This window comes from Oncorhynchus clarkii, unplaced genomic scaffold (genome assembly GCF_045791955.1).
Source record: "Oncorhynchus clarkii lewisi isolate Uvic-CL-2024 unplaced genomic scaffold, UVic_Ocla_1.0 unplaced_contig_8351_pilon_pilon, whole genome shotgun sequence".
Classification (NCBI taxonomy): Eukaryota; Metazoa; Chordata; class Actinopteri; order Salmoniformes; family Salmonidae; genus Oncorhynchus; species Oncorhynchus clarkii.
The window spans coordinates 2723-74811 of record NW_027257935.1 but is presented as its reverse complement, the minus strand read 5'-3'; the positions used below and the strand labels follow the sequence as shown (position 1 = coordinate 74811).

Sequence of the window (72089 nt, the reverse complement as noted above, 5' to 3'; positions counted from 1 at the left end):
GTATTGTATAGTGTCTAGTATTGTATAGTGTCTAGTATTGTATAGTGTCTAGTATTGTATAGTGTCTACCATCAGGTCTAGTATTGTATAGTGTCTAGTATTGTATAGTGTCTAGTATTGTATAGTGTCTACCATCAGGTCTAGTATTGTATAGTGTCTAGTATTGTATAGTGTCTAGTATTGTATAGTGTCTAGTATTGTATAGTGTCTAGTATTGTATAGTGTCTAGTATTGTATAGTGTCTACCATCAGGTCTAGTATTGTATAGTGTCTAGTATGGTATAGTGTCTACCATCAGGTCTAGTATTGTATAGTGTCTAGTATTGTATAGTGTCTAGTATTGTATAGTGTCTAGTATTGTATAGTGTCTAGTATTGTATAGTGTCTAGTATTGTATAGTGTCTAGTATTGTATAGTGTCTGGTATTGTATAGTGTCTAGTATTGTATAGTGTCTACCATCAGGTCTAGTATTGTATAGTGTCTAGTATTGTATAGTGTCTAGTATTGTATAGTGTCTAGTATTGTATAGTGTCTAGTATTGTATAGTGTCTACCATCAGGTCTAGTATTGTATAGTGTCTGGTATTATATAGTGTCTACCATCAGTGTGTAATGTATATGTTTATGGCTCCATACAGTAATGTATCCATGGTTATCTGCACCAGTGTGCCTGTCTATGATAGTCCTAGTTCTATACTATTGTGAGAATGTGTTCCCACCCACCATAGAAGACAGTTGATGAGCCTCTCTTGTAATTGTATAGAGTGTATCATTATCACAATGGTTACAATACACACCCAGAACCAAGCACCTAAGTGTGTCTGTATCCACTACTGAACAACACAAGGTGTAGCTTTCTTCCTCCATACAAGTAAAAAAGTAAAACTGGAGATGAGTCTCCATTTCAACAGCAAATCAAACTCAGTCACATCAAATGTGAATGCCTGTCTGTTCGTCAGTAGTACCCGTCTCATCTTAACTGCCATTAGAAGTAACACTCTGGCTTTAGATAACCTCAATGTGACAATGCTGAGAAGTTGCAGGGAGGCGTTGATCTTGCCAGTAACACTGACAGATTGGTGTCAGGTTTCTGAGAGTTTAACACACTAACACAGGGCCACAACTCCTCATCACCTCTCAGGGTTACAGTTCCTCATCACCTCTCAGGGTTACAGTTCCTCATCACCTGAGAGTTTAACACAGAGTTACAGTTCCTCATCACCTGAGAGTTTAACACAGAGTTACAGTTCCTCATCACCTCGCAGTTACAGTTCCTTTATCACCTCTCAGAGTTACAGTTCCTCATCACCTGAGGGTTTAACACAGAGTTACAGTTCCTCATCACCTTTCAGAGTTACAGTTCCTCATCACCTGAGGGTTTAACACAGAGTTACAGTTCCTCATCACCTCTCAGGGTTACAGTTCCTCATCACCTCTCAGGGTTACAGTTCCTCATCACCTCTCAGAGTTACAGTTCCTCATCACCTGAGGGTTTAACACAGAGTTACAGTTCCTGATCACCTCTCAGGGTTACAGTTCCTCATCACCTCTCAGAGTTACAGTTCCTCATCACCTGAGGATTTAACACAGGGTTACAGTTCCTCATCACCTCTCAGGGTTACAGTTCCTCATCACCTCTCAGAGTTACAGTTCCTCATCACCTGAGGGTTTAACACAGAGTTACAGTTCCTCATCACCTGAGGGTTTAACACAGGGTTACAGTTCCTCATCACCTGAGGATTTAACACAGAGTTACAGTTCCTCATCACCTTTCAGGGTTACAGTTCTTCATCACCTGAGGATTTAACACAGAGTTACAGTTCCTCATCACCTGAGGGTTTAACACAGAGTTACAGTTCCTCATCACCTGAGGGTTTAACACAGAGTTACAGTTCCTCATCACCTCTCAGGGTTACAGTTCCTCATCACCTCTCAGAGTTACAGTTCCTCATCACCTGAGGGTTTAACACAGAGTTACAGTTAGTCATCACCTGAGGGTTTAACACAGAGTTACAGTTCCTCATCACCTCTCAGGGTTACAGTTCCTCATCACCTCTCAGAGTTACAGTTCCTCATCACCTCTCAGAGTTACAGTTCCTCATCACCTCTCAGGGTTACAGTTCTTCATCACCTGAGGATTTAACACAGAGTTACAGTTCCTCATCACCTGAGGGTTTAACACAGAGTTACAGTTCCTCATCACCTCTCAGAGTTACAGTTCCTCATCACCTCTCTCTTTCTCCAAGGTCCACACATAACTATGTTTTAGTGGAGAGGGTGAAGAATGGATTAAGTCAGAGAGAGAGAAACATGGCATCTCAGAGAGAGAGAGACACAGCATCTCAGAGAGAGAGAGATATGGCATCTCAGAGAGAGAGAGACATGGCATCTCAGAGAGAGAGAGACATGGCATCTCAGAGAGAGAGAGAGACATGGCATCTCAGAGAGAGAGAGACATGGCATCTCAGAGAGAGAGACAGGGCATCTCAGAGAGAGAGATATAGAAAGACATGGCATCTCAGAGAGAGAGGGAGAGAACGACATGGCATCTCAGAGAGAGAGAGAGAGAAAGACATGGCATCTCAGAGAGAGAGAGAGAATGACATGGCATCTCAGAGAGAGAGAGAGAGAGAAAGACATGGCATCTCAGAGAGAGAGAGAGAGAGAGAGAAAGAGAGAGATGGAATCTCAGAGAGAGAGAGAGAGAGAGAGAGAGAGAGAGAGAGAGAGAGAGAGAGATGGCATCTCAGAGAGAGAGAGAGAGAGATGGCATCTCAGAGAGAGAGAGAGAGAGAGATGGCATCTCAGAGAGAGAGAGAGAGAGAGAGAGAGCCCAGGGGAGGGTGACTGATGCTGAACTGGTCTTTGCCTTTTAGCCAGGAGGGGTAACAGGAGGGGTAACAGGAGGGGTAACAGGAGGGTTAACAGGAGGTGTAACAGGAGGGGTAACAGGAGGGGTAAGAGGAGGGGTAACAGGAGGGGTAAGACAAGGGCAACAACACACATCATACATGCCAACCTGTAATGATAACAATAACAGACCATAAGACTACGGCCCTTTTCATAATGCTACAGCAGATTTAATTCAGGACATCAGTGTGATCTGGCTTGATGCTGGACAAAGGGTCCAATACACCTGGTCATTAGTTACTTCAATATGACTATTATGAGTCCCTGATATGTTCTGTTTCTTTGTGCTGCCATACAACTGGAATGAGGTCAGGGAAACTGCCCAAAGCAGTGCTCAGAGAGGCACTCTTTGCTCTAAGAGAGCAGAACGAAAGAAAGAAATAGAGAGGGAGAGCGAGGGCCACAGAATCGTGTCTGTGATAAGGCTGACAACACTGCAGGCTAGATCAGCTTTAACACCCTGTAGGCTACTGGCAGCCATCTTGTAAAAGCTTGAGAAACCTCCAGAGGATGCTTTGGAAGTGATGGAGGATTCCGGAACACTACAACACTGGCCACTCTCCATTTTTAACAGACAACTACATCCACTTTACAGCCATTTTAACAGACACGTACAGCCAAGTACAGGCACTTTAAGGCAATACTATCAGACATGGGCTCTATAAATATTCTCATCCACTAACAGGTTGTGAGAGGAGTGCTAGGGGAAAACGCAGAACTCCTCCTGTAAATGTTTGAGACAGCTTTCTAGTTTTCCATTTTCTGACTGTATGGTACTGGATGAAACTAAACCCATACTGATCAAGCAGGTGCTTCTGTCCCAAACTAAAGATGCATCTCATTTCTGAGACCACTGACTGTAAGGTGGTGCTCTTTTTCATGGTCCTTCGGGACAGATATTTGTCATGGTCCTTCGGGACAGATATTTTTCACGGTCCTTCAGGAACAGATATTTGTCATGGTCCTTCGGGACAGATATTTTTTACGGTCCTTCGGGACAGATATTTGTCATGGTCCTTCTGGACAGAAATTTTTCATGGTCCTTCGGGACAGATATTTGTCATGGTCCTTTGGGACAGATATTTGTAATGGTCCTTCGGGACAGATATTTTTTACGGTCCTTCGGGACAGATATTTGTCATGGTCCTTCTGGACAGATATTTTTCATGGTCCTTCGGGACAGATATTTGTCATGGTCCTTTGGGACAGATATTTGTCATGGTCCTTCGAGACAGATATTGTCATGGTCCTTCAGGAACAGATATTTGTCATGGTCCTTCGGGACAGATATTTGTCATGGTCCTTCGGGACAGATATTTGTCATGGCCCTTCGGGACAGATATTTGTCATGGTCCTTCAGGAACAGATATTTGTCATGGTCCTTCGGGACAGATATTTGTCATGGTCCTTCTGGACAGATATTTGTCATGGCCCTTCTGGACAGATATTTTTCATGGCCCTTCTGGACAGATATTTGTCATGGCCCTTCTGGACAGATATTTGTCATGGCCCTTCTGGACAGATATTTTTCATGGTCCTTCGGGACAGATATTTGTCATGGCCCTTCTGGACAGATATTTGTCATGGTCCTTCGGGACAGATTTTTTTCATGGTCCTTCAGGACAGATATTTTTCATGGTCCTTCGGGACAGATATTTGTCGTGGTCCTTGGACAGATAGGAACAATAGTCCTGGGACATGATCAGTAGGGACAGAGTGTAGTTGGCAGCCTCTAGAGATCTAGGAATCTATTGAGGAGCTCAACCTGGTCTAGACAGCAGCTTTACGGAGGTAAGCTTTCGTCCCTGCTCTCTTCTGGCTTTGGCTTTAGCAGTTAGCCAGTCCTCTGTCCCTTCAGAAGTTCTCTATTGGCCTTAGCAGTTAGCCAGTCCTCTGTCCCTTCAGAAGTTCCCTATTGACCTTAGCAGTTAGCCAGTCCTCTGTCCCTTCAGAAGTTCTCTATTGGCCTTAGCAGTTAGCCAGTCCCCTGTCCCTTCAGAAGTTCCCTATTGGCCTTAGCAGTTAGCCAGTCCTCTGTCCCTTCAGAAGTTCCCTATTGGCCTTAGCAGTTAGCCAGTCCTCTGTCCCTTCAGAAGTTCTCTATTGGCCTTAGCAGTTAGCCAGTCCTCTGTCCCTTCAGAAGTTCCCTATTGGCCTTAGCAGTTAGCCAGTCCTCTGTCCCTTCAGAAGTTCCCTATTGGCCTTAGCAGTTAGCCAGTCCTCTGTCCCTTCAGAAGTTCTCTATTGGCCTTAGCAGTTAGCCAGTCCTCTGTCCCTTCAGAAGTTCTCTATTGGCCTTAGCAGTTAGCCAGTCCTCTGTCCCTTCAGAAGTTCCCTATTGGCCTTAGCAGTTAGCCAGTCCTCTGTCCCTTCAGAAGTTCTCTATTGGCCTTAGCAGTTAGCCAGTCCTCTGTTCCTTCAGAAGTTCTCTATTGGCCTTAGCAGTGAGCCAGTCCTCTGTCCCTTCAGAAGTTCCCTATTGGCCTTAGCAGTTAGCCAGTCCTCTGTCCCTTCAGAAGTATCCTATTGGCCTTAGCAGTTAGCCAGTCCTCTGTCCCTTCAGAAGTTCTCTATTGGCCTTAGCAGTTAGCCAGTCCACTGTCTCTTCAGAAGTTTTCTATTGGCCTTAGCAGTTAGCCAGTCCTCTGTCTCTTCAGAAGTTCCCTATTGGCCTTAGCAGTTAGCCAGTCCTCTGTTCCTCTCCCTTTTTTTAACGTAAAACCAGTAAAATACAGCACGACACAAATATTCAAGAAAAACAATTACATTTCTCAATAAGAAGCTCCCCAATCAATACTCTAAATTGCCTGAGCAGCACCAGAAGATTCCATTGTAATCTATTTTGTAGTTTGTTCCAGTAACGAGGTGCTTTTAAACTAAAAGTGCTTTACCTAGTTCAGTAGCCGAGGAACATCAAGAGTTAGTGAAGGGGTTTGGTACCTCAAGATTTGATATTTTAACAGCAAAGTTAGATAAGTCAATCAATCAAAATGTATTTTATGAAGCTCTTTTATTTATTTTTTTACATCAGCCGATGTCACAACGTGCTGTACAGAAACCCAGCCTGAAACCACAAACAGCAAGCCATGCAGATGGTAACTCAGGAGCTTGTATGGTTGAGCTTTGTTAACAAAGATGGAATAATGTAGTGACCAATGGGACTTTAATGAGGACAAACTGAACCTTTTAATACAGGATGTCGTGATGAGTTTTAAAAACTGTCACCTGTGATAAAACAAAGGGTGCTGTGGTAGACGGCATCCACAGGTTTAAGAACTGTCAAGAACTGTCTGGAAAGTCGACTGTACATTCTGCTTTCTGCTATTTAGGAAGAGGTAAGATCGATAATAAAGTAAATAAGCCCATATTAAATGCTTGCTTTTTTACCTAGATCCGTTAGATTTTTAAAACATTACATTTTTGTCAATACAAATGCCCAGATATTTATAGGGGCGAACCCGATCGATGGGAGAACCATGTAAGGAATAAATATGAGGTTCATCTGAAACATTTTTTTGTGAGAATTACAGAGCATAGATTTAGTCTTGCCCGCATTAAGTTGTTTTATAGCAACCAGGGCTTTCTGTTAGGTAACAAGGTCAGATTGAAGATCTACCAACCAGGGCTTTCTGTTAGGTAACAAGGTCAGATTGAAGATCTACCAACCAGAGCTTTCTGTTAGGTAACAAGGTCAGATTGAAGATCTAACAACCAGGGATTTCTTTTAGGTAACATGGTCAGATTGAAGATCTAACAACCAGGGCTTTCTGTTAGGTAACCAGGTCAGATTGAAGATCTTCCAACCAGGGATTTCTGTTAGGTAACAAGGTCAGATTGAAGATCTAACAACCAGGGCTTTCTGTTAGGTAACAAGGTCAGATTGAAGATCTACCAACCAGGGCTTTCTGTTAGGTAACAAGGTCAGATTGAAGATCTAACATAGCCTGTTCAACAATTGGGGCAACGGCATAAGTAACAGTCTAGTCCGCATACAGATAAATATTACACGTTAACAGACAGACCCATAGTATTTATATTAATAGGCAAAGAGAACAGGTCCCAATACTGACCCCTGCAGTACACATGTTGTAATATCCAGGAAACTAGACTTGATACCATCAAAAAAATCACACATTGTGTCCTGTCTGACATAATTCTCAAACCCCTTGCCAGAATCCTGATCCAGGCCTATTTCACCAAGGCCTATTTCATTCAGGCCTATTTCATTCAGGCCTATTTCATCCAGGCCTATTTCATTCAGGCCTATTTCATCCAGGCCTATTTCATCCAGGCCTATTTCAGTCAGGCCTATTTCATTCAGGCCTATTTCATCCAGGCCTATTTCAGTCAGGCCTATTTCATCCAGGCCTATTTCAGTCAGGCCTATTTCAGTCAGGCCTATTTCATTCAGGCCTATTTCATCCAGGCCTATTTCAGTCAGGCCTATTTCATTCAGGCCTATTTCATCCAGGCCTATTTCAGTCAGGCCTATTTCAGTCAGGCCTATTTCATCCAGACCTATTTCATCCAGGCCTATTTCATTCAGGCCTATTTCACCCAGGCCTATTTCATCCAGGCCTATTTCAGTCAGCCTTTGAATGAGTAAAAGTCAACAGTGTCAAAGGCCTTGGAAAAGTCTATAAATAAGGCAGCACAATGGTTTGTACCATATAAACAACTTAACACATCATCTAGAACAAGCGTAGCAGCTGAAACGTTGCTACAGTGCCTTCAGAAAGCATTCATACCCCTTGACTTATTCCACAGTGTTGTTACAGCCTCAAAATTAATTAAAAAATAAAATAAAATGCGCCTATCTACAAGCAATACCCCATAATGACAAAGAGAAAACATGCATAGATTTTTTTTTGCAAATGTATTGAAAATGAAAAAGAGAAATACCTTATTTACATAAATATTCAGACCCTTTGCTATGAGACACAACATTGAGAGAATGCCAAGTGTGTGCAAACTGCCACCAAGGCAATAGGTGACTACTTTGAATAATCTAACATTTTAAATATATTTTTTATTTGTTTAATTAACACTTTTTTGGTTACTACATGATTCCATATGTGTTATCTCATAGTGTTGATGTCTTCACTATTATTCTACATGTAGAAAAGAGTAAAAAATAAAGAAAACTCTTTGAATGAGTAGGGGTGTCCAAACTTTTGACTGGTACTGTAAGTATTCAGACCCCTGAGTCAATACTTTGTAGAAGCACCTTTGGCAGTGATTACAGCTGGAAGTCTTTCTGGGTAAGTCTCAGAGCTTTCCGAACTTGAATTTTGCAATATTTGCCAATAATTCTTCAAAAAAAAAAATAATCAAACTCTGTCAAATTGGTTGTTGATCATTGCTAGACAACCATTTTCAGGTCTTGACATAGATTGTCAAGTAGATTCAAGTCAAACGTGTAACTCAACCACTCAGGAACATTCACTGTCCTCTTGGTAAGCAGCTCCAGTGTAGATTTGGTCTTGCGGTTTAGGTTATCGTCCTGCTGAAAGATGAATTCATCTTCCAGTGTCTGGTGGCAAGAGAAAAGGGGTAAGTCAGTTGTACAACTGAATGCCTTCAACTGAAATGTGTCATCCGCATTTAACCCTCTGAATCAGAGAGCCGAATGAACCAGGTATTCCTCAAGGATTCTGCCTGTGCTTCGCTCCATTCCGTTTCTTTTTTTTTTAATCCTGAAACACTCCCAGGTCCTTAACGATTACAAGAATACCCTTAAAATGATACGGCCACCACTATGCTTGAAAATATGGAGAGTGATACTCAGTAATGTGTTGTATTTGCTCCAAACATTGCACTTTGTATTCAAGACAAAGCTATTTGCTTTGCCACATTTTTTGCAGTTTTACAGGCTTTGTTTTTTTTCCCTCTGTCATTTAGGTCGGTATTGTGGAGTAACTACAATGTTGTTGATCCATCCTCAGTTTCCTCCCATCACAGCCATTAAACTCAAACTGTTTTCAAGGTGAAATCCCTGTGCTGTTTCCTTCCTCTCTGGCAACTAAGTTAGGAAGGGCGCCTGCATCTTTGTAGTGACTGGGTGTATTGACACACCATCCAAAGCGTAATTAATAACTTCACCATGCTCAAAGGGATAATAACAGGTGGCGTTTGTTGCAAGGCATTGAATAACCTCCCAGGTATTTGAGGTTGAATCTGTGTTTGAAATTCACTGCTTGACTGAAGGACCTTACAGATAGATAGTTGTGTGGGGGGGGGGGGGGGGGGTACAGAGATTAGGTAGTCATTCAAAAAAACAAATGAAACACTATTATTATCCGCACAGAGTGAGTCCATGTGACTTGTTAAGCAAATTTTTACTCCTGAACTTAGTTAGGCTTGCCATAACAAAGGGGTTGAATAGTTATTGACTCAGGACATTTCAGCTTTTCATTTTTAATTAATTTGTAAAAATGTCTAAAAACATAATTCCACTTTGACATTATGGGGTATTGTGTTTAGGACAGTAACAAGACATCTCAATTGAATCCATTTTAAATTCAGGCTGCGTGAACACTTTCTGTAGATTCTGTATGTATCAAAGATCTCAGAGCAGAAGTACTGGTTTAGGATCAGGATTTATCATAATGAATAAGATTGCATGGACAGGTAAAACCAGATCCTAGATCAGCACTCCTTCTCTAAGACGCTTGATACAGGGCATTCGTAAAGTATTCATATCCGTTGATACAGGGCATTCAGAAAGTATTCATATCCGTTGATACAGGGTATTCAGAAAGTATTCATATCCGTTGATACAGGGCATTCAGAAAGTATTCATATCCGTTGATACAGGGCATTCAGAAAGTATTCATATCCGTTGATACAGGGCATTCGGAAAGTATTCATATCCGTTGATACAGGGCATTCGGAAATTATTCATATCCGTTGATACAGGGCATTCGTAAAGCATTCATATCCGTTGATACAGGGCATTCGTAAAGTATTCATATCCGTTGATACAGGGCATTCAGAAAGTATTCATATCTGTTGATACAGGGCATTCGTAAAGTATTCATATCTGTTGATACAGGGCATTCAGAAAGTATTCATATCCGTTGATACAGGGCATTCAGAAAGTATTCATATCCGTTGATACAGGGCATTCAGAAAGTATTCATATCCGTTGATACAGGGCATTCAGAAAGTATTCATATCCGTTGATACAGGGCATTCAGAAAGTATTCATATCCGTTGATACAGGGCATTCAGAAAGTATTCATATCCGTTGATACAGGGCATTCGTAAAGTATTCATATCCGTTGATACAGGGCATTCGTAAAGTATTTATATCCGTTGATACAGGGCATTCAGAAAGTATTCATATCCGTTGACTTCTTCCACATTATGTTACGTTACAGCCTTGTTCTAAAAAGTCTACACACAATACCCCATAACGACATCACAAAAGCCCATAATGACATCACAATACCCCGTAATGACATCACAATACCCCATAATAACAAAGCAAAAACAGGGTTTTTACATACATTTTGTAAATGTACTACAAATGAACTGAAATACCTTATTTACATTAGTATTCAGACCCTTCACTGTGAGCCTCTAAATTGAGCTCAGGTGCCATCCTGTTTCCATTGATTCATCCTTGATACGTTTTAACAACAACAAATCAACTGTGGTGATTCTTATGAATTGGACATCATTTGGAAAGGTACCACACCTGTCTATATAAGGTCCCACAGTTGACAGTGCATGTCAGAGCAAAAACCAAGCCACGAGGTCAAAGGAATTGTCCGTAGAACTCTGAGACAGGAATATGTCGATGCACAGATCTGGGGAAGGGTACCAAGAGTCTCTGATGGCACAGCTGGCGCTGCAGTACCGCGCCCTTAACCACTGCGCCACCCGGGAGGCCCCAATACATAAAAATAAAGCTGAACTTCTTGTTAATCCAGCCGCAGATTTCAAAAAGGCTTTACGGCGAAAGCACAATGCGATTATCTGACGACAGCGCCCTGCATACAAAACCATGAAAAACATATTTCAACCAGGCAGGTGTGAGACGAAAGTCCGAAATAGCGATATAATAAATGCCTTACCTATGATGATCTTCTTCTGTTGGCACTCCAAAAGGTCCCAGTTACGTCACAAATTGTCCTTTTGTTCGATAATGTCCTTCTTTGTATCCATAAAAACTCAGTCAATAATCCACCCAGTTTCCCTCCATCAAAATGCATACAAAATGAAGCCCAAACATTACTAATACTAATACTAACTTTTCCAAACAAGCCAAACAATGTTTATAATCAAACCTTAGGTACCCTAATAACTAAATAAACTATACAATTTAAGACGGAGAATTATTGTCTTTACCGGAGAAAAATACTAAAGAACGCGCTCTCATTCACGCGCCAAAATGGGATCCACCTAGAAAAACTACAATTTCCAAAACCCAGCTTGAAACTCTTTCTAAAGACTGTTGACATCTAGTGGAAGCCCTAGGAACTGCAATCTGGGAAGACTTCACCTTATAATAAAAGTGACAGCCATTGAAAACAGTGGTAGGCTGAAAACATTTGTTTTTGGATGGTTTGTCCTCTGGGTTTTGCCTGCCATATCAGTTCTGTTATACTCACAGATTTATTTTACAGTTTTAGAAACTTTAGAGCGTTCTCTATCCAAATATACCAATTATATGCATATCAAAGCTTCTGGGCCTGAGTAACAGGCAGTTTACTTTGGGCACGCTTTTCATCCGGATGTCAAAATACTGCCCCCTATTCCAAACAAGTTTTAAGTACAGCAACTCTTGTTCACTAAAGAAGTGATACCTCCTAGCCTTTGCGTTAGCGCAGCAACTTCTACTACACGACGACGGTATTACCTAGTATCCTTTCGACCACCAGACATTCTTCAAAGGACAACCCTGCCTACTATCTATGACCAATCTACAAAAGCGCAGCTCAGAGTGAATATTTATTGCATTTTCCTTTTTCAAATGGTTGGTAATTTAGAATGCATAAGATACTGTATTTACGATAGCTTCTCCCTTTGTTACTCAGTCTTCACGCTCTTTCACACAAACCCAACCCCCTTTCTTTGTAACCAGCCGTCATATCTGTTCCGTCCGCTAGGGACGTTTTCCTTTATGACATCATTTGTAATCAATGTATGATCCATTCTGTGTATATGTAATTCTGTGTGATTATTTAGGTATTTACTAAATAAATAATTAAACCAAATTTTGTATTGCTGATTAAACTTCTTAGCCAGGGTTCATGAAGATAACCAATAATTTACCACTTTCAGATGAGACTAAATAAGGTGACGATTAAATATTGACTGCTATTGATGTAGAAGATTGCTAGGTTTATTCGGAAGATAACAGCTCTGTAAACATTATTTTGTGGTGCCCCGACTTTCTAGTTAATTGCATTTACCTGATTAGCTTAATCAGGTAATATTAATTACAGAGAAATTATTTTATAGAATAGCATGTCATTTCACTTAATTCGACATAGCCAAAGACACGACACTGATAATAGCTGCGCAGCAACGCTCCCCATCCAACCAGACAGAGCTTGAGAGGATCTGCAGAGAAGAATGGGAGAAACTCCCCAAATACAGGTGTGCCAAGCTTGTAGCTTCATACCCAAGAAAACTCAAGGGTGTAATATTTTGGGACTTTCATTATGGGGTATTGTGTGTTGATTGATGAGGTGAAAAAATGATTTAAATCCATTTCAGAATAAGGCTGTAACGTAACAAAATGTGGAAAAAGTCAAGGTGTCTGAATACTTTCTGAATGCACTGTACATACGGCCCCAGGTCTAAAACCAGACTGGTGCACATTTAGAAGAGAATGACAAGTTAAAAGCTGAGAGTTGGCCTGGGATTCTAAAAGTTTGGAAAGGCAAGGTGCCTCAGTGCTTTCTCACTGAAGCATCGGTCTCAGACTCTCCATAGTCTGTTGCTCCCAGGGGGGGCGATGCAGAGCCTAATACCCCAGCTCAGTGCGCTGTTCCCTTCCTTGCTACCTCCTGAAGACCCCCCCATCGGTCTGGAGGGGAGAGATAAGGACTGGCTTAGCTTCTCTGAGTCTGAAGTCACACTTCCTATCAACCATACATGTGGTATTTACAGGTGTGTTAGTCACTGTCTGCTTCTGAAATGGTACCCTATTCCCATAGCACTCTGGTTCAAAGTAGTGCACTACATAGGGTGCAAACTCTGGTCAAAAGTAGTGCACTATATAGGGAATAGGGTGCCACTTGGGATGCAGGCACAACTCACTTATAAAAAGCTAGGAAGAGAACTCTCCAGTCAAATGATCTGCCAATCAGTTAACATGTTGGAGCTACTGGTGTGCTGAGGGAGCTCACCTGGACAGACATGACACAGCCATCTGCTCACCTACAGCCTCATGAATACACAAGCTTTTCCTGGAATTGTCAGAGGACTCAAAACACCAATAATATATGATTGTCATACCATGACTTACTGGTTATTAAAATAGTCTCCCACTCATATACATATATATATATATAGCACCAGTCAAAAATTTGGACACACCTACTCATTGAAGGGGTTTTCTTAATTTTTTTACTATTTTCTACATTTTAGAATAATAGTGAAGACATCAAAACTATGAAGTAACACATATGGAATCATGTAGTAACCAAAAAATGTCATTAGTATTAGAGCAACCAATGACAACAGTGAGGGGTATGTCATTAGTATTACAGCAACCAATGACAACAGTGAGGGGCGTGTCATAACTGTTAGAGCAACCAATGACAACAGTGAGGAGCGTGTCATCACTATTAGGTTAATTAGAATGAATTGAGTGAAACTGTTTTTAAAAAACAACAATAGTTTACAGCATATTGAATATATTAGGCTACTGTTATCACATGGAAACATAATTAGATGTTGTACAGAAATATTAGCATCAACATACATTGTTTAATTTAATTCCACATACACATAATTGTTTCCAATAATCTTTTGGTTCAACCCTAATGCCTAATAAGCATCATCAACAGGGGGGGGAACATATTGGGTGTACCATGATAACCTGTGGAAAGAATTTACATATTTTTAAAATACTTGTTCATAAAAAAATATATATTGTTCATAAGAAGGGTCTGAGATCTAAGTCAATATTCAGACCACTAGGGGTCCATGTTTTTAGACAGGATATCCGATAGGCCTCCCTCTGTCGTAAGTAGGATCTCCATGTTACATCCTCTCCTTGGTAGAACAACATGCTCCACGCCTGTGTATTTGAGGGAGGAGATGGGACGGTCAACGAAGTGAGCTGCTACTGGATGGATATTCAGCGTTCTTACCTGATTGAGCTGCAGTGTTCAGCTATGCGTTGTTTCAGACGGCTTACAACAGCTGGCAGTCTTAGCTATATTAATACTGGCACTTGCTATGAGCCATCTGCTGGTCTCAAGATGTGTGAAGTTTTATTTATTTTGTAAAGTGCTATTTTTTACCCCCACAATTTGCAGGCTTTCAAACACGCGCAGCCAATCCACCAGCACCATGCATCCATAACTCACAAGTAGTTTGTTACAAAACCACGATAGCACCTATAGCTCTCATCTCAAAGAACAACTTCATTTTCTCTGGGTTATTTATGTAAAGTCTATGCTAGAAAAGTTTTTGATATCTGATCTCATTTTATTCTTCAAGTCGAGGCCAACAGAATCCTTGTATTTTGGTTTTACTCCCCTTTCTGTGTGACAGCAGGATATACAGGCAGAGTTAGGGGCCTCAGGCTGTAGCCTAGAAAGTGACATAGCAACTGAGGTCATTTCCTATGGGACAAGGATATGAAAATCCTCACGCTGTTTTTTGTTGCTACAAACGCTCTGAACAGACCAGCGATACCGTTTCATTCAGACGGTCCTATTCAGATGCTGATTCTCAGACACTGCCTGGCACCCTATTCACTATATAGTGCACTACTTTTGACCAGAGCCCTAGGCTAAGTAGTGCACTACGTAGGGAATAGTGTGCCATTTGGGAAGCAAACTCCATTTCTAGGAACGACTCCAAATCTTAACAACAACAAGAGAGACCGGAGAGAACAGCACATCAGCTGAGAGCCAACAGATTCATTGTCGCATCGGTAAATAACTAACCTGAAAAAGTGTCCCGTTGTCTCACTGTTACGTCAAGCCTTTGAAAGAGCAACATTCATTGTATTGGAAAACAAAACAAAAAAAGGTATATCGTTGTCCCTTTGTGTCAAAGTAAAATAGGGAACAAAAATAAGGGACATTATGGTTCATTTAGTTATATTTCTAGCCACAGGATATGTGGAACTGTGAACAGACTGGCCACGTAAGTTGAGACATCAATTGCTTTTCCTTGATTCTTGATCCTTCTTAAAACCCATTGGATGAGAAGGTAAGAGTTCCCTCCCCATCTGACCATTTCATCCAATGCGTGTTGAGAAGGAAGCGAGGCTGCTAGAAATCAAGGAAAGGCCATTGAGATCCTCCCATAGACGGCTGTCAGGACTGGGAGAGACACCTGAACAGAGGGGAGATGGACACTGATACTCCTAGCACATTAAGCAATTACAAAGAGGAGTCATGAAATTCAGCTTCTTTAAAAGATTTCAAAACATAATTGGTTGTCAAAGACGGTATCAAATATATATATACACAGTACAAACTGCTGCAATAGACAAATCTGTACACAGAAAGATTCAGGTACGAACAGTCTTCCAGCATTACTGTTTCTGATAAATCACTTGAAGGCTGAGACTTTCATCATGCAACATAATCAATGACCACATCAACTCCTTTACAATCTTCCCCACAGTGTCGATGTTCAACACACCAAGAACCTTATTCTCTGCGTTTTGGGAGGCGGTGAAGCTAACAGATTATATAAACGAGTACACGGGAAGTAAGTCTGTCTGTATATGTTGACAAAGGCCTCATGGTTGGCTAGGCATGAACTCTACATCATTTAAAAAAACAAACATTGCTGTAAGGTTGGGTGTTTGTGGAAGCAACTTCTGGGAACCTTCAGTCCAGAGGAACAGACATCTAACTACTTGTACATACATTATCGCCATGCCAACCCACACATTCTAGTACGATTAACAATATGGATTCAGAAACAATACATTTTTTCAATATAAATCATGTCTCTTTCAGTCTTAACAAATCAGATGTCAGTAAAGGCAGCGGCATAGAAAACCACTGAGTGGACAAAACATTAGGAACACTTTCTTAATATTGAGTTGAACCCCCTTTTGCCCTCAGAACAGCCTCAACTCATCAGGTCATGGACTCTACACTGAGTGGACATAACATTAAGAACACTTTCTTAATATTGAGTTGTATCCCCTTTCGCCCTCAGAACAGCCTCAACTCGTCAGGTCATGGACTCTACACTGAGTGGACATAACATTAAGAACACTTTCTTAATATTGAGTTGTATCCCCTTTCGCCCTCAGAACAGCCTCAATTCATCAGGTCATGGGACTCTACAAGGTGTTGAAAGCGTTCCACAGGGATGCTGGTCCATGTTGACTCCAATGTTTCCCACAGTTGTGTCAAGTTGTCTGAATGTCCTTTGGATGGTGGACCATTGTTAATACACACGCACGGAAACTGTTGAAAAATCCAGCAGCGTTGCAGTTCTTCACACACTTAAACTGGTGCGGCTGGCGCCTACTACCATACCCCGTTCAAAGGCACTTAAATATTTTGTCTTGACCCTTCACCCTCTGAATGGCACACAATCCATGTCTCAAAGATTAACACTCCTTCTTTAACCTGTCTCCTCCACCTTCATCTACACTGATTGAAGAGGATTTAACAAGTGACCTCAATAAGGGATCATATCTTTCACCTGGATTCACCTGGTCAGTCTATGTCATGGATTCACCTGGTCAGTCTATGTCATGCATTCACCTGGTCAGTCTACGTCATGGATTCACCTGGTCAGTCTATGTCATGCATTCACCTGGTCAGTCTACGTCATTGATTCACCTGGTCAGTCTATGTCATGGATTCACCTGGTCAGTCTATGTCATGCATTCACCTGGTCAGTCTATGTCATGGATTCACCTGGTCAGTCTATGTCATGGATTCACCTGGTCAGTCTATGTTATGGATTCACCTGGTCAGTCTATGTCATGGATTCACCTGGTCAGTCTATGTCATGTAAAGATCAGGTGTTCTTAATGTTTTGTACACTGTGGAAAATCCATGTCAATAGGCTGCAGGGCAGAAAATCCTTTTCATTTGGTAGAGGAGAGTGGCCTTGCCTTGAGATAATAACACCACATCTTCATGAAATAGTTGTAATTGAATTACACCTACAGTAGGGCTCCTATTAGCTGAATACTACGGTGAGATATAATAAGCCCCGTTTATATAAAACCTTATCCATTCCTCAGCCCTTCCACCTCTATTTAAATGTCAACTACTTCAGCATTACATTTGACTATTCACACGATTCAGGAGCGATTAACAAGTCAAGTCAAGGTAATAAGGAACAATCTGCTGAACACTAAATACCTTATAGTCAGGGGCAATAAGGAGAAATCTGCTGAACACTAAATACCTTATAGTCAGGGGCAATAAGGAACAATCTGCTGAACACTAAATACCTGGGAATCAGGGGCAATAAGGAGCAATCTGCTGAACACTAAATACCTTGGAGTCAGGGGCAATAAGGAACAATCTGCTGAACACTAAATACCTTGGAGTCAGGGGCAATAAGGAACAATCTGCTGAACACTAAATGCCTTGTAGTCAGGGGCAATAAGGAACAATCTGCTGAACACTAAATACCTGGGAATCAGGGGCAATAAGGAACAATCTGCTGAACACTAAATACCTTATAGTCAGGGGCAATAAGGAGCAATCTGCTGAACACTAAATACCTTGGAGTCAGGGGCAATAAGGAGCAATCTGCTGAACACTAAATACCTTGGAGTCAGGGGCAATAAGGAACAATCTGCTGAACACTAAATACCTTGGAGTCAGGGGCAATAAGGAGCAATCTGCTGAACACTAAATACCTTGGAGTCAGGGGCAATAAGGAACAATCTGCTGAACACTAAATACCTTGGAGTCAGGGGCAATAAGGAACAATCTGCTGAACACTAAATACCTTGGAGTCAGGGGCAATAAGGAACAATCTGCTGAACACTAAATGCCTTGTAGTCAGGGGCAATAAGGAACAATCTGCTGAACACTAAATACCTTGGAGTCAGGGGCAATAAGGAGCAATCTGCTGAACACTAAATACCTTGGAGTCAGGGGCAATAAGGAACAATCTGCTGAACACTAAATACCTTGGAGTCAGGGGCAATAAGGAGCAATCTGCTGAACACTAAATACCTTGGAGTCAGGGGCAATAAGGAACAATCTGCTGAACACTAAATACCTTGGAGTCAGGGGCAATAAGGAACAATCTGCTGAACACTAAATACCTTGGAGTCAGGGGCAATAAGGAACAATCTGCTGAACACTAAATACCTTGGAGTCAGGGGCAATAAGGAACAATCTGCTGAACACTAAATGCCTTGTAGTCAGGGGCAATAAGGAACAATCTGCTGAACACTAAATACCTTGGAGTCAGGGGCAATAAGGAACAATCTGCTGAACACTAAATACCTTGGAGTCAGGGGCAATAAGGAACAATCTGCTGAACACTAAATACCTAGGAGTCAGGGGCAATAAGGAACAATCTGCTGAACACTAAATACCTAGGAGTCAGGGGCAATAAGGAACAATCTGCTGAACACTAAATACCTAGGAGTCAGGGGCAATAAGGAGCAATCTGTTGAACACTAAATACCTTGGAGTCAGGGGCAATAAGGAACAATCTGCTGAACACTAAATACCTAGGAGTCAGGGGCAATAAGGAGCAATCTGTTGAACACTAAATACCTTGGAGTCAGGGGCAATAAGGAACAATATCCTAAAAACTCAAAGACCACCCTCGAACAAGACAAATTAGATGATTAACAGACAGAGAATCATTACAAAAAATTGAGGTGGGAGAGAGGCAATCCACCTTTTTTCACTAGGCTGTGAGCCTCGTCTCAGCCACCAGAACCAAATCTCTCACTGGACGAGCGACCACTGTTAGCCAGGCTGGCTACGATATGTAAGCTAATTTGTAAACGTCACGCGCTGCGTCCCGTAAGTGTCCGTTGTTGCCGCTGGGGTTGAACACAGAGACTAAGTCCTGTTGGTTGTCTGGCGGTGTAGAAGGTTCGGGAGAGTCTGGTCTGTCCGTTCTCTCAGTGTCCTCTGACTGGGATGATGACTCCGTGTCTGTGCCGTTGATGAATCCAAGCATCTCAACCACAGAGTTGGGCAAATCCTACACAGATAATAAACATCAGGTTAACGATCTGGTTGGAACCATGGGTCAATAACAAGGTGTTGAAGAGTGTTAGCTATGAATATAGGTACAATCGAATCAAATCAAAGTTTATTTGTCACGTGAGCCGAATACAACAGGTGTAGTAGACCTTACAGTGAAATGCTTACTCTAACCAATGGTGCGGGAAAAAAGGTGTGTGTGTGTGTGTGTGTAAGTAAAGAAATAAAACAACAGTAAAAAGACATTTGAAAAAAACAGAGTAGCAAGTTCAGTAAGTGTTTCAGAATACAGGAACAAACATTCTGAAGGTATCTAATGTTCTGCCACGGAGTTGGGACACATCCTACAAGGACCTCATCAGAGGAAACTATTAAAAACGTCTGTCACAGACACAGTTTTAATGAGGTTTAGTTTCAACTGCATTTATTTCATACACCTTGTGTATATAGTTATACCACCAAGTTGAGGAAATCCTACACAGTTTTCTTATTTTTTTAATAAAATAAATCAAAATAAATATGAAAAACATATTGGTCACAGACAGGTTTTTTTGAATGAGGGTTAGATTCAACTGCATTCATTCATACCCCCTGTGTGTTTCTACCACTGTTGGGTAAATTCTATGAAGATATTGTCGGACTAAACAAACAAGTTAACGAGGGTTGTGTTGAAAACCCCCTTCACACCCTACGACTGGAAACTGCACAAACCAATTGTATCCCACTTCCTTTCCCTTTCCAACACTCGGCAAACCCTCCATTATTTACCATGGTCCTTCGAGCCGGATGGCTGAGCTTCTCAAAACCCATGCATTGGTCCTTCGAGCCGGATGGCTGAGCTTCTCAAAACCCATGCATTGGTCCTTCGAGCCGGATGGCTGGGCTTCTCAAAACCCATGCATTGGTCCTTCGAGCCGGATGGCTGAGCTTCTCAAATTCCATGCATTGTATTTCAGAATATACTGGAAGCACAAACGTTCTGAAGACAGATAGATGTCCTATCTTGGGATTACATACCTTACAACTCTTCAGCTGCAGGCATATAGCTTCAGCTTTGTTGAGGATGGCCACGATGTCCAGTTTCATCGGCAGTTCATTTATGAGCTGGAAAGAAGGGAGGAGAAAATCATTTGATCAGTGACTTGCTAAAGCAGAGATGGGTAACTGACGGCCTGCGGGCCGATCAGTAAAACATCCTAACCGTTCAAAACATCGGGGTCACTTAAAAACATCCTTGTTTTGTTCATAAAAAAACACATTTTTTGTCCATTTAAAATAACATCAAACTGATCGGAAATACAGTGCAGACACTGTTGATGTTGTAAATGACTATTGTTGCTGGAAACGGCTGATTATTAATGGAATATCTAAATTAGGCTCGTTGTCAGGAACCATCACTCCTGTGTTCCAATGGCACGTTGTGTTAGCCAATACAGGTTTATACTTTTAAAAAAGGCGAATTGATCATTAGAATACCCTTTTGCAATTATGTTAGCACAGCTGAAAACTATTGAACTGATTTTAAAAAAAGCAATAAAACTGTCCTTCTTTAAACTAGTTGAGTATCTGGAGCATCAACATTTGTGGGTTCAATTACAGGCTCAAAATTGTAATTTCTTCTGAAACTCGTCAGTCTATTCTTGTTCTGAGAAATTAAGGCTATTCCATGCGAGAAATTGCCAAGAAACTTAAGATCTCGTACAACGCTGTGTACTACTCCCGTCACAGAACAACGCAAACCGGCTCTAACCAGAATAGAAAGAGGAGTGGGAGGCCCCGGTGCACAACTGAGCAAGAGGACAAGTACATTAGTGTGTTTAGTTTAAGAAACAGACGCCTCACAAGTCCTCAACTGGCAGCTCCATTAAATAGTACCCGCAAAACACCAGTCTCAACGTCAACAGTGAAGAGGAGATATCGGGATGCTGGCCTTCTAGACAGAGTTACTCTGTCCAGTCTCACCGTCAGCAGTGAAGAGGCGACTCCGGGATGCTGGCCTTCTAGGCAGAGTTGCAAAGAAAAAGCCAAATCTCAGACTGGCCAAAGAAAATAAAAGATTAAGATGTGCAAAAGAATACAGACACTGGACAGAGGAACTCAATGTTGACGTTCAGACTGGTGTTTTGAGTAGCAAAAAAAATACTTAAGCGTAGGCAGACTGTCCCACATCTATAAACAGGGAGCTATCGGACATTGCGTAGGCAGACTGTCCCACATCTATAAACAGGGAGCTATCGGACATTGCGTAGGCAGACTGTCCCACATCTATAAACAGGGAGCTATCGGACATTGGAAGAATGAGTGTAAAGTAGGAATGAAACCTGCTGCAGTCGGAGGAAATGACACTATACGAGCGTTTGCATATTTTTCAAAAGAGCAACAACCAATCCTCTAGAGAGCAACAACCAATCCTCTAGAGAGCAACAACCAATCCTCTAGAGAGCAACAACCAATCCTCTAGAGAGCAACAACCAATCCTCTAGAGAGCAACAACCAATCCTCTAGAGAGCAACAACCAATCCTCTAGAGAGCAACAACCAATCCTCTAGAGAGCAACAACCAATCCTCTAGAGAGCAACAACCAATCCTCTAGAGAGCAGCAACCAATCCTCTAGAGAGCAACAACCAATCCTCTAGAGAGCAACAACCAATCCTCTAGAGAGCAACAACCAATCCTCTAGAGAGCAACAACCAATCCTCTAGAGAGCAACAACCAATCCTCTAGAGAGCAGCAACCAATCCTCTAGAGAGCAACAACCAATCCTCTAGAGAGCAACAACCAATCCTCTAGAGAGCAACAACCAATCCTCTAGAGAGCAGCAACCAATCCTCTAGAGAGCAACAACCAATCCTCTAGAGAGCAGCGGGACAGGAACATTTTACATAGCGGTGTTTGATCAATGAAGGGGACATGTGGGATTTAATTACAAAATGAATGAGAAACACCCGTCTCTATTCTACCATCACTTAATGAGGTACCATTATTTCCTTATGGAGTTATGACTTGCCTAGTTAAATAAAGGTTAAATAAATAAAATAAACAATTATCAAGATTTGTAATTCTAAGATGATTGGGTATTCAAATTTGTTTATGTTTGAGTTAAAATGCATGTGTTATTTTTTGTGTTCAAAGTGGAAACGACCAGTTCCCAGGGTCCTGGTCTTTGGGTAAATATACAGATGTATTTAGTTCAGTCTGCATATAGAAAGAAAAACATATGTTAATGAGGGTTGACAGTTATCCCAAACGGATTGTGATGTGTGTATTGCTGCTTTCATTACTGTCTTTGTTTCGATACCAATTTCACCAAAATGGGTCTACTGGAGTGTTGGGGTTCCCCCCGATGGGTTAGGGTGCTAACTCCCTGACCTGACAACTCTTCAGAGGAGGTAGCCAGTAAAATAAGGGAGTGTTGGGGTTCCCCCCGATGGGTTAGGGTGTTAACTCCCTGACCTGGCAACTCTTCAGAGAGGTAGCCAGTAAAATAAGGGAGTGTTGGGGTGTTAACTCCCTGACCTGACAACTCTTCAGAGAGGTAGCCAGTAAAATAAGGGAGTGTTGGGGTGTTAACTCCCTGACCTGACAACTCTTCAGAGGAGGTAGCCAGTAAAATAAGGGAGTGTTGGGGTGTTAACTCCCTGACCTGACAACTCTTCAGAGAGGTAGCCAGTAAAATAAGGGAGTGTTGGGGTGTTAACTCCCTGACCTGACAACTCTTCAGAGAGGTAGCCAGTAAAATAAGGGAGTGTTGGGGTTCCCCCCGATGGGTTAGGGTGCTAACTCCCTGACCTGACAACTCTTCAGAGAGGTAGCCAGTAAAATAAGGGAGTGTTGGGGTTCCCTCCGATGGGTTAGGGTGCTAACTCCCTGACCTGACAACTCTTCAGAGAGGTAGCCAGTAAAATAAGGGAGTGTTGGGGTGTTAACTCCCTGACCTGGTAACTCTTCAGAGAGGTAGCCAGTAAAATAAGGGAGTGTTGGGGTGTTAACTCCCTGACCTGACAACTCTTCAGAGGAGGTAGCCAGTAAAATAAGGGAGTGTTGGGGTGTTAACTCCCTGACCTGGTAACTCTTCAGAGAGGTAGCCAGTAAAATAAGGGAGTGTTGGGGTGTTAACTCCCTGACCTGACAACTCTTCAGAGAGGTAGCCAGTAAAATAAGGGAGTGTTAGGGGGCTAACTCCCTGACCTGACAACTCTTCAGAGAGGTAGCCAGTAAAATAAGGGAGAGTTAGGGGGCTAACTCCCTGACCTGACAACTCTTCAGAGGAGGTAGCCAGTAAAATAAGGGAGTGTTAGGGGGCAAACTCCCTGACCTGACAACTCTTCAGAGGAGGTAGCCAGTAAAATAAGGGAGTATGAACTAAGTTGGAAAAACGGTTTCAACAGTAACAGTATGTTGTTGTGTTATTTGACATTTGTCGTAGAGAAAACGCTGTTAAGAAAATTGGGAATGTTATAATTTGTCGTATAGTCAAAGCTTGTCTGGATTTCCTGAAACAGAAATTAACTAAAACTCTTGTTCTGATCTGTCCTCTCTTTAGGTGATCATGGAAGGTGACGTCAGATGGTGTCTTAATGCATGTAGGAATCATTTGGCCACAAACGGTGTGTGTGAACCTTAAAACTCTCCCAAACCGGCTGCAGAAAGAGAGACAAAGGCGTTCAAAGTGACGGTGACCTTTAACACTTATCTGTGTCCGAGCCAAACCTGGGTGCAGGCGGCAGGGGCGCTGAGACCGCGCATGTGGAGTCAGCATGGAGAGAGAGATAAACTTCTCTTGCTAGCGTGCTGATGAGAGAAATTGACCAGACAGGGTAGCCTAGTGGTTAGAGCGTTGGACTAGTAACCGGAAGGTTGCAAGTTCAAACCCCCGAGCTGACAAGGTACAAATCTGTCGTTCTGCCCCTGAACAGGCAGTTAACCCACTGTTCCTAGGCCGTCATTGAAAATAAGAATTTGTTCTTTAACTGACCTGCCTGGTTAAATAAAGGTAAAATAAAAAAAATAGTGGCTCAGGTGCCAGTTCCCTTGTATTAGTAAAACATGACTTTACACTGAAATCGGGATTTTATCAAGGGCAACAAACGCGACAGGCAAGAGTTACATGGGAAGATGAACTGCAACGCCATCTGAAGAAGACACTAGAATGATAAGTGCCGGGAGAAGGGATTTAGACTAAGTACGCATTGAGATACCGATCTGTCATTACCAGGCCACTCGCGACAGGAAAACAGGGACAAAAGGGGGGCTGTAATGAGAAGAGTTATTACCGGCAATAAAGAGTTCCCAGTTCCCAATGTACATTCTAACCGGGATGATGTGTGCTAGATTGAGAAGACTCAAAGTAAAGCACTAAGAAGTGTCATTCTAAATTTGGGTTGGATAATTTATTAAAAAATGTTTTAGTTATGATTCGGCTACAGTGAGAGAGAGAGAGAGTTGCTCTCAAACTGGAGGAGTGGGGACACTGCTAAAATGTATTAGGCCCCAGGAAGGCTCTAGAAACCTTATCTTTAAGTGTCCTCTGAGAGGGAGGTTATTGGAGAACTCACTGGATGATCGCTCGGGTCAACCACGTCTGTTCTCTTCTGTTTTACCATGTCATCAGAATATTAAATGCTAAATCGCATCATACATTCAGATTGCTGGACGATACGGTATAATTAATTGCACACAAGGTTCATAGTCTGTGTCTTGCGATAACAGCCAAGGATGAAAATGAAGGAGACGGCATGGAGACCCGTATCACAAGGCCATAGAACGTAACGGAGGGACGGTTCTGTCCCCAGTCCTAGTAGCATCAAGGCCGGTGTGAATTATTAAACAGACTATTTCTCTCTTCCCTGTTCAAGTCAATAGGTTTTTTAGGTGTCGTGGAACATAAGACTGATCATTGTTCTAGGAGGAGGGACTGAGGGATATTGACTAATTGATTTAGGAATGTTTTAGTATGTTTATAACTGTAGAGGTGCATTAGGAGTAGTGACTATAGTGTTACGGGTTAGATGGAATGATATATGTGTAAATGTATCTGTAGCAGGAAGTAAGGTACACATGGGGTCTGTGATTGAGACAGAATGTTACCATCAGACTTCAGTGGGATGGAAGGTGATGGGGGTGATAGAATGGGATCATCCACAAAGTTGTATGTATGTTGTTACAGGAGATGGCTCGTAGGAGAGGGAGGACAGCTAACTGTGCCCAATATAGAGACTATTACACAGACCCAGATCATGGTGAAAGTAGCAGAGGTTGTGAGGTTGTTAGGTTGTGAGGTTGTTAGGATGTGAGGTTGTGAGGTTGTTAGGATGTTAGGTTGTGAGGTACAACGTCATTACTCTTTCCTCATTTCTAACAGCCAGTGAACACTTGACAGATTACATGCAGTAGTTATTCTCAGGACAGTAAGTGGAGGAGGTTAAGGTCAGGAGTCATGTTAGTAATAACAGTAGTTACTTTAGTAGCATTGTTAGGATATCAGTTTATGAGGACTCATGTCACATGGCTTGGTAGTTGGTAACTGGGGGACTGATGGGAGTACCGGGAGCTGTTATTCACGTCACAAATTAGTGATCTGGCCATAATGGGAGAGTCTATGTTATCAGGAAATGACCCGTGCGATGCAGTGTGATTATTCCCAGGTGGTAGCGGCACATGAGGAGCAGGAGATAACCGAGGGCACGGGCTGAATTCTGGAGATTGAGTGTACATCAAGATACACCAGGCGGAGGTGTTGGGACAGTGTTGTTCTGGTCCACAGTGCTCCTTATAGCACCTGCAGCAGTAAAGATCGGCATGTCTCTGTAGCAGGGGGGAGGGTGTTGGGACAGTGTTGTTCTGGTCCACAGTACTCCTTACAGCACCTGCAGCAGTAAAGATCGTCATGTTTCTGTAGCAGGGGGAGGGAGGGGGGGGGGGGGGGGGGGGCAGTGTTGTTCTGGTCCACAGTACTCCTTACAGCACCTGCAGCAGTAAAGATCGTCATGTTTCTGTAGCAGGGGGAGGGGGGGGGGGGGGGGGGCAGTGTTGTTCTGGTTCACAGTACTCCGTACAGCACCTGCAGCGGTAAAGATCGTCATGTCTCTCAGTGGGTTTCCAGTTCTCCCGTGAAGTGAGGTCCAGTTGCATAATGTGTGAGCTGGAAGATGACAGAGGAAGTGGAGCGAATGAGAGAGAAAGACTAGATGCCACTGTAGACATGCAGATGGGTTGGGTCTTGGAGCCACTTTAAACCCCATAGTTGGGTGAGCTGCTTTATTGGTTAATGTATCAGATGAAAAGGAGAGATGGTACTTTAAACAACATGTTGGAGGCATTCATGTGAAAGTCTATCCAGTGCCGAGTTACCTCAAGAGGATGTAGCGTTGATTAGGACTACGCACCTGCCTATCAGGTGACCTGCCTATCAGGATACCTGCCTATCAGGTGACCTGCCCATCAGGTGACCTGCCCATCAGGTGACCTGCCCATCAGGTGACCTGCCCATCAGGTGACCTGCCTACCAGGTGACCTGCCTACCAGGTGACCTGCCTACCAGGTGACCTGCCTATCAGGTGACCTGCCTATCAGGTGACAGAGAAGGAGATGGGGAGCAAAGTGAGGATGACAGGGCTTGGGAACCGCTCTCTGAACCTGTGGTCTGATGGTGAAGACGGGGTGAAAGCATGAGGAGGCTTTTTAGGGCTTTCATTTTGGTGGAATCCAGCAGAAAAGTGGCCTGAAGACAAAGTCAGGCGAAGACAGAGTTGGAAATGTCATGTTGTCATGCATATCTTAACACGTTGTTAATGCTGTTGTGTTTATTTTTACTTTGCAAGTGTTGTGCCATCACTCTCTCAGGAACCAGAAGAAGAAAGTTGAACCAGAAGTCAACAGCTCCAGTGGACAAGTTATTATCAGTGTCCTGTAATAAATGGAAATGGTGTGATCATAGTACTGAATGGGGTGGCAGGTAGCCCCAGTGGTGAGAGTGTTGGACTAGTAACCGAAAGGTTGCCGGATCGAATCCCCGAGCTGACAAGGTAAAAATCTGCCCTGAACAAGGCAGTTAACCCACTGTTCCTAGACCAGTCATTGTAAATAAGAATTTGTTCTTAACTGACTTGCCTGGTTAAAAAGGTAAACAAAAAAATAAATAATGACAAAAAAAAACAGTTTAGAAATGTTTGCAAATGTATTAAAAACGTGTGGTCGACTTGGGGCTGTTGGTCATTCTCTCACTGCAACATGTCTTTCCATCCCATGGCAAAATGTGTCAAACTTTCTCTCTCCGGCTTTCAAGAGGGGGGGGGGCAGCTAAAAAAAAAGTTTTGCCCACGAAGTGGCAGGGGCCCCCCAACAAAATGTTGCTTAGGGCCTCCAAAATGCTAGAGCCAGCTCTGACTCTGCATGTGTGAATATGGATGTAGGTATGCAGACCAGCGAGCCACTGCGGCCCCTCGTGATGAGGTTTTTTGGTGGCCCCCACCCCACCGAAGTTGCCCGTCCTTGAGCTAAAGTGATGACACGGATAAACACTCCAACACTGGAAACCAGTGTTCTGTGTGGATAACACACGTGTGTTGTAATGTGACTAGGCCGTGAGAGCCTGTTAGTTAGAAGACCACATGCTCCTGCTAGGTGATAATTAACTGCTTCCTTCAGTCATCATAAAACACAGTGTAAAGCCCATTCTCTCTCTTCTCACCACTCGCTTACCCTCTCACTCTTCCTACTTTCTCTCCGTCTCTCCATCCCTCCCTACACCCCCCCGCACTCTCCCCACTCTCTTTCCCCCCTATCTACTACCACCTCCCTCCCCCACCTGGTGTTGTAGCTACTGTATAGATAGATAGAGCCTGCAAGGTCTCTGGTGTTGTAGGTGTTGTAGCTACTGTATAGATAGAGCCTGCAAGGTCTCCATGGTTACCATCTACTAGCCATCTACCAACTGTCTGGTGTTGTAGCTAGCCATCTACCAACTGTCTCCCACCTGGTGTTGTAGCTACTGTATAGATAGAGCCTGCAAGGTCTCCATGGTTACCATCTACTAGCTGTCTACCAACTGCAGAAAGAACAGCTGTGATCACGTCAGGAAGTAACCTCAAGGTAAAATGTTGAATGATTTAAATGGTTCTAAGCATCATTACAGGCTATCATGTATATGACACAGCCAAGATAACATCAGCCTATATTTCTAGAGAGATTACCAGACCTATCATTAGTCATTTTCAATATACAAAGACACTAAAGATGCACTAAAACAATCCCATTCCACTACTGAGAAAACAGGGGGAAAAACGAGTTCTATGGTTTTCATTGACCGTCATCAGTAGACTTTTAATAGTGAGGGGTTGAAAGACAGAGGGGACCAGACATCAATGTGTCCCCACTCTCCTCTTCTCTCCCCCCACTCTCCTCTTCCTCTCCCCACACTCTCCTCTTCCTCTCCCCCCCACTCTCCTCCCCACTCTCCTCTTCCTCCCCCCCACTCTCCTCTGTTAGGAGTTAAAAGGACCCTTTCTATTTCAGGAGGTAGGGCAGGTCATATTTAGTGTAATAATGACCCCAACCAACCTTGCACTCACACAGAGACAGATACAAGTGAACACACACATGCAGACAAAACATAAGAACACACACCTTGAGGATCTCATTGAAGCCGTATTGTTCCTCCATAATCTGGTGTTTCTCTGAGTCCAGGATGGCACAGCACACCAGCAGGTGGAAGTTCTGGCACGGCAGCCCGGTCCACATTACCTGAAGTCAACCCAGAGACAATCAGAGTCGGTGTGTGTGTGTGAGAGAGACAGTATCTGCATCATTATGTCTGATAAATCAAACTAATTGTTGTGATTCTGAGAAACATAATTAAATTAATGCTAATTGGCTTGTGTTTCCTCGCAATGCCTCTGGACGAATGGAGAGATGATGAAATGAAAACTAAACCACGGGCCCTTTAATCAGGTTACTGATTCATCTACGGGGAGTTAGGAGGAGGAGGAGGAGGAGAGACTGAGGAGCAGCAGGACCAGAGAGTCAGGGGACAGAGAGAGGCCACTGATTGATCAAGTGCTCACTGTAATGACTGATTGGCCTCTTTGATTGATTGGCTACATTGACTGTGTGGGCTGATCGATCATTAGAGAACAGACGATTGATTAACGGTAAACGCCTTGAATGTCTGTGACTCACCTCCCAAAGACGCAGGACATCAGGGAAACTCAGTTCTCTCTTGAAGCGAATCAGGAGCCAGCGGAAGCAGAAGTACAGGTGACCAGAGTCCTGGGCCACTGTAAGACACACACACACACACACAGGTTAGCAGAAGTACAGGTGACCAGAGTCCTGGGCCACTGTAAGACACACACACGAGGTTAGCAGAAGTACAGGTAGCCTCTAACATAAGGTTAGAATGAAGGGAACCCGACAACATCTCAGGTATTGCCTTTAGACATCATGAACTGAAAAGCCATTGGGCATAGATCCAACCGTCCCTGAGGGGGTTAAATCCACTCTGAATGTGTCAGAGTTGTGAGCATCTCTGAGGGGGTTACATCCACTCTGAATGTGTCAGAGTTGTGAGCATCTCCGAGGGGGTTAAATCCACTCTGAATGTGTCAGAGTTGTGAGCATCTCTGAGGGGGTTACATCCACTCTGAATGTGTCAGAGTTGTGAGCATCTCCGAGGGGGTTAAATCCACTCTGAATGTGTCAGAGTTGTGAGCATCTCTGAGGGGTTTAAATCCACTCTGAATGTGTCAGAGTTGTGAGCATCTCTGAGGGGGTTAAATCCACTCTGAATGTGTCAGAGTTGTGAGCATCTCTGAGGGGGTTAAATCCACTCTGAATGTGTCAGAGTTGTGAGCATCTCCGAGGGGGTTAAATCCACTCTGAATGTGTCAGAGTTGTGAGCATCTCTGAGGGGGTTAAATCCACTCTGAATGTGTCAGAGTTGTGAGCATCTCTGAGGGGGTTAAATCCACTCTGATTGTGTCAGAGTTGTGAGCATCTCTGATCAAGGAGCTGAAGGAATATCAATAGTGAGGAAGAGGATTAAAGTCAACCAATCTTAGACCTTAAGCCTCTTACGTCCCCTCTCTATCTCTTCTTTCTCCCCCCCCCCCCCCCCCCCCTACCCCCGGCACCCCCCCTCCCCCCAAGACAATCACGTCCATCACCGTCGTTCTCTTCCTGCCCTCAATCTAACCTTTCCTGCTCAAATTAAAGCCATAAACAACACATTTCATTTACATATTATAGAATTTCCTTGGTTTATTGTTCTTGGAAGCTCTCTAAATTCCGAAGGAGCTGTTGTTGTTATCGGGCGAGGTAACGAACAGCAGACCAGTTTTAGTAGGGTGGCTGAGCGAGCCCAAATTAATCAAGAAAATTAATGACTATAAAGTACGCGGTGATAAATCAACATCGTCCCAATCAGACTGCACTGTAGCGCTAGCCGCATTTAAACAGCCTAATTCAAAACAACTTATTAGGGACTGTTTAGGGATGCGGCTACCCCCTACGACCTCTAGCAAATAGGAGACTTTTCCAAACAGAACACACCATATTTATCTCATTACGAAGTCTTAGTCAAACTCGGATAAACTCGTTTTTCTTTCGAAGGCAAAATGTGGCGTCGGCACTTGTGAGAGAGAGGAAACACAAGGGAAATGTTTCACTGGCTCCATCAAGGTGATTATCTAGTACACTTATGATGAGGATGAATGTGTGTTCCGTTGTCACGGTGAACGTTCTATTCTGTGGATTCTAAATGGCAGTAATGGGTGTTGTTCATTAGGGAGGGACTGGACTACCGGGACTCCAATAATTGACACTAAAATGTAATTTTCTGTAAGGATTTTTTTTTTTTTACAGCATGCCCTGTTTGTGTGTGTGTTCCCCCTCACCCAGGTAGTTCCAGAAGGACAGGCCCAGTAGTCGTAGCAGTGTGTGTGTGTGTGTGTTCCCCCTCACCCAGGTAGTTCCAGAAGGACAGGCCCAGTAGTCGTAGCAGTGTGTGTGTGTGTGTGTTCCCCCTCACCCAGGTAGTTCCAGAAGGACAGGCCCAGTAGTCGTAGCAGTGTGTGTGTGTGTGTGCCCCTCACCCAGGTAGTTCCTGAAGGACAGGTCCAGTAGTCGTAGCAGTGTGTGTGTGTGTGTGTGTGTGTGTGTGTGTGTGTGTGCCCTCACCCAGGTAGTTCCAGAAAAACAGGCCCAGTAGTCGTAGCAGTTTGTGTGTGTGTGTGTGTGCCCCTTACCCAGGTAGTTCCAGAAGGACAGGCCCAGTAGTCGTAGCAGTGTGTGTGTGTGTGTGTGTGTGTGTGCGCGTGTGCCCCCTCACCCAGTTAGTTCCAGAAGGACAGGCCCAGTAGTCGTAGCAGTGTGTGTGTGTGTGTGCCCCTCACCCAGGTAGTTCCTGAAGGACAGGTCCAGTAGTCGTAGCAGTGTGTGTGTGTGTGTGTGTGTGTGTGCCCCTCACCCAGGTAGTTCCAGAAGGACAGGTCCAGTAGTCGTAGCAGTGTGTGTGTGTGCCCTTCACCCAGGTAGTTCCTGAAGGACAGGTCCAGTAGTCATAGCAGTGTGTGTGTGTGTGTGTGCCCCTCACCCAGGTAGTTCCAGAAGGACAGGTCCAGTAGTCGTAGCAGAGTGTGTGTGTGTGTGTGTGTGTGTGCGCCCCTCACCCAGGTAGTTCCAGAAGGACAGGCCCAGTAGTCGTAGCAGTGTGTGTGTGTGTGTGTGTGTGTCCAGTAGTCGTCAGTGTGTGTGTGTGTGTGTGTGTCCCTCACCCAGGTAGTTCCAGAAGGACAGGTCCAGTAGTCGTAGCAGAGTGTGTGTGTGTGTGTGTGTGTGTGTGTGCCCCTCACCCAGGTAGTTCCAGAAGGACAGGTCCAGTAGTTTTAGCAGTGTGTGTGTGTGTGTCCCTCACCCAGGTAGTTCCAGAAGGACAGGTCCAGTAGTCGTAGCAGAGTGTGTGTGTGTGTGTGTGTGCCCCTCACCCAGGTAGTTCCAGAAGGACAGGTCCAGTAGTCGTAGCAGAGTGTGTGTGTGTGTGTGTCTCTCACCCAGGTAGTTCCAGAAGGACAGGTCCAGTAGTTGTAGCAGAGTGTGTGTGTGTGTGTGTGTGTGTGTGTGTGTGTCCCTCACCCAGGTAGTTCCAGAAGGACAGGTCCAATAGTCGTAGCAGTGTGCTGAGCTGGATCAGTTGAGTCTTCATTCCCTGCATCTGCTCCTCAAAGTTCTGGTGCTAAGAATTTAGACAGAATGGAAATATATTCACACGATACAGACTACACGATGGGCACTATGTGGACGCCTGCTCGTCAAACATCTCCTTCCAAAATCATGGGCATCAACATGGAGTTGGTCCCCCCTTTTGCTGCTATAACAGTCTCTACTCCTCTGGGAAGGCTTTCCACTAGATGGCTTTCCACTGGCCTACCGGCCAGCCAGTCGGCCAGCCAGCCATCCAGCCAGTCGGCCAGCCTTTCGGCCAGCCAGCCAGTCGGCCGGCATTCAGCCAGTCGGCCGGCCAGTCGGCCAGCTAGCCAGTCGGCCAGCCAGCCAGTCGGCCAGCCAGCCAGTCGGCCAGCCAGCCAGTCGGCCAGCCAGCCCGTCACATAACACCACATTGATTCTCTCTACTCCTCAATCACCAGCTTTCCTTTTACCTTCTGGCAGGCGTTTAAATCAATAACCCTGATGTTGCCATGTTTGATGTATTAATGGGTGGGATGACAGCTACAGTGCTGGAGATGACAAGGTCTTTGGGTTTTCTTTGAATAACAAGGGCCTGTCAGGTACAAGACCACTCAGCCGAGTAATAATAACATGATTGCTGTTTACCCTAACCTGTGTGTCTGTGTGTAGCTGTTTACCAGGGTAGACCAGCCCTGGGCTACAGTATCTATAAAGCTATGGATGGTTAATGAACACGAAATCCCCTTTAAATTACTTCAGCAGCTATCTGGAGGAAAGAGTAGAGGAAACAGACAGGAGGCTGGATGGTGTCGTGACAGACAGGAAGCTGGTTGGTGTCGTAACAGACAGGAAGCTGGATGGTGTCGTAACAGACAGGAAGCTGGATGGTGTCGTAACAGACAGGAAGCTGGATGGTGTCGTAACAGAATAGACAGGAAGCTGGATGGTGTCGTAACAGAATAGACAGGAAGCTGGATGGTGTCGTAACAGAATAGACAGGAAGCTGGAGGGTGTCGTAACAGAACAGACAGGAAGCTGGATGGTGTCGTTAACAGAACAGACAGGAAGCTGGATGGTGTCGTTAACAGAACAGACAGGAAGCTGGATGGTGTCGTACCAGACAGGAAGCTGGATGGTGTCGTAACAGACAGGAAGCTGGATGGTGTCGTACCAGACAGGAAGCTGGATGGTGTCGTACCAGACAGGATGCTGGATGGTGTTGTACCAGACAGGAAGCTGGATGGTGTCGTACCAGACAGGAAGCTGGATGGTGTTGTAATAAGTTGGATAATAAGACAGACAGAAACTAATTCAGAACACAAATCATAGAGCTGAAGTGACATCACAAAGTGTCAGGGCTCTGCTCAGCTATTGGTGGAGGCTATGAGAGAGTGGTCTTGGATGCATCCTTTGTGAAATGCACCATGGGAACCCAGCGTGGTCAGGTAATCAGGTCTCACTCTACCAACACTTACCTAGTTGGCCTCCCTCTCTCGTTAAACAGGAAGAACTGTGCTGTCATATTCCAACACAGAGGTAAGTGAAGGTCTCACCCACAGACATGGAATGACTAGAATGGACATCCTCATTTCATTTGCTTTGGTCTGAGGGGCTTTGTCCATTCTAGTATTTATATTTCTGTGTTACGTATGTTCTAATAATTCAGATGTTCTCAGGTTTTACCCATCTGGTCCATGAAGGAGACAAACCACTAAAAGGTTATGTCCCTGCTAGTTTATCTAGCCTATTTCTATGGTCTTATTAAGTTATGTCTGTTCTAGTATATCTAGCTCTATGTTGTCAGTCTCACCATCTGGTCCATGAAGGAGACAAACCACTAAACGGTTATGTCCCTGCTAGTTTATCTAGCCTATTTCTATGGTCTTATTAAGTTATGTCTGTTCTAGTATATCTAGCTCTATGTTGTCAGTCTCACCATCTGGTCCATGAAGGAGACAAACCACTAAAAGGTTATGTCCCTGCTAGTATATCTAGCCTATTTCTATGGTCTTATTAAGTTATGTCTGTTCTAGTATATCTAGCTCTATGTTGTCAGTCTCACCATCTGGTCCATGAAGGAGACAAACCACTAAAAGGTTATGTCCCTGCTAGTTTATCTAGCCTATTTCTATGGTCTTATTAAGTTATGTCTGTTCTAGTATATCTAGCTCTATGTTGTCAGTCTCACCATCTGGTCCATGAAGGAGACAAACCACTAAAAGGTTATGTCCCTGCTAGTTTATCTAGCCTATTTCTATGGTCTTATTAAGTTGTCTGTTCTAGTATATCTAGCTCTATGTTGTCAGTCTCACCATCTGGTCCATGAAGGAGACAAACCACTAAACGGTTATGTCCCTGCTAGTTTATCTAGCCTATTTCTATGGTCTTATTAAGTTATGTCTGTTCTAGTATATCTAGCTCTATGTTGTCAGTCTCACCATCTGGTCCATGAAGGAGACAAACCACTAAACGGTTATGTCCCTGCTAGTTTATCTAGCCTATTTCTATGGTCTTATTAAGTTATGTCTGTTCTAGTATATCTAGCTCTATGTTGTCAGTCTCACCATCTGGTCCATGAAGGAGACAAACCACTAAAAGGTTATGTCCCTGCTAGTTTATCTAGCCTATTTCTATGGTCTTATTAAGTTATGTCTGTTCTAGTATATCTAGCTCTATGTTGTCAGTCTCACCATCTGGTCCATGAAGGAGACAAACCACTAAAAGGTTATGTCCCTGCTAGTTTATCTAGCCTATTTCTATGGTCTTATTAAGTTATGTCTGTTCTAGTATATCTAGCTCTATGTTGTCAGTCTCACCATCTGGTCCATGAAGGAGACAAACCACTAAAAGGTTATGTCCCTGCTAGTTTATCTAGCCTATTTCTATGGTCTTATTAAGGTATGTCTGTTCTAGTATATCTAGCTCTATGTTGTCAGTCTCACCATCTGGTCCATGAAGGAGACAAACCACTAAACGGTTATGTCCCTGCTAGTTTATCTAGCCTATTTCTATGGTCTTATTAAGTTATGTCTGTTCTAGTATATCTAGCTCTATGTTGTCAGTCTCACCATCTGGTCCATGAAGGAGACAAACCACTAAACGGTTATGTCCCTGCTAGTTTATCTAGCCTATTTCTATGGTCTTATTAAGTTATGTCTGTTCTAGTATATCTAGCTCTATGTTGTCAGTCTCACCATCTGGTCCATGAAGGAGACAAACCACTAAAAGGTTATGTCCCTGCTAGTATATCTAGCCTATTTCTATGGTCTTATTAAGTTATGTCTGTTCTAGTATATCTAGCTCTATGTTGTCAGTCTCACCAGCTGGTCCATGAAGGAGACAAACCACTAAAAGGTTATGTCCCTGCTAGTTTATCTAGCCTATTTGGTCTTATTAAGTTATGTCTGTTCTAGTATATCTAGCTCTATGTTGTCAGTCTCACCATCTGGTCCATGAAGGAGACAAACCACTAAACGGTTATGTCCCTGCTAGTTTATCTATCCTATTTCTATGGTCTTATTAAGTTATGTCTGTTCTAGTATATCTAGTTCTATGTTGTCAGTCTCACCATCTGGTCCATGAAGGAGACAAAGCACCAGAAGGCGTCCACCTCGTCCTCCATCACATAGAGGATCGGAGACAGCAGGTCACTCATACCCTGGACATAGCCTGGTGACAGAGAGAAAACAACCCGGTTCAGTCAGCCAGTCAGTCAGCCAGCCAGCCAGTCAGCCAGCCAGTCAGCCAGCCAGCCAGCCAGCCAGTCAGTCAGTCAGCCAGCCAGTAAGTCAGCCAGCCAACCGGCCGGCCAGCCAGTAAGTCAGTCAGCCAGCCAGCCAGCCAGCCAGCCAAAGCCTGGTGGTGACAGAGAGAGGATTTGAAACAGTTCTGGAGTGTTTTCATTCCAACACAATCTTGACCACAGGAGGTTGGTGGCACCTTAATTGGGGAGGACAGGCTCGTGGTAATGACTGGAGCGGAATCAGTGGAATGGTATCAAATACATGGTTTCCATGTGTTTGATGCCGTTCCATTCACTCCGTTCCAGCCATTATTATGAGCCGTCCTCCCCTCAGCAGCCTCCACTGATCACGTCTGGTGCTGAGTGGCATCTAGGATTTATTGTTGGTGAATCCTCAGTAAAAACCCAGTAGAGGCCGAGTACATGCAGTATGACAAGCGTGGTCTTACCCAGGTCAAAGTCATTCAGTATGACCAGCTTTGTCTTACCCAGGTCAAAGTCATACAATATGACAAGCTTTGTCTTACCCAGGTCAAAGTCATTCAGTATGACAAGCTTTGTCTTACCCAGGTCAAAGTAATTCAATATGACAAGCTTTGTCTTACCCAGGTCAAAGTCATTCAGTATGACCAGCTTTGTCTTACCCAGGTCAAAGTCATTCAGTATGACAAGCGTGGTCTTAATCAGGTCAAAGTCATTCAGTATGACCAGCTTTGTCTTACCCAGGTCAAAGTCATTCAGTATGACAAGCGTGGTCTTACCCATGTCAAAGTCATTCAGTATGACAAGCTTTGTCTTACCCAGGTCAAAGTCATTCAGTATGACCAGCTTCGTCTTACCCAGGTCAAAGTCATTCAGTATGACAAGCGTGGTCTTACCCAGGTCAAAGTCATTCAGTATGACAAGCTTGGTCTTACCCAGGTCAAAGTCATTCAGTATGACCAGCTTCGTCTTACCCAGGTCAAAGTCATACAGTATGACCAGCTTTGTCTTACCCAGGTCAAAGTCATTCAGTATGACAAGCGTGGTCTTACCCAGGTCAAAGTCATACAGTATGACAAGCGTGGTCTTACCCAGGTCAAAGTCATTCAGTATGACAAGCGTGGTCTTACCCAGGTCAAAGTCATGCAGTATGACAAGCGTGGTCTTACCCAGGTCAAAGTCATTCAGTATGACAAGCGTGGTCTTACCCAGGTCAAAGTCATTCAGTATGACAAGCTTCGTCTTACCCAGGTCAAAGTCATTCAGTATGACCAGCTTTGTCTTACCCAGGTCAAAGTCATTCAGTATGACAAGCGTGGTCTTACCCAGGTCAAAGTCATTCAGTATGACAAGCGTGGTCTTACCCAGGTTAAAGTCATTCAGTATGACAAGCGTGGTCTTACCCAGGTCAAAGTCATACAATATGACAAGCTTTGTCTTACCCAGGTCAAAGTCATTCAGTATGACAAGCGTGGTCTTACCCAGGTCAAAGTCATTCAGTATGACAAGCTTGGTCTTACCCAGGTCAAAGTCATTCAGTATGACAAGCGTGGTCTTACCCAGGTCAAAGTCATTCAGTATGACAAGCGTGGTCTTACCCAGGTCAAAGTCATGCAGTATGACAAGCGTGGTCTTACCCAGGTCAAAGTCATACAATATGACAAGCTTTGTCTTACCCAGGTCAAAGTCATTCAGTATGACAAGCGTGGTCTTACCCAGGTCAAAGTCATTCAGTATGACAAGCTTGGTCTTACCCAGGTCAAAGTCATTCAGTATGACAAGCGTGGTCTTACCCAGGTCAAAGTCATTCAGTATGACAAGCGTGGTCTTACCCAGGTCAAAGTCATTCAGTATGACAAGCGTGGTCTTACCCAGGTCAAAGTCATTCAGTATGACAAGCGTGGTCTTACCCAGGTCAAAGTCATGCAGTATGACAAGCGTGGTCTTACCCAGGTCAAAGTCATGCAGTATGACAAGCGTGGTCTTACCCAGGTCAAAGTCATACAGTATGACAAGCGTGGTCTTACCCAGGTCAAAGTCATACAGTATGACAAGCGTGGTCTTACCCAGGTCAAAGTCATTCAGTATGACCAGCGTGGTCTTACCCAGGTCAAAGTCATACAGTATGACAAGCGTGGTCTTACCCAGGTCAAAGTCATGCAGTATGACAAGCGTGGTCTTACCCAGGTCAAAGTCATTCAGTATGACAAGCGTGGTCTTACCCAGGTCAAAGTCATTCAGTATGACAAGCGTGGTCTTACCCAGGTCAAAGTCATGCAGTATAACAAGCTTTGTCTTACCCAGGTCAAAGTCATGCAGTATGACAAGCGTGGTCTTACCCAGGTCAAAGTCATGCAGTATGACAAGCGTGGTCTTACCCAGGTCAAAGTCATTCAGTATGACAAGCGTGGTCTTACCCAGGTCAAAGTCATTCAGTATGACAAGCGTGGTCTTACCCAGGTCAAAGTCATGCAGTATGACAAGCGTGGTCTTACCCAGGTCAAAGTCATGCAGTATGACAAGCGTGGTCTTACCCAGGTCAAAGTCATTCAGTATGACAAGCGTGGTCTTACCCAGGTCAAAGTCATTCAGTATGACCAGCGTGGTCTTACCCAGGTCAAAGTCATACAGTATGACAAGCGTGGTCTTACCCAGGTCAAAGTCATTCAGTATGACAAGCGTGGTCTTACCCAGGTCAAAGTCATGCAGTATGACAAGCGTGGTCTTACCCAGGTCAAAGTCATGCAGTATGACAAGCGTGGTCTTACCCAGGTCAAAGTCATTCAGTATGACAAGCGTGGTCTTACCCAGGTCAAAGTCATTCAGTATGACCAGCGTGGTCTTACCCAGGTCAAAGTCATACAGTATGACAAGCGTGGTCTTACCCAGGTCAAAGTCATTCAGTATGACAAGCGTGGTCTTACCCAGGTCAAAGTCATTCAGTATGACCAGCGTGGTCTTACCCAGGTCAAAGTCATACAGTATGACCAGCGTGGTCTTACCCAGGTCAAAGTCATGCAGTATGACAAGCGTGGTCTTACCCAGGTCAAAGTCATGCAGTATGACAAGCGTGGTCTTACCCAGGTCAAAGTCATTCAGTATGACCAGCGTGGTCTTACCCAGGTCAAAGTCATACAGTATGACCAGCGTGGTCTTACCCAGGTCAAAGTCATACAGTATGACAAGCGTGGTCTTACCCAGGTCAAAGTCATTCAGTATGACAAGCGTGGTCTTACCCAGGTCAAAGTCATTCAGTATGACAAGCGTGGTCTTACCCAGGTCAAAGTCATGCAGTATGACAAGCGTGGTCTTACCCAGGTCAAAGTCATTCAGTATGACCAGCGTGGTCTTACCCAGGTCAAAGTCATTCAGTATGACAAGCGTGGTCTTACCCAGGTCAAAGTCATACATGCAGTATGACAAGCGTGGTCTTACCCAGGTCAAAGTCATACATGCAGTAGGTCATGAGGACATCGTGCAGCAGAATCAGTCCTGGGTTGTCTTGTCCTTCATAGAAAGTGTTGGTCCGATCTGTCCTGTTCACGTCTTTCTCTGTGGAGGAAAACAACACAGTCAGAGACCTTAGAATCCCCTTAATTCACCAAATACATTTGCATGTACATGAAGAACATCATGAGTCAGATGACATGGAACAGAAGGAACCTGATCGTAGGATCAGCACTCCTCACAACTCAGAGACACTTTATGATTATAGGCTCCGACTTCACCACACATCTCGTCTGCCTGATTGTCCTTAGACGAAAAGTTTACTGCCAGGAGTTGAAATCAGAAATGGGACCAGCAGCACTTCCAACAGTTCAGCATTGCTCCGTGCAAGCCGCCGCTCATTTCCATATTCATTTCAGTTGACATTTACAGAGAGCACACAACTCTAACCCTGTTACAACCGGAGCCTAATTTCAATCCTTTGAATAGCAGGGGGGAGTGGGAGGGGGGGGGGGGGGGGGGGGGGGCGACTCAGAGAGAGAGAGAGAATAAAGAGACAGAGAGAACAGAAATGCCAAGTCCATTGAGGAGCCAGCCAGATCCAGTATGGATCATTCCTCAACGATCAGGAGGAGATGAGATCCCATTACCTGGCTGACATGGGTCCTGTCCCAAATGACAACCTGCTCCCTATTTAGTGCACATAGGGCTCAGGTCAAAAGTAGTGCACTACGTACAGGGTATAAGGTGCAATTTGGGACGCAGGTTTTGGGGCTGGGTTCTCCAGGCGGACGACGCTGATGGAATATTGAATAAATAAAACACGGGGTTGATCCGATGGGAGACAGATTGATTCCAGGCTCAGCTCAGTCGTAAAGTAGCTAAACTAGGAAAGGTGTCACACTTGGTTTCAAATGGTTTTGCTGAGCAGTTTGGGGTGAGACCTGGAGAAATGTGGCCAACTTTGGTTCTTCACTGGCTGATGGAAGTTAAGTTGCTGACGGAGGCTGTTGGAACAAGGAGTCTAACTCATTAACATATTGGAAAGGTCTCCCGTTTGTCACAGTGCCCGTTGTTCAAACCACGAAACCATCCCACTGTCAGACCAATAGAATCAAATAGAATACAACTATTGTCCATCGATTAGAGGGGAAAACTTTCTTAAGGCTTCCTCAACAACCCCAGAGAGAACCCCCAGAGAGAACCCCCAGAAAGAGCCCCCAGAAAGAGCCCCCAGAAAGAGCCCCCAGGCAGAGCCCCCAGGCAGAGCCCCCAGATGTACAGGGTCAGCAGCAGCGCCCCTGGATGGAGAGCAATCTTGGGGGCTAACATTCTGTTAGAAGTGATGATGACGATGATGGTGATGACCTATTAGACTCCTGACTAACATTCTGTTAGAAGTGATGATGACGATGATGATGATGACCTATTAGACTCCTGACTAACATTCTGTTAGAAGTGATGATGATGATGATGGTGGTGATTACCTATTAGACTCCTGACTAACATTCTGTTAGAAGTGATGATGATGGATGATGATAATGACCTATTAGACTCCTGACTAACATTCTGTTAGAAGTGATGATGATGATGATGGTGATTACCTATTAGACTCCTGACTAACATTCTGTTAGAAGTGATGATGATGATGATGGTGATGACCTATTAGACTCCTGACTAACATTCTGTTAGAAGTGATGATGATGACCTATTAGACTCCTGACTAACATTCTGTTAGAAGTGATGATGATGGTGATTACCTATTAGACTCCTGACTAACATTCTGTTAGAAGTGATGATGACGATGATGGTGGTGATTACCTATTAGACTCCTGACTAACATTCTGTTAGAAGTGATGATGATGATGATGGTGGTGATTACCTATTAGACTCCTGACTAACATTCTGTTAGAAGTGATGATGATGATGATGGTGGTGATTACCTATTAGACTCCTGACTAACATTCTGTTAGAAGTGATGATGATGACCTATTAGACTCCTGACTAACATTCTGTTAGAAGTGATGATGATGATGATGGTGGTGATTACCTATTAGACTCCTGACTAACATTCTGTTAGAAGTGATGATGACGATGATGGTGGTGATTACCTATTAGACTCCTGACTAACATTCTGTTAGAAGTGATGATGACGATGATGATGATGACCTATTAGACTCCTGACTAACATTCTGTTAGAAGTGATGATGACGATGGTGGTGATTACCTATTAGACTCCTGACTAACATTCTGTTAGAAGTGATGATGACGATGATGATGATGACCTATTAGACTCCTGACTAACATTCTGTTAGAAGTGATGATGATGATGATGGTGGTGATTACCTATTAGACTCCTGACTAACATTCTGTTAGAAGTGATGATGATGACCTATTAGACTCCTGACTAACATTCTGTTAGAAGTGATGATGATGATGATGGTGGTGATTACCTATTAGACTCCTGACTAACATTCTGTTAGAAGTGATGATGATGATGATGGTGGTGATTACCTATTAGACTCCTGACTAACATTCTGTTAGAAGTGATGATGATGATGATGATGGTGGTGATTACCTATTAGACTCCTGACTAACATTCTGTTAGAAGTGATGATGACGATGATGGTGGTGATTACCTATTAGACTCCTGACTAACATTCTGTTAGAAGTGATGATGATGATGATGATGGTGATGACCTATTAGACTCCTGACTAACATTCTGTTAGAAGTGATGATGACGATGATGGTGATGACCTATTAGACTCCTGACTAGCATTCTGTTAGTGGTCTCTAAACATGCTGTTAGAAGTGATGATGATGATGATGATGATTACCTATTAGACTCCTGTGGTCTCTAAACATGCTGTTGTGTTTCTCCTGCTCCTCACTCACTGACTTCCACTGGAGCTTCATACGGAAGTACTCATCCCTGAGGAAAGAGGATGAGAAGAGAGGGGGAATCAGTACTCATCCCTGAGGAAAGAGGATGAGAAGAGAGGGGGAATAAGTACTCATCCCTGAGGAAAGAGGATGAGAAGAGAGGGGGAATCAGTACTCATCCCTGAGGAAAGAGGATGAGAAGAGAGGGGGAATCAGTACTCATCCCTGAGGAAAGAGGATGAGAAGAGAGGGGGAATCAGTACTCATCCCTGAGGAAAGAGGATGAGAAGAGAGAAAAGAGGATGAGGAGAGAGGGACTCAGTACTCATCCCTGAGGAAAGAGGATGAGAAGAGAGAAAAGAGGATGATGAGAGAGGGAAAAAGTACTCATCCCCGAGGAAAGAGGATGAGAAGAGAGAAAAGAGGATGAGGAGAGAGGGACTCATCCCTGAGGAAAGAGGATGAGAAGAGAGGGAATCAGTACTCATCCCTGAGGAAAGAGGATGAGAAGAGAGAAAAGAGGATGATGAGAGAGGGAAAAAGTACTCATCCCCGAGGAAAGAGGATGAGAAGAGAGAAAAGAGGATGAGGAGAGAGGGACTCATCCCTGAGGAAAGAGAGAAAAGTAAAGGAGTGAGACAACGGATAATATTTCACATAGTACATTAGTGACGGGGGGAAAGTTGATAGTTACATATCGCAATATTACTTTGGACCATATTATAGATACCTTGACTCCTAGTAAAACATATATAAATGTATATATTTGTTGATTTTGTTAGGTAGTGTTAGCTAGCGCTGGTTCACTTTACCTGTACTAAAACACTGGTATTTTGTCCTATAGCTCGGTTCTCCATCTTCTTTTTAAAAGCCCAGTGCACTCAAAACCTTGATTTCTCTGTCTTTTAAATATATTTGTGTATAATATATATATGAAGTTGGAATAATATTGTGAAAATGATAATGTCCTTGTAGTGTCTCTCTCACGTTTTCCTCCCAGTCTCCTAATGAGTAGGAGTGTCTCTCTTACGTTTTCCTCCTGGTCAAACTCCTCCTCTCCTCCAGGGTGCTCTCCCAGGGGAAGTAGCCCAGCAGAAACTTCCATCCCTCCTTCCTCAACACGTGACACAGACCCTAGGAGGGAAGGAGAGACAGAAAGAGGGATGGGGGGGAGAGACAGAAAGAGGGATGGGGGGGACAGAGAGAAAGTAAGAGAGGAGAGACGGACAGCTTTTATTTCCACAGTCCTACAGTAAGTAACAAACAAAACAGGCCTAACAGAGCTATTCCAGTTTCAACTGAGCCTTCGACTTCCAACGGTCGCTTCAGAGAGAGAGGCGATGTCGGGAGACAAACCAATCTCTGAAAAGCGGCTGACCCCTACTTTCATATCCTTCATGTAGAGAGACTACAGAGAGGCCTGCATCAGATGCTGCCTTTAATGAGTGTTCTGCCTCGCTGCTCAAGGCCACAGACACAGGCAATAGACATCCACAGGTAATAGACATCCACAGGACATCCACATCCACAGGCAATATACATCCACAGGCCACAGACACCCACAGGCCATAGACATCCACAGACATCCACATCCACAGGCAATATACATCCACAGGCCACAGACATCCACAGGCCATAGACATCCACAGACATCCACAGGCCATAGACATCCACAGGCCATAGACATCCACAGACATCCACAGGCCATAGACATCCACAGGCCATAGACATCCACAGACATCCACAGGCCATAGACATCCACAGGCCATAGACATCCACAGACATCCACAGGCCATAGATATCCACAGACATCCACAGGCCATAGACATCCACAGGCCATAGACATCCACAGGCCATAGACAGCCACATCCACAGGCCATAGACATCCAAAGGCCATAGACAGCCACATCCACAGGCCATAGACATCCACAGGCCACAGACATTCACAGGCCATAGACATCCACAGGCCATAGACATCCACAGGCCATAGACATCCACAGGCCATAGACATCCACAGGCCATAGACATCCACAGACATCCACAGGCCATAGATATCCACAGGCCATAGACATCCACAGGCCATAGTCATCCACAGGCCATAGTCATCCACAGGCCATAGACATCCACAGGCCATAGACATCCACAGGCCATAGACATCCACAGGCCATAGACATCCACAGGCCATAGACAGCCACAGGCCATAGACAGCCACAGGCCATAGACAGCCACAGGCCATAGACATCCACAGGCCATAGACAGCCACAGGCCATAGACTCCCAATGCAGTGTGGATGAGCTACTGTAGCTAGCTCTGTCAAGGATGAACAGTATATGTAGGAATTAAAAGCACTGATGTGTTTGTGCTGTTGCTACTCTCTTAATTAACAGCAGAGGGCGTGTGTGTGGTGTGTGTGTGGTGTGTGTGATACAGAGAGACTGTCCCGTTTGATCATGTGTTTCAGTGTGTTATATCCTGGTGTTTCAGTGTGTTATATCCTGGTGTTTCAGTGTGTTACATCCTGGTGTTTCAGTGTTACATCCTGGTGTTTCAGTGTGTTATATCCTGGTGTTTCAGTGTTACATCCTGGTGTTTCAGTGTGTTACATCCTGGTGTTATTCAGTGTGTTACATCCTGGTGTTTCAGTGTGTTACATCCTGGTGTTTCAGTGTTACATCCTGGTGTTTCAGTGTGTTACATCCTGGTGTTTCAGTGTGTTACATCCTGGTGTTTCAGTGTGTTACATCCTGGTGTTTCAGTGTGTTACATCCTGGTGTTTCAGTGTGTTACATCCTGGTGTTTCAGTGTGTTACATCCTGGTGTTTCAGTGTGTTACATCCTGGTGTTTCAGTGTGTTACATCCTGGTGTTTCAGTGTGTTACATCCTGGTGTTTCAGTGTGTTACATCCTGGTGTTTCAGTGTGTTACATCCTGGTGTTTCAGTGTTACATCCTGGTGTTTCACTGTGTTACATCCTGGTGTTTCAGTGTGTTATATCCTGGTGTTTCAGTGTGTTATACCCTGGTGTTTCAGTGTGTTACATCCTGGTGTTTCAGTGTGTTACATCCTGGTGTTTCAGTGTGTTACATCCTGGTGTTTCAGTGTGTTACATCCTGGTGTTTCAGTGTGTTACATCCTGGTGTTTCAGTGTGTTACATCCTGGTGTTTCAGTGTTACATCCTGGTGTTTCACTGTGTTACATCCTGGTGTTTCAGTGTGTTATATCCTGGTGTTTCAGTGTGTTATACCCTGGTGTTTCAGTGTGTTACATCCTGGTGTTTCAGTGTGTTACATCCTGGTGTTTCAGTGTGTTACATCCTGGTGTTTCAGTGTGTTATATCCTGGTGTTTCAGTGTGTTATATCCTGGTGTTTCAGTGTGTTACATCCTGGTGTTTCAGTGTGTTACATCCTGGTGTTTCACTGTGTTACATCCTGGTGTTTCAGTGTGTTATACCCTGGTGTTTCAGTGTGTTATATCCTGCTGTATTTAGTTGGTTCCTGGCCCCACATTTGAGGTGTTCCTTACCCCTTTGAATATGGTCTGTTTGAGGTGTGAGATATTCCTCATGCGTCCCTCAGGGTCCATGTTGGTGTTCCACTCCTCCGCCCCAACAGGCTCCCTACGCCGGACCTCTGGCAGCACGCCAAGATCAATCTACCAGGACAGAGAGGGAGAGTATGGAAATACTGCATTACCTACATGTTACTGCTACACCAATAACAAACTATAGAGGGAGGGAGGGGAATTACTGCTACACCAATAACACACTATAGAGGGAGGGAGGGGACTTACTGCTACACCAATAACACACTATAGAGAGAGGGTAGGGAGGGGACTTACTGCTACACCAATAACACACTATAGAGAGAGAGGGAGGGGACTTACTGCTACACCAATAACACACTATAGAGAGGGAGGGAGGGAGGGGACTTACTGCTACACCAATAACACACTATAGAGAGAGAGGGAGGGGACTTACTGCTACACCAATAACACACTATAGAGAGAGAGGGAGGGAGGGGACTTACTGCTACACCAATAACACACTATAGAGAGAGGGAGGGAGGGGACTTACTGCTACACCAATAACACACTATAGAGAGAGAGAGGGAGGGGACTTACTGCTACACCAATAACACACTATAGAGAGAGAGGGGACTTACTGCTACACCAATAACACACTATAGAGAGAGGGAGGGAGGGGACTTACTGCTACACCAATAACACACTATAGAGAGAGAGGGAGGGGACTTACTGCTACACCAATAACACACTATAGAGAGAGAGGGAGGGAGGGGACTTACTGCTACACCAATAACACACTATAGAGAGAGAGAGGGGAGGGGACTTACTGCTACACCAATAACACACTATAGAGAGAGAGGGGAGGGGACTTACTGCTACACCAATAACACACTATAGAGAGAGAGGGAGGGAGGGGACTTACTGCTACACCAATAACACACTATAGAGAGAGAGGGAGGGAGGGGACTTACTGCTACACCAATAACACACTATAGAGAGAGAGGGAGGGAGGGGACTTACTGCTACACCAATAACACACTATAGAGAGAGAGGGAGGGAGGGGACTTACTGCTACACCAATAACACACTATAGAGAGAGAGGGAGGGAGGGGACTTACTGCTACACCAATAACACACTATAGAGAGAGAGGGGAGGGGACTTACTGCTACACCAATAACACACTATAGAGAGAGAGGGAGGGAGGGGACTTACTGCTACACCAATAACACACTATAGAGAGAGGGAGGGAGGGGACTTACTGCTACACCAATAACACACTAGAGAGGGAGGGAGGGGACTTACTGCTATACCAATAACACACTATATAGAGAGGGAGGGAGGGGACTTACTGCTACACCAATAACACACTATAGAGAGAGGGAGGGGACTTACTGCTACACCAATAACAAACTATATAGAGAGGGAGGGAGGGGACTTACTGCTACACCAATAACACACTATAGAGAGAGGGAGGGAGGGGACTTACTGCTACACCAATAACACACTAGAGAGGGAGGGAGGGGACTTACTGCTACACCAATAACACACTATAGAGAGAGGGAGGGAGGGGACTTACTGCTACACCAATAACACACTATAGAGAGAGGGAGGGGACTTACTGCTACACCAATAACAAACTATATAGAGAGGGAGGGAGGGGACTTACTGCTACACCAATAACACACTATATAGAGAGGGAGGGAGGGGACTTACTGCTACACCAATAACACACTATAGAGAGAGGGAGGGAGGGGACTTACTGCTACACCAATAACACACTATAGAGAGAGAGGGAGGGAGGGGACTTACTGCTACACCAATAACACACTATAGAGAGAGAGAGGGGAGGGGACTTACTGCTACACCAATAACACACTATAGAGAGAGAGAGGGAGGGGACTTACTGCTACACCAATAATACACTATAGAGAGAGAGGGAGGGAGGGGACTTACTGCTACACCAATAACACACTATAGAGAGAGAGAGAGGGAGGGGACTTACTGCTACACCAATAACACACTATATAGAGAGGGAGGGAGGGGACTTACTGCTACACCAATAATACACTATAGAGAGAGAGGGGAGGGGACTTACTGCTACACCAATAATACACTATAGAGAGAGAGGGAGGGAGGGGACTTACTGCTACACCAATAACACACTATAGAGAGAGAGAGAGGGAGGGGACTTACTGCTACACCAATAACACACTATATAGAGAGGGAGGGAGGGGACTTACTGCTACACCAATAACACACTATAGAGAGAGAGGGAGGGGACTTACTGCTACACCAATAACACACTATAGAGAGAGAGGGAGGGAGGGGACTTACTGCTACACCAATAACACACTATAGAGAGAGAGGGAGGGAGGGGACTTACTGCTACACCAATAACACACTAGAGAGGGAGGGAGGGAGGGGACTTACTGCTACACCAATAACACACTATAGAGAGAGAGAGGGGAGGGGACTTACTGCTACACCAATAACACACTATAGAGAGAGAGGGAGGGAGGGAGGGGACTTACTGCTACACCAATAACACACTATAGAGAGAGAGGGAGGGAGGGGACTTACTGCTACACCAATAACACACTATAGAGAGAGAGGGAGGGAGGGGACTTACTGCTACACCAATAACACACTATAGAGAGAGAGGGAGGGAGGGGACTTACTGCTACACCAATAACACACTATAGAGAGAGAGGGAGGGGACTTACTGCTACACCAATAACACACTATATAGAGAGGGAGAGAGAGGACTTACTGCTACACTAATAACACACTATAGAGAGAGAGGGAGGGAGGGGACTTACTGCTACACCAATAACACACTATAGAGAGAGGGAGAGAGAGGACTTACTGCTACACCAATAACACACTATAGAGAGAGAGGGAGGGAGGGGACTTACTGCTACACCAATAACACACTATAGAGAGAGAGGGAGGGAGGGGACTTACTGCTACACCAATAACACACTATAGAGAGAGAGGGAGGGGACTTACTGCTACACCAATAACACACTATAGAGAGAGAGGGAGGGAGGGGACTTACTGCTACACCAATAACACACTAGAGAGGGAGGGAGGGGATTTACTGCTACACCAATAACACACTATAGAGAGGGAGGGAGGGGACTTACTGCTACACCAATAACACACTATAGAGAGAGGGAGGGGACTTACTGCTACACCAATAACACACTATATAGAGAGGGAGGGAGGGGACTTACTGCTACACCAATAACACACTATAGAGAGAGGGAGGGAGGGGACTTACTGCTACACCAATAACACACTATAGAGAGAGAGGGAGGGGACTTACTGCTACACCAATAACACACTATAGAGAGAGAGGGAGGGGACTTACTGCTACACCAATAACACACTATAGAGAGAGAGGGAGGGGACTTACTGCTACACTAATAACACACTATAGAGAGAGGGGGCGGGAGGGGACTTACTGCTACACCAATAACACACTATAGAAAGAGAGAGAGGGAGGGGACTTACTGCTACACCAATAACACACTATAGAGAGGGAGGGAGGGAGGGGACTTACTGCTACACCAATAACACACTAGAGAGGGAGGGAGGGGACTTACTGCTACACCAATAACACACTATAGAGAGGGAGGGGACTTACTGCTACACCAATAACACACTATAGAGAGAGGGAGGGGACTTACTGCTACACCAATAACACACTATAGAGAGAGAGGGAGGGAGGGGACTTACTGCTACACCAATAACACACTATAGAGAGAGAGGGGACTTACTACTACACCAATAACACACTATAGAGAGAGGGAGGGAGGGGACTTACTGCTACACCAATAACACACTATAGAGGGAGGGAGGGGACTTACTGCTACACCAATAACACACTATAGAGAGAGGGAGGGAGGGGACTTACTGCTACACCAATAACACACTATAGAGAGAGAGGGAGGGAGGGGACTTACTGCTACACCAATAACACACTATAGAGAGAGAGGGAGGGAGGGGACTTACTGCTACACCAATAACACACTATAGAGAGAGAGGGAGGGAGGGGACTTACTGCTACACCAATAACACACTATAGAGAGAGAGGGAGGGAGGGGACTTACTGCTACACCAATAACACACTAGAGAGGGAGGGAGGGAGGGGACTTACTGCTACACCAATAACGCACTATAGAGGGAGAGAGGGAGGGGACTTACTACTACACCAATAACACACTATAGAGAGAGAGGGAGGGAGGGGACTTACTGCTACACCAATAACACACTAGAGAGGGAGGGAGGGGACTTACTGCTACACCAATAACACACTATAGAGAGAGAGGGAGGGGATTTACTGCTACACCAATAACACACTATAGAGAGAGAGGGAGGGGACTTACTACTACACCAATAACACACTATAGAGAGAGGGAGGGAGGGGACTGAGATATCAAATTAGCAAAATACCTTGTCAAAATCTAAGAATTTAAACAAAAGAAAGACATTAACAATGTAAAGACTCAGTGACCAGCCTGGCTATAGAGACAACATAGAAAACAAGCTGGTCCTGGGGCCCTGTTCACACACAGACCCCACAGAGCCCCAGGACAGCAACACAATTAGAACCCAACCAAATCATGAGAAAACAAGCTGGTCCTGGGGCCCTGTTCACACACAGACCCCACAGAGCCCCAGGACAGCAACACAATTAGAACCCAACCAAATCATGAGAAAACAAGCTGGTCCTGGGGCCCTGTTCACACACAGACCCCACAGAGCCCCAGGACAGCAACACAACTAGAACCCAACCAAATCATGAGAAAACAAGCTGGTCCTGGGGCCCTGTTCACACACAGACCCCACAGAGCCCCAGGACAGCAACACAATTAGAACCCAACCAAATCATGAGAAAACAAGCTGGTCCTGGGGCCCTGTTCACACACAGACCCCACAGAGCCCCAGGACAGCAACACAATTAGAACCCAACCAAATCATGAGAAAACAAGCTGGTCCTGGGGCCCTGTTCACACACAGACCCCACAGAGCCCCAGGACAGCAACACAACTAGAACCCAACCAAATCATGAGAAAACAAGCTGGTCCTGGGGCCCTGTTCACACACAGACCCCACAGAGCCCCAGGACAGCAACACAACTAGAACCCAACCAAATCATGAGAAAACAAGCTGGTCCTGGGGCCCTGTTCACACACAGACCCCACAGAGCCCCAGGACAGCAACACAATTAGAACCCAACCAAATCATGAGAAAACAAGCTGGTCCTGGGGCCCTGTTCACACACAGACCCCACAGAGCCCCAGGACAGCAACACAACTAGAACCCAACCAAATCATGAGAAAACAAGCTGGTCCTGGGGCCCTGTTCACACACAGACCCCACAGAGCCCCAGGACAGCAACACAATTAGAACCCAACCAAATCATGAGAAAACAAGCTGGTCCTGGGGCCCTGTTCACACACAGACCCCACAGAGCCCCAGGACAGCAACACAACTAGAACCCAACCAAATCATGAGAAAACAAGCTGGTCCTGGGGCCCTGTTCACACACAGACCCCACAGAGCCCCAGGACAGCAACACAATTAGAACCCAACCAAATCATGAGAAAACAAGCTGGTCCTGGGGCCCTGTTCACACACAGACCCCACAGAGCCCCAGGACAGCAACACAACTAGAACCCAACCAAATCATGAGAAAACAAGCTGGTCCTGGGGCCCTGTTCACACACAGACCCCACAGAGCCCCAGGACAGCAACACAATTAGAACCCAACCAAATCATGAGAAAACAAGCTGGTCCTGGGGCCCTGTTCACACACAGACCCCACAGAGCCCCAGGACAGCAACACAACTAGAACCCAACCAAATCATGAGAAAACAAGCTGGTCCTGGGGCCCTGTTCACACACAGACCCCACAGAGCCCCAGGACAGCAACACAACTAGAACCCAACCAAATCATGAGAAAACAAGCTGGTCCTGGGGCCCTGTTCACACACAGACCCCACAGAGCCCCAGGACAGCAACACAACTAGAACCCAACCAAATCATGAGATAACAAGCTGGTCCTGGGGCCCTGTTCACACACAGACCCCACAGAGCCCCAGGACAGCAACACAATTAGAACCCAACCAAATCATGAGAAAACAAGCTGGTCCTGGGGCTCTGTTCACACACAGACCCCACAGAGCCCCAGGACAGCAACACAACTAGAACCCAACCAAATCATGAGAAAACAAGCTGGTCCTGGGGCCCTGTTCACACACAGACCCCACAGAGCCCCAGGACAGCAACACAATTAGAACCCAACCAAATCATGAGAAAACAAGCTGGTCCTGGGGCCCTGTTCACACACAGACCCCACAGAGCCCCAGGACAGCAACACAACTAGAACCCAACCAAATCATGAGAAAACAAGCTGGTCCTGGGGCCCTGTTCACACACAGACCCCACAGAGCCCCAGGACAGCAACACAATTAGAACCCAACCAAATCATGAGAAAACAAGCTGGTCCTGGGGCCCTGTTCACACACAGACCCCACAGAGCCCCAGGACAGCAACACAACTAGAACCCAACCAAATCATGAGAAAACAAGCTGGTCCTGGGGCCCTGTTCACACACAGACCCCACAGAGCCCCAGGACAGCAACACAATTAGAACCCAACCAAATCATGAGAAAACAAGCTGGTCCTGGGGCCCTGTTCACACACAGACCCCACAGAGCCCCAGGACAGCAACACAATTAGAACCCAACCAAATCATGAGAAAACAAGCTGGTCCTGGGGCCCTGTTCACACACAGACCCCACAGAGCCCCAGGACAGCAACACAACTAGAACCCAACCAAATCATGAGAAAACAAGCTGGTCCTGGGGCCCTGTTCACACACAGACCCCACAGAGCCCCAGGACAGCAACACAATTAGAACCCAACCAAATCATGAGAAAACAAGCTGGTCCTGGGGCCCTGTTCACACACAGACCCCACAGAGCCCCAGGACAGCAACACAACTAGAACCCAACCAAATCATGAGAAAACAAGCTGGTCCTGGGGCCCTGTTCACACACAGACCCCACAGAGCCCCAGGACAGCAACACAACTAGAACCCAACCAAATCATGAGAAAACAAGCTGGTCCTGGGGCCCTGTTCACACACAGACCCCACAGAGCCCCAGGACAGCAACACAACTAGAACCCAACCAAATCATGAGAAAACAAGCTGGTCCTGGGGCCCTGTTCACACACAGACCCCACAGAGCCCCAGGACAGCAACACAACTAGAACCCAACCAAATCATGAGATAACAAGCTGGTCCTGGGGCCCTGTTCACACACAGACCCCACAGAGCCCCAGGACAGCAACACAACTAGAACCCAACCAAATCATGAGAAAACAAGCTGGTCCTGGGGCCCTGTTCACACACAGACCCCACAGAGCCCCAGGACAGCAACACAACTAGAACCCAACCAAATCATGAGAAAACAAGCTGGTCCTGGGGCCCTGTTCACACACAGACCCCACAGAGCCCCAGGACAGCAACACAACTAGAACCCAACCAAATCATGAGAAAACAAGCTGGTCCTGGGGCCCTGTTCACACACAGACCCCACAGAGCCCCAGGACAGCAACACAACTAGAACCCAACCAAATCATGAGAAAACAAGCTGGTCCTGGGGCCCTGTTCACACACAGACCCCACAGAGCCCCAGGACAGCAACACAACTAGAACCCAACCAAATCATGAGAAAACAAGCTGGTCCTGGGGCCCTGTTCACACACAGACCCCACAGAGCCCCAGGACAGCAACACAACTAGACCCCAACCAAATCATGAGAAAACAAGCTGGTCCTGGGGCCCTGTTCACACACAGACCCCACAGAGCCCCAGGACAGCAACACAACTAGAACCCAACCAAATCATGAGAAAACAAGCTGGTCCTGGGGCCCTGTTCACACACAGACCCCACAGAGCCCCAGGACAGCAACACAATTAGAACCCAACCAAATCATGAGAAAACAAGCTGGTCCTGGGGCCCTGTTCACACACAGACCCCACAGAGCCCCAGGACAGCAACACAACTAGAACCCAACCAAATCATGAGAAAACAAGCTGGTCCTGGGGCCCTGTTCACACACAGACCCCACAGAGCCCCAGGACAGCAACACAACTAGAACCCAACCAAATCATGAGAAAACAAGCTGGTCCTGGGGCCCTGTTCACACACAGACCCCACAGAGCCCCAGGACAGCAACACAACTAGAACCCAACCAAATCATGAGAAAACAAGCTGGTCCTGGGGCCCTGTTCACACACAGACCCCACAGAGCCCCAGGACAGCAACACAACTAGACCCCAACCAAATCATGAGAAAACAAGCTGGTCCTGGGGCCCTGTTCACACACAGACCCCACAGAGCCCCAGGACAGCAACACAACTAGAACCCAACCAAATCATGAGAAAACAAGCTGGTCCTGGGGCCCTGTTCACACACAGACCCCACAGAGCCCCAGGACAGCAACACAACTAGAACCCAACCAAATCATGAGATAACAAGCTGGTCCTGGGGCCCTGTTCACACACAGACCCCACAGAGCCCCAGGACAGCAACACAACTAGAACCCAACCAAATCATGAGAAAACAAGCTGGTCCTGGGGCCCTGTTCACACACAGACCCCACAGAGCCCCAGGACAGCAACACAACTAGAACCCAACCAAATCATGAGAAAACAAGCTGGTCCTGGGGCCCTGTTCACACACAGACCCCACAGAGCCCCAGGACAGCAACACAACTAGAACCCAACCAAATCATGAGAAAACAAGCTGGTCCTGGGGCCCTGTTCACACACAGACCCCACAGAGCCCCAGGACAGCAACACAACTAGAACCCAACCAAATCATGAGAAAACAAGCTGGTCCTGGGGCCCTGTTCACACACAGACCCCACAGAGCCCCAGGACAGCAACACAACTAGAACCCAACCAAATCATGAGAAAACAAGCTGGTCCTGGGGCCCTGTTCACACACAGACCCCACAGAGCCCCAGGACAGCAACACAACTAGACCCCAACCAAATCATGAGAAAACAAGCTGGTCCTGGGGCCCTGTTCACACACAGACCCCACAGAGCCCCAGGACAGCAACACAACTAGAACCCAACCAAATCATGAGAAAACAAGCTGGTCCTGGGGCCCTGTTCACACACAGACCCCACAGAGCCCCAGGACAGCAACACAATTAGAACCCAACCAAATCATGAGAAAACAAGCTGGTCCTGGGGCCCTGTTCACACACAGACCCCACAGAGCCCCAGGACAGCAACACAACTAGAACCCAACCAAATCATGAGAAAACAAGCTGGTCCTGGGGCCCTGTTCACACACAGACCCCACAGAGCCCCAGGACAGCAACACAACTAGAACCCAACCAAATCATGAGAAAACAAGCTGGTCCTGGGGCCCTGTTCACACACAGACCCCACAGAGCCCCAGGACAGCAACACAACTAGAACCCAACCAAATCATGAGAAAACAAGCTGGTCCTGGGGCCCTGTTCACACACAGACCCCACAGAGCCCCAGGACAGCAACACAACTAGAACCCAACCAAATCATGAGAAAACAAGCTGGTCCTGGGGCCCTGTTCACACACAGACCCCACAGAGCCCCAGGACAGCAACACAACTAGAACCCAACCAAATCATGAGAAAACAAGCTGGTCCTGGGGCCCTGTTCACACACAGACCCCACAGAGCCCCAGGACAGCAACACAACTAGAACCCAACCAAATCATGAGAAAACAAGCTGGTCCTGGGGCCCTGTTCACACACACAAACACACCCTACAGAGCCCCAGGACAGCAACACAACTAGAACCCAACCAAATCATGAGATAACAAAAAGATAATTATTTTCAATGTGTTAAGTAATTAACAAAAAAACAGAGCAAACTAGAATGCCATTTTGCCCTAAAAACAGTGAGTACACAGTTGTAGAAAATGAGGTGGAAACTGAGCTGCACTTCCTAACCACACTTCCTGCCAAATGTATGACCATAGTAGAGACACATATTTCCCTCAGATCACACAAATCCACTTTTGATAAACTCCCATATCTACTGGGTGAAATACCAGTGTGACATCACAGCAGCAAGATTTGTGACCTGTTGCCACGAGAAAAGGGCAACCAGTGAAGAACAGACACCATTGTAAATACAACCCATATTTATGCTTATTTAAACTATCTGCACATCATTACAACACTGTATATAGACATATGTTTACTGTAAATTGTTTAATATCTATTTCACTTGCTTTGGCAATGTTTCCCCTGCCAATAAAGGGGAGGGAGGGAGAGAGGGAGAGAGGGAGAGAGGGAGAGAGAGAGAGAGAGAGAGAGAGAGAGAGAGAGAGAGAGAGAGAGAGAGAGAGAGAGAGAGAGAGAGAGAGAGAGAGAGAGAGAGAGAGAGAGAGAGGGAGAGAGAGGTGTCAAGTCCAACTCATGAGGGTCACGACCCCATTGAAATCCAACAAAACACCAAGCTCTGGCTGGACCACTGGTTACGTTGTGTCCGTTTTAAAATGGAAATCATTTAAAATACTATGTCTAATGTGTGTGTGTCATTTCTAACTCTGTGTCCAGTACTAGCCTACACACACGTCCAATTGACAGCTGTGTGACGTTTGGTTTGCCAGGCCAACAACCTGGTACAATACCGTAGCGACTACATTCTGTCCTCATTTCAGACACTTAAGTCAATTGAACAGTTCTGCTCAGAGAGATAGAAGAAGAGGATTCAGCCAGAAAGACAGACTAACTAAAGCCTAAGCTACGAAGCGGAGAACTGTTTCCATGGGGACAGGGCTGATAAGGGGGGGGGAGAAGGATGGACTGTAAATAGGAGTCAATAATTCATGAGCTTTGTGATAAGCAGGGATGTGTGTGTGTGTGTGTGTGTGTGCGTGCGTGCAGCACCATAACTACCCAACATCCAGCCAGCCAATACACAAGACAGCGCTATTTTGTTACGCCTTCATTGGAAAATAACTAGAAAGAGATTTAGGAAGAACTTTTCTCACATCAGTGAAATATTTTTCTGAAGGTGTGGGTTGTATAAACAGAACAAGAGAGAGTCCCACGAAGCTTCTCCATTCAGTGTATTCAGATAGTACTCAGACCCCTCGACTTTATCCGCATGTTGTTACATTACAGCCTTATTCTAAAATGGATTATATCATTTAATCCCCCTCATCAAGCTATACACAACACCCCATAATGACAAAGCAAAAACAAGTTAACATTTTTTGAAAAAAATATGATACAAAATAAAACACTGACATTTCACATTACCATAAGTATTCAGACCCTTTACTCAGTACTTTGTTGAAGCATCTTTGTCAGCGATTACAGACTTCAGTCTTCTTGGTTATGATGCTACAAGCTTGGCACACCTGTATTTGGGGAGTTTCTCCCATTCTTCTCTGCAGATCCTCTCAAGCTCTGTCAGGTTGGATGGGGAGCTGCACAGATATTTTCAGGTCTCTCCAGAGACGTCTGGGCTCTGGCTGGGCCACTCAGACATTCAGAGACTTGTCCCAAAGACACTCCTGCATTGTCTTGGCTGTGTGCTTATGGGTTGTCCTGTTGGAAGGTGAACCTTCGCCACCGTCTGAGGTCCTGAGTGCTCTGGAGCAGGTTTCATCAAGGATCTCTCTGTAGGATCTCTGTGGTCCGTTCATCTTTCCCTTGATCCTGACTAGTCTCCCAGTCCCTGCCTCTGAAAAACATCCCCACAGCTTGATGCTGCCACCACTATGCTTCACCGTAGGGATGGTGCCAGGTTTCCTCCAGACGTGACGCTTGGCATTCAGGCCAAAGAGTTCAATCTTGGTTTCATCAGACCAGAAAATCTGGTTCCTCATGGTCAGAGTCCTTTAGGTACCTTTTGGCAAACTCCAAGCGGGCTGTCATGTCCCTTTTACTGAGGAGTGGCTTCCGTCTGACCACTCTACCATAAAGGCCTGATTGGTGGAGAGCTGCAGAGATGGTTGTTCTTCTGGAACTGTGGAGCTCTGTCAGAGTGACCATCGGGTTCTTGGTCACCTCCCTGACCAAGGCCCTTCTCCCCGATTTGCTCAGTTTGGCCGGGCGACCAGCCCCTGGTGGTTCCAAACTACCTCCATTTAATAATGATGAAGGCCACGGTGTTCTTGGGGACCTTCAAAGCTGCATATCTGATCACCTTCGTATAGTGTGGCTCTTTATACAGAGGTTGTTTTAAAAACAGGTAAAGTAGCATATTTACACTATTGATCTTTCTCCCTCTTTTCTAATGATTTCCACAAGGTAATAAAGTGGCCAGCCAGGAGGTTCATGTAATCAAAATCTAATTAAAAAATCTGGCGTGCGTTGCATTCCTCAGAGGTTACACTCTGCATCATCAGCCAATCGAAGTGTGTGTGTGTGTGTGTGTGTGTGTGTGAGAGAGAGAGAGAGAGCGAGAGAAAGAGGTCTAATTTATTTACTATTTACTCACCACAGATCTATTTAAATAATGTATAAACCTTTATTTAAACCAAGTAGATTGAGAGCATATGGCGTTTGCAATGCCAAGGGTCCTTGGTTAGATTTTCACTGGAGCCTCCCATATGTTACATTTATGCACACGTCTGTACCTGATAAAAGCATCTGCTAAATGGGATAGGGGATACGTAGTCAGTTGAGGACAACAGTCCTGATGTTGAAAGGGGAGACCTAGTCAGTTGAGGTAAACAGTCCTGATGTTGAAAGGGGAGACCTAGTCAGTTGAGGACAACAGTCCTGATGTTGAAAGGGGAGACCTAGTCAGTTGAGGTAAACAGTCCTGATGTTGAAAGGGGAGACCTAGTCAGTTGAGGACAACAGTCCTGATGTTGAAAGGGGAGACCTAGTCAGTTGAGGACAACAGTCCTGATGTTGAAAGGGGAGACCTAGTCAGTTGAGGACAACAGTCCTGATGTTGAAAGGGGAGACCTAGTCAGTTGAGGACAACAGTCCTGATGTTGAAAGGGGAGACCTAGTCAGTTGAGGACAACAGTCCTGATGTTGAAAGGGGAGACCAAGTCAGTTGAGGACAACAGTCCTGATGTTGAAAGGGGAGACCTAGTCAGTTGACGACTTAATCCACATCGTCGCTGCCTGGGGAGCAGTTGTTGTTGAGGGTAACTGCCCTGCTCAACGACAGAACGGCAGATTTGTCCACCTTGCCGGCTCGAGGATTCGAACTAGAGACCTTTCTGTTACTGGTGCAACGCTCTTAACCGCAAGGCTACCTGCCTCCCCCTAACCCTACCCGCCGCCTCCCCCTAACCCTACCCGCCGCCTCCCCCTAACCCTACCCGCCGCCTCCCCCTAACCCTACCCGCCGCCTCCCCCTAACCCTACCTGCCTCCCCCTAACCCTACCTGCCTCCCCCTAACCCTACCCGCCGCCTCCCCCTAACCCTACCCGCCGCCTCCCCCTAACCCTACCCGCCGCCTCCCCCTAACCCTACCCGCCGCCTCCCCCTAACCCTACCTGCTGCCTCCCCCTAATCCTACCTGCCTCCCCCTAACCCTACCTGCCTCCCCCTAACCCTACCTGCTGCCTCCCCCTAACCCTACCTGCTGCCTCCCCCTAACCCTACCTGCTGCTTCCCCCCACCACACTCTATCCCACAGACCTACCGACGTCCCCCCCCACTCTATCCCACAGACCGACGTCCCCCCCACACTCTGTCCCACAGACCTACCGACGTCCCCCCCACACTCTGTCCCACAGACCTACCGACGTCCCCCCCACACTCTGTCCCACAGACCTACCGACGTCCCCACACTCTGTCCCACAGACCTACCGACGTCCCCACACTCTGTCCCACAGACCTACCGATGTCCCCACACTCTGTCCCACAGACCTACCGATGTCCCCCCACACTCTGTCCCACAGACCTACCGATGTCCCCCCACACTCTGTCCCACAGACCTACCGATGTCCCCCCACACTCTGTCCCACAGACCTACCGATGTCCCCCCACACTCTGTCCCACAGACCTACCGATGTCCCCCCACACTCTGTCCCACAGACCTACCGATGTCCCCCCACACTCTGTCCCACAGACCTACCGATGTCCCCCCACACTCTGTCCCACAGACCTACCGATGTCCCCCCCACACTCTGTCCCACAGACCTACCGATGTCCCCCCACACTCTGTCCCACAGACCTACCGATGTCCCCACACACTCTGTCCCACAGACCTACCGATGTCCCCCCACACTCTGTCCCACAGACCTACCGATGTCCCCCCACTCTGTCCCACAGACCTACCGATGTCCCCCCACACGCTGTCCCACAGACCTACCGATGTCCCCACACTCTGTCCCACAGACCTACCGATGTCCCCACACTCTGTCCCACAGACCTACCGATGTCCCCACACTGTCCCACAGACCTACCGACGTCCCCACACTCTGTTTCTCAGTAGGTTTATAGGACAAAGTTCAAACAACATTTAAGTGGATTTCTCATTTCCAGCTGTTTCTGAGAAGCACAGCGAGTGTGACTTTGCCGTTCCACTCTAGGTGCCATTCCACTGAGTGGGTTGTGTGGGGTGACTATTCCTATGTTTAGCAAAGCACATGTCATCCAACATCACACTCAACCACACCTGTGGAGAGGAGAGGAGGCAAGCTAGCAGCGCGGGTTGCCTTGGCAACGCTGAGAGCAGAGGGTCACTTCTAATTAAAACAGAGAGGCAATTAGAGAGGAACTGGGTGGCTGTTACCACAACCTCCTGGTTTAATGGAGACAGACGGTAGAGCTGTGTCTGCGTGAGGAAAAAGGGAACTTATGTCTGATAGTTCCATCTAGCCAGTCTGCTCGGGTCCTGGCTGAGAGTTCCATCTAGCCAGTCTGCTCGGGTCCTGGCTGAGAGTTCCATCTAGCCAGTCTGCTCGGGTCCTGGCTGAGAGTTCCATCTAGCCAGTCTGCTCGGGTCCTGGCTGAGAGTTCCATCTAGCCAGTCTGCTCGGGTCCTGGCTGAGAGTCCCATCTAGCCAGTCTGCTCGGGTCCTGGCTGAGAGTCCCATCTAGCCAGTCTGCTCGGGTCCTGGCTGGGAGTCCCATCTAGCCAGTCTGCTCGGGTCCTGGCTGAGAGTCCCATCTAGCCAGTCTGCTCAGGTCCTGGCTGAAAGTCCCATCTAGCCAGAATGCTCGGGTCCTGGCTGAGAGTCCCATCTAGCCAGTCAGACAGGTGGGCACTAGGCAGTAAGCAGCCGTGCTTCACATCTCACAAGATTGCTACAGTATGTCATATTGATGTGGTTCTGGAGACGTTAAACACGGTCAGATCTGATCGCCTGTATGTGTTTCCTAAGTCTGTCTTTATCTCCAAGACTGTATTGACGCTTTGCCTATTTGATGGTTCGTCACAGGGCATAGCGGGATTTCTTATAAGCTTCCGGGTTAAGAGTCCCACACCTTGAAAGCGGCAGCTCTACCCTTCAGCTCAGTGCGAATGTTACCTGTAGTCCATGGCTTCTGGTTGTGGTATGTACGTTCAGTCACTGTGGGGACGACGTCCTCAATGCACTTATTGATAAAGCCGGTGACTGATGTGGTGTATTCCTCAATGCCATGGGAGGAATCCCGGGAACATATTCCAGTCTGTGCTGCAAAACAGTCCTGTAGTTCAGCATCTGCTTCATCTGACCACTTTTTTTATAGACCGAGTCACTGGTGTTTCCTGCTTTAATTTCTGCTTGTAAGCAGGAATCAGGAGGATAGAGTTGTGGTCGGATTTACCAAATAGAGGGCGAGGGAGAGCTTTGTACGTGTCTCTGTGTGTGGAGTACAGGTGATCTAGAATTTTTTTTCTCCCTCTGGTTGCACATTTAACATGTTGATAGAGATTTGGTAGAACTGATTTAAGTTTCCCTGCATTAAAGTCTCCGGCCACTAGGAGTGCCGCCTCTGGGTGAGGGGTTTCCTGTTTACTTATTTCCTTATACAGCTGACTGAGTGCGGTCTTAGTGCCAGCATCTGTCTGTGGTGGTAAATAAACAGCCACGAAAACTATAGCTTTAAACCTCTCTAGGCAAGTAGTGTGGCCTGCAATTTATCACAATATACTCTACTTCAGGCGAGCAAAATCTAGAGACGTCCTTAGATTTTGTGCACCAGCTGTTTACAAATACGCACAGACACCCCCCCTCGTTTTACCAGAGTGTGCTGTTCTAACTTGCCGGTGCAGAGTATATCCCGCTAGCTGAATATCCATGTCGTCATTCAGTCACGATTCCGTGAAACATAGGATATCACAGTTTTTGATGTCCCGTTGGTAGGATATTCGTGATCGTACCTCGCCTAATTTATTGTCCAATGATTGCCCGTTGGCGAGTAATATTTACGGTAATGGCAGCTTTCCCACGCACCTTCTGCGGATCCTCACAAGGCATCCTGCTCTGTGTCCTCTGTACCTGCGTCTCTTCCTCTTGCAAATAACGGGGATGTTGGCCTTGTCGGGTGTTCGGAGAACGTCCTGTTGCATCTGCTTGTTAAAGAAAAAAAATCTTTGTCTAATCCGAGGTGAGTGATCGCTGTCCTGATATCCAGAAGCTCTTTGTCTAATCCGAGGTGAGTGATCGCTGTCCTGATATCCAGAAGCTCTTTGTCTAATCCGAGGTGAGTGATAACTGTCCTGATATCCAGAAGCTCTTTGTCTAATCCGAGGTGAGTGATAACTGTCCTGATATCCAGAAGCTCTTTGTCTAATCCGTGGTGAGTGATCTCTGTCCTGATATCCAGAAGCTCTTTGTCTAATCCGAGGTGAGTGATAACTGTCCTGATATCCAGAAGCTCTTTGTCTAATCCGAGGTGAGTGATAACTGTCCTGATATCCAGAAGCTCTTTGTCTAATCCGAGGTGAGTGATCGCTGTCCTGATATCCAGAAGCTCTTTGTCTAATCCGAGGTGAGTGATCGCTGTCCTGATATCCAGAAGCTCTTTGTCTAATCCGAGGTGAGTGATCTCTGTCCTGATATCCAGAAGCTCTTTGTCTAATCCGAGGTGAGTGATCTCTGTCCTGATATCCAGAAGCTCTTTGTCTAATCCGAGGTGAGTGATCTCTGTCCTGATATCCAGAAGCTCTTTGTCTAATCCGAGGTGAGTGATCGCTGTCCTGATATCCAGAAGCTCTTTGTCTAATCCGAGGTGAGTGATCGCTGTCCTGATATCCAGAAGCTCTTTGTCTAATCCGAGGTGAGTGATCGCTGTCCTGATATCCAGAAGCTCTTTGTCTAATCCGAGGTGAGTGATCTCTGTCCTGATATCCAGAAGATCTTTTTTTGCCGTAAGATACAGTTGCAGAAACATCATGTACAAAATAAGTTACAAATAACGTGAGAAAAAAACCACATAATGGCACAATTGGTTGGGCGCAAGTAAAACTGCTGCCATTACTTCCGGCGCCATTTTTAAGTTCCAGAGTGAGTGTGTGTGAGTATGTGCGTTCATTCCCAGTGTCTACTCTGACTCACCCTGGTGATAACCTCAAAGCCTGGTTCCTCCAGCTGGTTGTGTGTGTGTTCCTCACCCTGGTGATAACCTCAAAGCCTGGTTCCTCCAGCTGGTTGTGTGTGTGTGTTCCTCACCCTGGTGATAACCTCAAAGCCTGGTTCCTCCAGCTGGTTGTGTGTGTGTTCCTCACCCTGGTGATAACCTCAAAGCCTGGTTCCTCCAGCTGGTTGTGTGTGTGTTCCTCACCCTGGTGATAACCTCAAAGCCTGGTTCCTCCAGCTGGTTGTGTGTGTGTTCCTCACCCTGGTGATAACCTCAAAGCCTGGTTCCTCCAGCTGGTTGTGTGTGTGTGTTCCTCACCCTGGTGATAACCTCAAAGCCTGGTTCCTCCAGCTGGTTGTGTGTGTGTGTTCCTCACCCTGGTGATAATCTCAAAGCCTGGTTCCTCCAGCTGGTTGTGTGTGTGTGTTCCTCACCCTGATGATAACCTCAAAGCCTGGTTCCTCCAGCTGGTTGTGTGTGTGTGTTCCTCACCCTGGTGATAACCTCAAAGCCTGGTTCCTCCAGCTGGTTGTGTGTGTGTGTTCCTCACCCTGGTGATAACCTCAAAGCCTGGTTCCTCCAGCTGGATGTGTGTGTGTTCCTCACCCTGGTGATAACCTCAAAGCCTGGTTCCTCCAGCTAGTTGTGTGTGTGTTCCTCACCCTGGTGATAACCTCAAAGCCTGGTTCCTCCAGCTGGTTGTGTGTGTGTGTGTTCCTCACCCTGGTGATAACATCAAAGCCTGGTTCCTCCAGCTAGTTGTGTGTGTGTGTTCCTCACCCTGGTGATAACCTCAAAGCCTGGTTCCTCCAGCTGGTTGTGTGTGTGTGTGTTCCTCACCCTGGTGATAACCTCAAAGCCTGGTTCCTCCAGCTGGTTGTGTGTGTGTGTTCCTCACCCTGGTGATAACCTCAAAGCCTGGTTCCTCCAGCTGGTTGTGTGTGTGTTCCTCACCCTGGTGATAACCTCAAAGCCTGGTTCCTCCAGCTGGTTGTGTGTGTGTGTGTTCCTCACCCTGGTGATAACCTCAAAGCCTGGTTCCTCCAGCTGGTTGTGTGTGTTCCTCACCCTGGTGATAACCTCAAAGCCTGGTTCCTCCAGCTGGTTGTGTGTGTGTTCCTCACCCTGGTGATAACCTCAAAGCCTGGTTCCTCCAGCTGGTTGTGTGTGTGTTCCTCACCCTGGTGATAACCTCAAAGCCTGGTTCCTCCAGCTGGTTGTGTGTGTGTGTGTTCCTCACCCTGGTGATAACATCAAAGCCTGGTTCATCCAGCTGGTTGTGTGTGTGTGTTCCTCACCCTGGTGATAACCTCAAAGCCTGGTTCCTCCAGCTGGTTGTGTGTGTGTGTGTTCCTCACCCTGGTGATAACCTCAAAGCCTGGTTCCTCCAGCTGGTTGTGTGTGTGTGTTCCTCACCCTGGTGATAACCTCAAAACCTGGTTCCTCCAGCTGGTTGTGTGTGTGTTCCTCACCCTGGTGATAACCTCAAAGCCTGGTTCCTCCAGCTGGTTGTGTGTGTTCCTCACCCTGGTGATAACCTCAAAGCCTGGTTCCTCCAGCTGGTTGTGTGTGTGTTCCTCACCCTGGTGATAACCTCAAAGCCTGGTTCCTCCAGCTGGTTGTGTGTGTGTGTGTTCCTCACCCTGGTGATAACCTCAAAGCCTGGTTCCTCCAGCTGGTTGTGTGTGTGTGTTCCTCACCCTGGTGATAACCTCAAAGCCTGGTTCCTCCAGCTGGTTGTGTGTGTGTTCCTCACCCTGGTGATAACCTCAAAGCCTGGTTCCTCCAGCTGGTTGTGTGTGTGTGTGTTCCTCACCCTGGTGATAACCTCAAAGCCTGGTTCCTCCAGCTGGTTGTGTGTGTTCCTCACCCTGGTGATAACCTCAAAGCCTGGTTCCTCCAGCTGGTTGTGTGTGTGTTCCTCACCCTGGTGATAACCTCAAAGCCTGGTTCCTCCAGCTAGTTGTGTGTGTGTGTTCCTCACCCTGGTGATAACCTCAAAGCCTGGTTCCTCCAGCTGGTTGATGTCCAGTCCAGGTATGGCCTCATTCAGCAGGTCAGCCACCTCCCCAACAGGCCTCTGCTTCAGTAGCACTGTGTCTGGACCCCGGAACGCATCAAACAGGTAGTTGGTCACCTTGGAGAAACCACCCAGCGTAGTGGTGACTGGGTCCTGAGAAAACTTCTGGAGGAGGAGAGGGAGGAGAGAGAGTTGATTGGGGGAGAGAGGAGGAGGGGGAGAGAGGGAGTAAAGCAGAACAGGGGAGAGAGAGAGAGGAGAGAGGGAGAAGGAGAGGGAGGAGAGAGAGTTGATTGGGGGAGAGAGGGAGTAAAGCAGAACAGGGGAGAGAGAGAGAGGAGAGAGGGAGAAGGAGAGGGAGGAGAGAGAGTTGATTGGGGGAGAGAGGGAGTAAAGCGGAACAGGGGAGAGAGAGAGAGGAGAGAGGGAGAAGGAGAGGGAGAGAGAGAGAGTTGATTGGGGGAGAGAGGGAGTAAAGCAGAACAGGGGAGAGAGAGAGAGGAGAGGAAAAAGGAAAAATATTGCGGGGACGAGAGAGGAGGAGAGAGAAGGAGAGAGAAGGAGAGAGAAGGAGAGAGGAGGAGAGAGGGAGAAGGAGAGAGGAGTAGAGAGGGAGAAGGAGAGAGAAGGAGAGAGGAGGAGAGAGGGAGAAGGAGAGAGGAGGAGAGAGGGAGAAGGAGAGAGGAGGAGAGAGGGAGAAGGAGACAGGAGGAGAGAGGGAGAAGGAGAGAGGAGAGGGATGACAGGGAAGATAGGGGTCATGAAGGAGGTCATTGTAAACGCTGTGGCACCAGACAGATGTAGTTTAGCTGCAGTCTCATTATAAACACTAAGATGACACAAGCTTATTTTAGCCATGCTATTTTCACCTTAATCACAGGTGTGAAATGTTCCATTAGGAAGAGCCCCCAGCCAGATGACTTACTGCACATTTTAACTTTAGATTTTCATCAAAAGCAACGGGCGAAAGCATCTCAAAAGCACAACAGCATCGGTCATCATCTCAGACGTCCAACCTAGTAGCCCCCCCCCCCCCCGGCCCCCCACTGCCTGGAACACTTTCAACTCTCCACACTGCGTACTCTTACACTTTCAACTGTCCAGACTGCGTACTCGTACACTTTCAACTGTCCAGACTGCGTACTCGTACACTTTCAACTGTCCAGACTGCGTACTCGTACACTTTCAACTGTCCAGACTGCGTACTCTTACACTTTCAACTGTCCAGACTGCGTACTCTTACACTTTCAACTGTCCACACTGCGTACTCTTACACTTTCAACTGTCCAGACTGCGTACTCTTACACTTTCAACTCTCCAGACTGTGTACTCTTACACTTTCAACTGTCCAGACTGCGTACTCGTACACTTTCAACTCTCCAGACTGCGTACTCTTACACTTTCAACTCTCCAGACTGCGTACTCTTACACTTTCAACTCTCCACACTGCGTACTCTTACTACGAAGAAGTAAAAGCCAACTATATCACATCACCAAGAAAACTAATGCTTTTCAAGGCCTCTTAAAACGTTTTTTTTTTTACTCTCGCCACAAAAAGTACCACAGGAATCAAAGACAGAAAAGAGGCCAATCTATTTCTCCTGATGTTGGTTACCGGCCGGCTGAGACGTTGCTCATTCATCTTTGCAATTGGATATTTTTTTATGAGTCACATTAGAAAACAATACTCGAGCAGCGTTAACCCCTTTTGAGAAGAGAGGCCACCCAATGTTATTAGCAAGTCAAGGCTCATTAGCTTCTCCTCCACAATCCCTGCTCTACTAAATGGCTCCTGTAATACTGATATAGAGCAGGAGAGAGGAGGCTGGGCCGGGAGGGAGGCACCCTGAACCTTAATGATAATGAGTACAGTACTCTCACTCAGACAGGCAGCCAAGCTAATGTCTATGAGATGTCGCTGCTATTCCATAACACAGTCGGGATCTAAAACAAATGTACCACCACAGTTAGGCCTGTTATCTGCCCACAATGCATTACCAGACGCGGTTAAAAACATGCCCCCGGTTGGTTGGGAGGGAGCAGAGGCACGGCCCACTTTTTATTATAAAGGATAACACTGAGACCTGGACGGAGGTTCTATTTCAAACAGAGTCAAAATGTCAACGAGAAGGACAATAGATAAATGATACGCAATTAAAAGACCCCGAGGCGACCTAAAAAACAACTCCTGCCAACTATTCCCTCTGTCCGCTGGCCATGTAGCCTGGTGCTGATGGAGTACAAAGTTTATTACCCAGTTCTCCTCTATTCAGAGCATGTACCACCCCCCCCCCCCCCCCCCTTTATTACCCAGTTCTCCCCTATTCAGAGCATGTACCCCCCCCCCTTTATTACCCAGTTCTCCCCTATTCAGAGCATGTACCCCCCCCCCCCCCCCCCTTTATTACCCAGTTCTCCCCTATTCAGAGCATGTACCCCCCCCCCCCCTTTATTACCCAGTACTCCCCTATTCAGAGCATGTACCACCCCCCCCCCCCCCCTTTATTACCCAGTTCTCCCCTATTCAGAGCATGTACCCCCCCCCCTTTATTACCCAGTTCTCCCCTATTCAGAGCATGTACCCCCCCCCCCCCCCCCTTTATTACCCAGTTCTCCCCTATTCAGAGCATGTACCCCCCCCCCCCCTTTATTACCCAGTACTCCCCTATTCAGAGCATGTACCACCCCCCCCCCTTTATTACTCAGTTCTCCCCTATTCAGAGCATGTACCCCCCCCCCCTTTATTACCCAGTTCTCCACTATACAGAGCATGTTCCCCCCCCCCCCCCCCACTTTATTACCCAGTTCTCCTCTATTCAGAGCACGTACCCCCCCTTTCTTACCCAGTTCTCCCCTATTCAGAGCATGCCCCCCCCCCCCCCCCCCCCCCCTGTAACCCCCATCCCCCCCTACCTATATAGTGCACTACTTTAGACCAGGGCCCTATTCCCTATATAGTGCACTACTTTAGACCAGGGCCCTATTCCCTATATAGTGCACTACTTTAGACCAGGGCCCTATTCCCTATATAGTGCACTACTTTAGACCAGGGCCCTATTCCCTATATAGTGCACTACTTTAGACCAGGGCCCTATTCCCTATATAGTGCACTACTTTAGACCAGAGCCCTATTCCCTATATAGTGCACTACTTTAGACCAGAGCCCTATTCCCTATATAGTGCACTACTTTAGACCAGAGCCCTATTCCCTATATAGTGCACTACTTTAGACCAGAGCCCTATTCCCTATATAGTGCACTACTTTAGACCAGGGCCCTATTCCCTATATAGTGCACTACTTTAGACCAGGGCCCTATTCCCTATATAGTGCACTACTTTAGACCAGAGCCCTATTCCCTATATAGTGCACTACTTTAGACCAGAGCCCTATTCCCTATATAGTGCACTACTTTAGACCAGAGCCCTATTCCCTATATAGTACACTACTTTAGACCAGAGCCCTATTCCCTATATAGTGCACTACTTTAGACCAGAGCCCTATTCCCTATATAGTGCACTACTTTAGACCAGAGCCCTATTCCCTATATAGTGCACTACTTTAGACCAGAGCCCTATTCCCTATATAGTGCACTACTTTAGACCAGAGCCCTATTCCCTATATAGTGCACTACTTTAGACCAGGGCCCTATTCCCTATATAGTGCACTACTTTAGACCAGGGCCCTATTCCCTATATAGTGCACTACTTTAGACCAGAGCCCTATTCCCTATATAGTGCACTACTTTAGACCAGAGCCCTATTCCCTATATAGTGCACTACTTTAGACCAGAGCCCTATTCCCTATATAGTGCACTACTTTAGTCCAGAGCCCTATTCCCTATATAGTGCACTGCTTTAGTCCAGAGCCCTATGGACTATAAAGGGGATAGGGTGCCATTTGGGACTACCCAGGCTTTCAGAGAGTCCTCATAAAACAAACCAACAAATGTGCTGCTCTCATTAAGTCCCTGCCCTGCTCAGAACCAACTCATTACAATAACAGCAGAGTTGTTCTGTGAACCCTGAGACAGTACAGAGCCTGGCTGGGAGGAGGCCGTACAGGGGCCTGGCTGGGAGGAGGTCGTACAGGGGCCGGCTGGGAGGAGGCCGTACAGAGGCCGGCTGGGAGGAGGCCGTACAGAGGCCGGCTGGGAGGAGGCCGTACAGAGCCTGGCTGGGAGGAGGCCGTACAGAGCCTGGCTGGGAGGAGGCCGTACAGGGGCCGGCTGGGAGGAGGCCGTACAGGGGCCGGCTGGGAGGAGGCCGTACAGAGCCTGGCTGGGAGGAGGCCGTACAGAGCCTGGCTGGGAGGAGGCCGTACAGGGGCCGGCTGGGAGGAGGCCGTACAGAGCCTGGCTGGGAGGAGGCCGTACAGGGGCCGGCTGGGAGGAGGCCGTACAGGGGCCGGCTGGGAGGAGGCAGGTGTACACTAGGGTGTGAGGGGGCAGGTGTACACTAGGGTGTGAGGGGGCAGGTGTACACTAGGGTGTGAGGGGGCAGGTGGACACTAGGTTGTGAGGGGGCAGGTGCACACTAGGTTGTGAGGGGGCAGGTGTACACTAGGGTGTGAGGGGGCAGGTGAACACTAGGGTGTGAGGGGGCAGGTGTACACTAGGGTGTGAGTGGGCAGGTGTACACTAGGGTGTGAGTGGGCAGGTGTACACTAGGGTGTGAGTGGGCAGGTGTACACTAGGGTGTGAGGGGGGAAGGTGTACACTAGGGTGTGAGGGGGCAGGTGTACACTAGGTTGTGAGGGGCAGGTGTACACTAGGTTGTGAGGGGGCAGGTGTACACTAGGTTGTGAGGGGGCAGGTGGACACTAGGGTGTGAGGGGGCAGGTGTACACTAGGTTGTGAGGGGGCAGGAGGACACTAGGTTGTGAGGGGGAAGGTGGACACTAGGGTGTGCAGGTCGTACCGTAATAAGTCCGAAGGTGGCATCATCTAGCAGGTTCTCAAAGGTCTGGGACAGAGCTCTGCTGTGGGGGCTGACCTGGAGGAGGGAGGCATCTGTGGTAGACCTAACAGGGAGGACAGAAAGAGAGAGAGAGAAAGAGAAATTAGAATAAGTGAGATATGACAGAGAACAGAGGAGGAACGTTCAAGCCTCAGAGTGTCTGTGTCATGGACTGATCATGAGACGAGTCCAAGAGTCTGTGGTTTCAGGGCCGCAACTTTGATTTTAGAAGTGGGAGGGGGGGTGACATAATTATTATTATTTTTCCAGTCGGATAAACACTCCAAACAGCCAACCCGACCGCTTGGAGGCGTCTGCCCGGCCCTAAAGCACACTGTTGCTATCTTTTTTTGTATCACATTCCAATCATAAAATCCCACGGCCCCCAGTGAAAGTTGGGTCTCTGGTCTCAGGGAACAAGCTTGTCTGGAAGATAAGCTCAGAGAGTCAATGGTCTCAGGCAACAAGCTTGTCTGGAAGAGACGCTCAGAGAGTCTCTGGTCTCAGGGAACAAGCTTGTCTGGAAGAGGAGCTCAGAGAGTCTCTGGGTCTCAGGGAACAAGCTTGTCTGGAAGAGAAGCTCAGAGAGTCTCTGGTCTCAGGGAACAAGCTTGTCCAGTATTGGATTCTGCCACTACAGAAACCAATATTGTGACAACCACTTAACAGTCCTTCACTAAGCTGTACTCAGATCTACCCTGTAGACCACTACAGAAGCCCTTAACAGTTGTCATGACGTTGGCCTGGGGGTTAGGTTTATGACAGTCATAAATACCTATTTCCCCCTTTTTCCTCTCTCTACCCTACTGATGTTACTTTTGCAAAACCCTTGGTTAACATAGAGATTCTGGGAACATCAGAAGGTGGGGGGAAATGAACTATATTCTGGTAATCCGACCAATTGAACATATGCGGTGGTGCTTAATGAATATGATGTCAGTTCGGTTGTCATCTGAGACATTCTCATCAATGATAAGATGACATAAACTCTACAGTGGAAAGTCTACATATTATAGTTATCAGAGTCACATGGAATTGTTGTAAAAATGTAAATGTTTGAATATCAAATTAATTGTGATGGGATGAAATGTGATTTTAGCTTCTAAAATGTGAGATTTGGGTTTTCATAAGATGTGAAGGGACATGGGCTGTAACACTTTTCAAAACACGCCCTCCTCTCCCTTCCTATATAAGCCCTTGACGACAATGTAACCTCCTGTTCCGAGGACGTGAGGATGACGGTCCGATGTCAGAATGGTTCAGATAATAACTACAGAACGAAGCCAACATCAGCGTGAGCTTTGGTTGCGAATGGTATGAACTCTGAACTCTTATTCACTACAGAAGTGATACCTCCTAGCCGTTGAGTTAGCAACAGCAGATGCAACGAGGGTTAGGAAGGAACAGACAGAGTATCCCGTCTATCACCCAACGACGTTACTACAACGTATCCAATTGACAACCAGAGACATTCTTCAAAGGACTCGGTTGGGCAACACGGCCTTCCATCTA

At 46.2% G+C, this 72089-nt stretch overlaps 1 protein-coding gene and 1 long non-coding RNA gene across 2 annotated transcripts; both read right to left on the bottom strand.

The window, feature by feature from the left end:
- Positions 1–15504: 15504 nt before the first annotated feature.
- LOC139393724 (uncharacterized) lies at positions 15505–17519 on the bottom strand. The gene is made up of 2 exons (XR_011629797.1): positions 16917–17519; positions 15505–16838 (listed from the first exon to the last, which is right to left on the bottom strand). It is a non-coding gene; the product is annotated as an uncharacterized lncRNA (long non-coding RNA).
- Positions 17520–18727: 1208 nt separating this feature from the next.
- On the bottom strand, positions 18728–70641 carry LOC139393723 (TBC1 domain family member 15-like; the record flags this gene model as incomplete). The annotated part of the gene is given in 12 exon segments (XM_071142076.1): positions 18728–19266; positions 20286–20372; positions 28894–29010; positions 29446–29543; positions 32398–32497; positions 36020–36120; positions 39611–39727; positions 42461–42555; positions 43537–43640; positions 46031–46159; positions 65586–65786; positions 70539–70641. Coding segments are annotated over 12 exon segments (1480 nt in total), but the record flags the coding sequence as incomplete, so codon positions are not given.
- Between the last annotated feature and the right edge of the window lie 1448 nt (positions 70642–72089).